The sequence below is a fragment of the Peromyscus eremicus genome, chromosome 7, assembly GCF_949786415.1.
Source record: "Peromyscus eremicus chromosome 7, PerEre_H2_v1, whole genome shotgun sequence".
NCBI classification, from domain to species: domain Eukaryota; kingdom Metazoa; phylum Chordata; class Mammalia; order Rodentia; family Cricetidae; genus Peromyscus; species Peromyscus eremicus.
Genome location: NC_081422.1, coordinates 65879215 through 65940162, shown reverse-complemented (window position 1 = coordinate 65940162; position 60948 = coordinate 65879215). Strand labels below are relative to the sequence as shown.

The 60948-nt window shown below is 46.0% G+C and overlaps 1 protein-coding gene and 1 long non-coding RNA gene across 5 annotated transcripts; one reads left to right on the top strand and one right to left on the bottom strand.

Moving 5' to 3' along the window:
* The first annotated feature begins 410 nt into the window (after positions 1–410).
* On the top strand, positions 411–8265 carry Polr2m (RNA polymerase II subunit M). 2 transcript variants are annotated; one of them, XM_059268209.1, is made up of 4 exons: positions 411–640; positions 2515–3153; positions 5288–5492; positions 7167–8265. In XM_059268209.1, exons 1-4 carry the CDS (start codon positions 528–530, stop codon positions 7308–7310), a joined length of 1101 nt encoding a protein of 366 aa, XP_059124192.1. In that variant the 5' UTR covers positions 411–527; the 3' UTR covers positions 7311–8265. The 2 variants fall into 2 exon arrangements, with proteins under 2 accessions (XP_059124192.1, XP_059124193.1); XM_059268210.1 differs by lacking the exon at positions 411–640 and adding an exon at positions 1255–1661.
* LOC131915177 (uncharacterized) lies at positions 3697–34941 on the bottom strand. Of its 3 annotated transcripts, XR_009380280.1 has the most exons (6): positions 34782–34941; positions 32522–32808; positions 17933–18003; positions 12619–12806; positions 5314–5462; positions 3697–4020 (listed from the first exon to the last, which is right to left on the bottom strand). It is a non-coding gene; the product is annotated as an uncharacterized LOC131915177 (long non-coding RNA). The 3 variants fall into 3 exon arrangements; XR_009380282.1 differs by lacking the exon at positions 12619–12806; XR_009380281.1 differs by lacking the exons at positions 3697–4020; positions 5314–5462 and adding an exon at positions 5532–8013.
* Positions 34942–60948: the final 26007 nt, after the last annotated feature.

Below are 60948 nucleotides of genomic sequence, written 5' to 3'. Positions count from 1 at the left end.
TGGTCCTCTACAAGAACACTATGCACTCGTAACCACTGAGCCATTTCCACAACCCCCCTGTCATTTATTTTTATTGTGATTATTGTTCATTCAGGAATCCCTGTGAAATATTGTCCAAATTTTGTATTTCTTAATTTTAGATGCGACACTATTACCTCTGCCATATTTTACTTATTAGAAGTGATTCAGGAAGTCTTTGACATGAGTATCCTATACTTTCTCAAAGCGCAGGCGAATAGCTGGGAAAGCAAAAAAGACTCACATCCCGAGAAAGCGCGCCAAAGCCAGACGCTTCTGCGGTGATGTCACTTCCGCCCCTGCGCGCTTCCTCGGGCGCCCCCTGCTCCTGGGCTCTGTCCGTTTCCGGCCTTTCCCTGAAGCTCCGCTCGGCTCGAAGAAGCCGTTCTCTTCCGGGAAAATGGCGACTCCCGCTCGCGCGCCAGAGTCGCCGCCGGCCGCAGAGCCTGCGCCCGCCGTGGGCCCCGCTGGGGAGCCCTGCCCGCCGCGCCAGCCGCAGCCCGTGCACAATGTTCTCGCTGCCCCGCGGCTTCGAGCCCCCAGCTCCCGAGGACTTGGGGCAGCGGAGTTCGGCGGAGCTGCGGGAGAGGTTGAGGCGCCAGGAGAGACTTTTGCGCAACGAGTAAGCGGGGGGTCGGGGGGTCGCGGTTGCCGGGAACGGGGCCCGGGATCAAGGAATAGGCCCTCGGGGGTCGGGATCCGGGACCAGCCTCCCGCTCCCCACCGCGGCCTTTCGGGCGAAGGTGACCTTGCGTGGGCAGGCCTCCTGGGCAGGCCCGGGCTGCGCGCGCCATGCCTCCATGCTGCCTGGCCCTCACTGGGCAGCAGCGCCCGCCTGCTCCATTCCACGTTCCCACAACGGCATGGAGGGAGTCTGGGTACCAAAACCTCTTGACCAGAACGTGTCGATCCCCTCTTCTCGATCTAGAGCCCCACTCTTTCCCAAACCAAAGGAGATGGGGAGAACGAGCTCTAAAGAGTGGCCAGTTGGGCCTAGAAAGTTACGCGCCCCCGTAGTAGGGTAGATTATGATAGCTGATTTTTTTTTTTTTTAAAAAAGGCAGCTTTGTTTAAGATGGGATTGAAGTAATAAGAGGCAGAAGACACCAAAAGGATATTTTCCGAGAGATTTTCAGCAAGGGGGAAAGTGAACTATGAAGGCAGTCGAGGGACTGGGAAACTTAAGTACTGATGAACTAATTTGGAGACAAATATATAGTTATTTTATTCGTGTGTGTGTGTGTATTCATAGTTAACAGGTGGCTGAAATTTCTGGAGAGCCACAAAGGATAATGAGAAAATTGGGAGAGAGGAATGGATTCAAGGTTAACTTTTTATTTAGGGTGTATTTAATTGAAGGGAATAATGGCTGGCGTTTAGTTAGTTAAAAGCCACCTGATTAAACCCTGAGAAATGGTACTAGGCTCCAGAGAGGGCCGGAAAAGCCGTGGAAGCTCCGATGCAGAGAGATGTTAGTACTGTTGAAAACGTGCAAATGAATGAATGTGGTGTGGTATCAGGAGGAATAGGGACCTAAGAGGCCTCCATTTGTTATGTAACCATGGGAAAGAACCAGAAAGGGAATTTCACTGAGAGAAAGGAGCCAGTGACCACTTTGCAGGAGGGGTTCCTACTGGAGACAGGTAGGTGTTTTGATTTTTCCAGAATGGGTTGTTAATATTAGCAATAAGTTAACGTTTTGATCTCAGGACATTTTTAGATTCTTTAAGAATTACTAGGCATCCCTAAGAGCTCTTGTTTATATAGGCTGAATCTAGAAATATTACGGATTTATCAGAAACAACTAAGAATTCTTTCAAACACAAAAACACATAAGTCCCCTCCTTTGTAAGATAGTGATGTCATCCCATTATGTGACCTCTGGTAAACCTGTAGTACTACCTGTTGTACTTACCTTTTATGACAGAGGTAGCAAATAGTGCCTTTGACCCAACAGAGCCATTCTTCAGCCCCAGGGCTTCAGAGACAACATTTTAAAACCACTGCTCTTTGTCAATGTGTTTATTGTACAGGTTGAGTATCTGTTTTCCTAAATGTTTAAGATCAGAATTTCATATTTTTAAGGGGCTTGAAATATACGTGTGAGTGTATGTAGAGACAGTGTAGAGTTAAGACCCAAATCCAAACATGAACTTCAGTTGTTTTTATACATGGCTTGTAGGTAATTTTGTACTGTGTTCTTTATAGCTTGGGTTTGACTGCATCTCATCATGTGGTCAGGTGTGAAATTTTCCATGGGGCAGTCAATTGCAGATTTTAGATTAGGAAGATACAACTTTTATTCCTAAAATTCTGATTCAATGAAATAATTCCCCAATCAAAGCACTCCCTTAATGGGGGGCGGTGGGGGAGATTAAAAAAAAATTAAAGGTCAGCTTTTCTTCAAGGGTTACATGTTGCCTTTTAAATACTGTTTTCATGTTTAAAAACATGGCTCTAATGTGTACCTGTTGGTTTCTTTTTTGCATTCAACAGAAAATTCATTTGCAAATTGCCCGACAAAGGTAAAAAGATTTCAGACACCGTTGCCAAACTGAAAGCTGCCATTGCAGAACATGAAGAAGAGGTTAGAAGGAGAAGTGAACTGTTTGATCCTGTTAGTGTAGACTGTAAGCTAAGGCAAAAAGCAACCTCAAGAGTTGATACCGACATAGACAAAGCCCAGAATTCTGACCTGATGCTTGATACTTCATTAGTTCGTGACTGTTCCTCTGTAGACGTCAAATCATCTAAAACCACCTCAGAAACACAAGGACCTGTACACCTCACTCACAAAGGCGCTGAAGAGACTTTGGAGGCTGGCTGCACAGTGAACACAGGCGCAGCTCCCGGCAGCAGAGCCAGGGCACCCTCATCTGAAGTTAACAAACATCCCCCCCAACGCCCTGTTTCAAGTCAAGCGGAAGACATTTCCAGCAGCATTGACAGTCTGTTTATCACTAAGTTGCAGAAGATCACAATCAGAGACCAGAGTGAACCCTCAGAAGAAAACACCAGCGCTGAGAACATGCCAGGGCTCCAGAGTGAGACTCCTAAGAGGCCTCATTACATGGAAGTGCTAGAAATGCGAGCTAAAAACCCAGTGCCACCACCTCCTAAGTTCAAGACCAATGTGTAAGTGTCGAGGAGCAGGCTTGTCCTAAGACTGCTGTGTGGTGATGTCAGTTCAGAGAGTGCTGTGTGAGGAGCTTGTAAGCAGGAGTGAGCATACTGTGAAAATAGACCAGCACGGCTAGACTGGAGAACTGCTTTTGAAAAAAATGAAGTTAGTTTTGAAGGAAGTCATAGAAGGGGTTTTAAAGAGCAGCTGGGGAGTAGTGTGCTTCAAGATACTTGGCCAATGTTTCATAATAAACACAGTGGGAGGGCAGATGTATCCTGACTTTTTTCAGTACCGTTTGCTAGTGTGCAGCTCCCTCTCCATTGCTGTGTGAGCCCAGAGAAGCAATTGCAGGAACTAATGGGCTGTTCATCAGGAAACAAAACAAAACAAAGTGTGTTCACTACAAGTAGACAGCAGAGCTGTGGGGACACAGTGAAGTAAAGATTTTGCTCCTTAAAGAGGTTGGAATCTAGAGGGCCGACCACTCAAGGTTTCCAAACTTGAAGAAATGTTAGACTAGATAATAGTAGTTTCCAGGAAAGGGACGCTAAAAGGACTTTTTTAAAGGTTTAACTAAAAATAGATTTGGGGAGAATCGGGAAAATCTTGCTTTTGAGTTCTTTGCTATAATGTTTCTGAGATCAGCAGAAAAACAAAGAGCTCTGTGAGGAGGAGAGAGTTGTTGTAGTACTTAGGCCGTCTGCAGGAGTGCTGCTGGGTAACGGCCGTCTTTACATAGTGATGTCAGACACAGGGAGACCATAGCTGTTCTGCTTAGGGAAGCTTCAAAAAAACCCACGCCATGTTCTTGCAGAGACTTTAAACCTACTCCACGGGGGTTGGGGAGTTAGCTCAGGCCCTGGGTTCGGTCCTCAGCTCTGAAAAAAAAAATACTCCACTAATTATTATTTTAACCTTAAATGGTTTCTTGTGTTTAGAAAACCAGGTCCTAGTACATTCATTTTCAGCTAGAAAAGTAACGTTTGAGAAAGGTGTCTTGTGAAGGGGGTCTCATCTTCTGTGCCAAGCATTCTCTTCACTTCTAGGAGGTCACATTGGAAGACCAGGTGTGTCAGAAAGAGGAAGGTGGCCCAGTCACGGCCATGTGGCCAGGAATAGGGAAGGTGAGGAATGAGGAGCAGTGAGGGCCACCAAGATTAGTGAGTTTGAGAGAGAAGGGGCAGTGAGTGCATGAGACAGACCAGGAGAGGCTGCAGCTGGCCACAGATATGTGGTATTGGGCTTGTGTGTGAGCGGAGCTTTGAGCACAGTAAAAGGTGTGCTGGTAGCACTTTTCAGCCTGTAGGTCATGACCCCTTTGGGGGTTGAATGACCCTTTGACAGGGGTCACATCAGATACCCTGCATATCATATTTATGAGTCATAACAGCAAAATTACAGTTATGAATGTAACAATGAAATAATGTTATGGTTAGGGTCACCACAGCCTGAGGGACTGTATTAAAGGGTCACAGCATTAGGAAGGTTGAGAACTTCTGCTAGTTCCTCTGACCTTACCTTTTCTGATTTATATACTATCTGGTACTGGAGACTACCTCATCTGCTTATGACTGACTTTGCAGAACTTCATATGTACATGTCAGTTAGCTATGAAACAGGACCACCTGGGGGTTCATTTCCAATGCAGAATGCCAGTTCCTTCTGAGACATACACATTCGTGAATTGACTGGTGACAGCACTGTATCATATGCCACCACCCCTACCCCATCCATCCTGTCCTGCCCATGACCTACATGGTGTTTCCTTGATCTCACCATCATCCTTGAAGGAGAAGGTTCTCATCTCTGGGGCTGTAATTGTCAATTCCTCCCTCTAGCCTCAACTTCCAACACCTCCCTTTCCTTCAGAACTGGTCAGGCTGTCAGTGTCTGTATTATATTTCACAGAAGCAGTACCATGTTTACTTCCTTTTTTTGGGCGTTAAGCTCTTTACAAGCGTTCTCTGAGTGAATGGAGGGAGTATAAGGTATGAGGAAGAAAGGCAGTGTTTGTATCTGTATATGCGGCCATTGTCAGCATCAAGCATGGGCAGACTTCATGCCATTTCCCTGTAGAAGCAGTAGGCTCCTGGGCTCAGGACCGTCTTTGTGCATGGTTTGATGTGCCTGCTTTTCCTTTCTCAGGTTACCCACCCAACAGAGTGACTCACCGAGTCACTGTCAGAGGGATGAGTCTCCTGCTTCCTCAGAAGAGCGGCGACGCAGGGCTAGGCAACATCTTGATGACATCACAGCAGCACGCCTTCTTCCGCTCCACCACCTGCCTGCGCAGCTGCTCTCCATAGAAGAGTCGCTGGCCCTGCAGAAAGAGCAGAAGCAGAATTATGAGGTAATTCTGGAGTCTTGGGTCTTTCTTGTCTGAGTGGTGGCTGCTGCTTCGGGAGTCAGAATTAACTTTGGCTGACTAGAAGAGTCAAGTTTTAGAGATGTGCACCAGTTTCCAGTCACAAAGTTGCTAGAACTGTAGGGACCTCAGTAATAATTCCCCAATAGATCAGGGCGAGGATTGGAGTGACATGGATCAGCTGTCTGCTGCTGCTAGGACAACATATGTATGTCTCTCTCCCATGTGGCAGCTTCTCAGTGTAAGGGACCTGCTTAGGAGGACGCTTCCCAGTTCCATCTCCTGCAGTGCAGGGGCCAGCCCAGAAGGACAGGAGATCATGCTGGCTTGCCAGCCTCTGGTGGGGTGCTTGAAGCCATTACTCATGACCCTTGTGAATAGAGGCCTTTCTACTTTGGGTCTAAATCAGTTGTATATAGCACTGTGTTTTGCATAGAATTTTTAAAAATGGATATTAAGGTATTGGTGGCACACACCTTTAATCATACCACTTTAATTCCAGCAGTTGAGAGGTAAAGGCAGTCAGATCTCTGAGTTTGAGGCTAGCCTGGTCTGCACAGCTAATAGACGGTGAGACCTTGTCTATAAATAAAATGTATAATATTGTTAAAGTTTGTGTTCATATTAGCAGGATGGGAGAAGTAAGCATGGAGATTAGTTATGGTTAGATTGTAACATTATGAGTTTCTGGGAAAAGGACATCCCCTCTCTCCTGAATTGCTTAGTTGGATTTTAGTCAGGTGCCTGCATCTGCTAAAGTCAAACTAGCTTTAACTCTGCTTGGCTTTTCCTAAGCGTTCAGCTGGCATGGACTGGTATCTTTATGGCCCTTTGTGTTTCTTCCTCGTAGTTCATTAGAATTAGCATCAGATCCAACTGCTGTGCTGGAGAAGTGACCTTTGAATTGTCTCTAGGGGGTTTTTAAATACCTGTCTTGAGACATTTTTAGGCTAAGCCCTCTGAAATGGGTTGCCTTGACAGAATAGTAATAGTAACTACCAATTATGCCTACCCATAATGTTCATGGGCTGAGGTAAGGAGCTGCTGAAGTTGAGGAATGTATGGGGGTTGGGGTTGGGTGAATCAGAGATGAACCCTGAAGTCTACCAGCAGTTGGGTGATCTTTATGTGTGGAAAAGTCCACTGCCACTCTGAAATTTACTTGGACCTTTTTGAGTATTAATTTCTGAGACTTTACTTACTGAGGAGCAGTCAGCATGCAGCATTAATGTCTTGGCTCTTTTTGTACCATTGAAGTGTACTCCTCAAACTTAGAAAATATGATTTAGTCTAGAGAAGGAAGTCTTGTCTGTTGGAGACATTGGCAGCACATTGGTGATTTCTAATACAGACAGGTGGTTCTGTGTGTATACAACACTTAGTGTGTCTGTTTATAGCTACCGTAGTGCTCAGCTGATTTCCCAGTTTCTTGTGCAGAGGTAAGCTGTTCGATTGCAGCATTGCTTGCTAATGGAAGTCACTAGCAACTGCAGCAAGCGGACAGCTCTCAGATACATCGCCCCGTGTCTAACAGGACACAGCTGTCAATTTTCTGTGTTGCCAGAGACAGTAGGAATTATGCTCGTTTATCCCGGGTCTTAGTGAATATTGTAAGGGGAGCTGTACGGTGTAACTTGGGCTTTGTTCTTTGTTTTGAAGGAGATGCAGGCAAAGCTCGCAGCACAGAAACTGGCCGAGAGACTGAATATTAAAATGCAGAGCTACAATCCAGAAGGGGAGTCTTCAGGGAGATACCGAGAAGTGAGGGACGAAGATGATGCCCAGTCCTCGGATGAATTCTGAAGATGAGCACTGGGAGGATATCTCTCTAAAGCTGACTATATATCTCTATGAGCTGTCATTGCCTCAGTGAACTTCCCAACAAGTATCAAGATCAGTGTCAGACTTTGTTGAGGGACAGCAATTTTTAAAGTTACACAAAGGTAGCTACAAACTAAGAGCCCAGCTTGTCTTTCAGAAGATGATCTTCATGTGCTTGAACAGTTTAATATTTGAACATTGTGTTTGACCGTATTGTATTCCAGTTTTGCAGTATGTTGTGCATTGGTCTGATACTTTAGTGTGAGTAGAGCACACTTTTTCTTTAAGATAGCTGCTTCTTCCTTATTCTTACTCTTATCAAATAGCATTGCTTATGTCCCTTCTGGTGAAATACTTTGTTATCCCAGGCACCTAAATCAATTAGGAAGACCTGGTTCCCTTTCTTGGGAAGTGAAGGGAGCCGTCTAGAGAATGGTACGCATGCTTGCCTGGAGTTCCTGATGGTGCCTGTGAAACACTGGAGGACACTCAAATTGTCAGGTGGTTATTTGCTGCTCCTGTCTTCTCGGGGAGTGACTGCTACCTTTCTGTGATGAAGCTAGGAGCACCTTGAGGAGGTGCTGGATGGGGGAGGGTCTTCTGAGCTGGTGTGGGGAGCTGCTCTCAGTTTCCCTTGGCTTGACTCATTGCTGTCTTGGGTGATAGGTCCATATACAGGGCACTCCTGTTTGGTAAGGAAACCAGTGTTTTTCTAAGAGTTATGGTTGAATTGTCAGCATATTGCTTTTTCCCTTTTTAAACCCAAAGAGGTGTTTATAGGCTGCAGAAACCACAGTCTCATCTATGTACACATTTGTGTTGTTTAAAATGATCATATGATCATCTCCAGCAAAGATAACAATATGTTATCAAAAAACCTTTGTCTATTATGTGGAACCTGTAAAAGAGAAATAAAATACCAATCAGAGCAACCTGACATGCTAATGGTTATATTTTTGTGGTACTTGTTTGAATTGGACTTCTTTAAAAGCAATGTTTGTACATGAAATTGGACTGAAAACATTTAGGTCAGATACCCATGTGAAGGTTCCATGGTGGATGCTTTTAGCTAACAGAAATAAGCACTTTCCATATTCCTCCCACTAAGCTGCTATAAGAACTATATGGAACCTGTGGTTTTAAAACTACTAATAGATGATTTCAAAACAGATTGATGTTCTTTACTTGTAGAATGAACTAGCGTTTCTGGAAGGTTGGTAAAGGAGAGCTCATGCACATGACATGAAGTTGTACAGTCATTCCCCTGTGAACTGACCACTCCGTCTGTTAATATTTGAATGTTCATACTTTGACTTCCTTTTCTACACAGTCATTTTATATATGTTCTCAGTGTGCTTTGCTTTGCAAACATTCTCCTGTATTAAATGTTTCAAATCTCAGCCACAAAATGCTTTTCATAGCTGCTCCATAGCTTTTTAAACAATTGTGTATTTCACTAAATGATGATAGTATAATCTGAATGGTGATGTGACCACACCTTGAAAGGTTGTCACATCTTGCTTGTTCCCAGACCTGTTGTGAAAATGAGCTTGTTTTGTTCTTTTTCATGATGCTGGGGCTTGCACCTAGGGCCCAGTGCAGGCTGAGCCTGTGCTCTACCACGGACCTACATCACCAGCCTCAATTGACTTGACTTTTGAGACAAGGTCTTCACCAAGTTACCCAGGTTGGCTTTGCATTTGCTCTTCTCCTGCTTCAACCTCCAGGGTAGGTGGGGTTGCAGGTCTGCACCATCAGGCACAGCTTAGAGTTGAGGATGCAGGTAGGTTTTTGAGGATCTTGGTGTATGTTACTCATTGCAGAGGTTATAGTCCTTCTAGAAATAAACATAATTTGAAGTTAATACTTAAAAAACATTTGCAAATTGAAAAGGGCTACATTTCAAATACGTGTTTCTTAATGAAGGTTGGGGTTTTTTTAATGTTAATGGCTTACTAGGGTAGTGACTGCTACTCTTTGAAGAACTTGTCTGAGAATGGCTTTATCCATATGTTTGCAATCTTTTGGAGAGTTTGCCCCTTTTCCTTGGCTTACCAGTTCTCATGAATGAAGAATCTGCCTTTTCACCCTTTGTCATGCAGTTATTTTTTAGTGGGCCATTTGCCTTTTGATATAGTTTATGATGTTTATCTTGGCTTTATCCAAGAGTCCGCCTTTGCTTGTGTGCCTCAAAGAACTTTTTGTTTTGTTATCGCCCCCCCTTCTATTATGTGTCCATTGTGGTGTCCCCATCCCTGTCCCATCCCCTGTCCCTTGTGTGTTAGGCCCATGTTATTGCCCCCCCCCTCCCCTGACTATATAGCTCTGACTATCTTGGAACTCACTACGTAGACCAGACTGGCCTCAAACTCAAGAGACAGTTGTGGGTATTGGGAATAGAACTAGCATCCTTTGCGAGAGCAATGAGGAGTCTTAACTGCTCTACCATCTGTCCAGTCCCTTCATTCATCTTTTATGGTTAACCTTTCACTGGGAAGGAGTTTTAATTTTTGTTTCCATACATCAGCTCATTTAGTTTGTACAGCCTTGGGGTGAAAGCAGTGTTTGCTCCATAACAGATTTCATCTACCTGGACACTGGCTGAGGGAAGAGCTGCATGTCAGTTCCTGCAGAATGTTTAACATTTGGTTCAGTATCAGAAGCCGCCATGTCTTCTGCTTTGTAAGGCTGTTTTAATGGGATAGTACAGTCCTATAAAAGTGCCTTTTATGTCTTGGGCCTATTTCTGGGCCCTTAATATTTTTAAACTGTTAATCATTATGGCTTTAATGGGTATTAATACTCAGTAGAACAAGTCCTCTTTAAGTTTTGTGACATATAACCTACAAAAAAGTATATAAAATACGACCAGTTTAATGGATAAAGGCAACAGCTGTTGGATCAAAGCAGACGCAGAGAAGCTGCTGGCAGCCCTCCCTCCCTCCGTATCCGTGTGTGTCCCCTCTTGGCACACACTCCTCCCCAAAGGAGTCGCTGCTGTCCTGACAGTGGCGGCATCTCCTGAATCCTCTTGTTATTTACCATCCATGCATGTCCACTTCGGACTTCTACAAAGATTCTCTGTTGTGCCCTGTGCCTTTCACTCAACATAGTTTAGGAAATTCATGTCAGGTTAATTAATTTTCATTGTGTTTAATATATCATGTGCTGTTTCATTAGTATGTGGTTTCTTCAGTGATTGACATCATTTGAGTTTGGGGCATGGAAAGCAGTGAGACAGTCTCTTTGCACACTCCTGCTACCTGGGCCCCTGTCCCCATGACGGAATGCATCCCCTCTGGAACTGTGAACCAAGAGAGCGTTGGTTCCTCTAGTTACTTTTCTGTTTCTGTGATAAACACTAGGACCAGGGCAGCCTAAAGAAGAATTTATTTGGGTTTGATTGCAGTGAGCTAAGAGTCCATCCTGGTGGGGAAGTGTGGCAGCAAGTGGCAGGCATGGTGGCCAGAGCAGGATGCTGAGCTCACATCCTTAACTACAGGCACGAAGTTAGGGAACTGGACAAAGCCTGCCCTAGTGATGTATTTCCTCCAGCAAGACCACCCTTAAGCTTCCCTAAACACTGCCACCAACTGGGATCAAGCATTCAAATATCTGAGCTTATGGGGTCCCTGCTTACTGGAACCACTCCCTCTAACCACTGGGCCCTCTTGCCAACAGAGTCTTTATGGTTAGAGAATGCTTTATACTTTTGCCTTTCGCATTAGGTCTTTATGACACCTGGAATATTGTCAGCATTGTGTGAGAGGGAGGGCAGGGCTTAGGTAACCACTTGCCCTAGCATTGTGGGATGCAAATACCATCCTCACCTGCTCCCCTGCACACTCGTGCTACGTGTGTCTGGCACTTTGGACGTTTTCTCTTCAGACTCAGCCTATTTGTGTTAACAATATATTGCCTTAATTGCTGGAGCAAGGCCTCCTTTTCTTCAAGTTGATTAGCTCTTAAAAAAGCTTTATTTTATGTATATGAGTGTTTTGCCTGAATGTGTATATATGTACCATGAATGTGCCTGGTGCTTGAGGAGGCCAGAAGAGGGCATCAGATTCATTGGAATTGGAGTTAGGACGATTGTAAGCTGCCGTATGGGTGCTGGGTATTGAACCGGAATCTTGTGTAAGAGCAGCCAGTGATTTTAACCAGGGAGCCACCTCTCCAGCCCCTACTTTGTTATTTTTAAATGGCTCTCTCCATTTTCACAAAGATACAGCTTGTCATGTTCCACAAACAATGACTTGGGAATACAAACTCACTCATTAAAAAAAAAATTTTATTCCTAACATTTTGTTCTGAAACTCAGGAGATGGGATTTGACACCACATTAACTACTGAAGTATGCTGTCATTTTCATGAGGATGCCTTCTATTTTCTGTAATCTAGATAGGAATTTCAGAATGCTGCATTCATGTTAATATCTAGTGTAGTTTGGGCTAAGAAGAGGTAACAGTGAAACTAATTTAAAAAGTCAATTAGAGGCTTAAAACTAAAAAATGGAGTCTGCAGCAGTCTCCATTTTTAAGTGATTACGTCAAGAAAAGGAAGTGAATGCTAAAGCTTGGACTTAATCTGAACCACGGAAGGCACAAGAGTAATCTCTTCATGTAACAGTTGTCAGTGGTACTAATTTTTCATTTTCACAGGCCTCTCTGTGAGCCTCACTGCATTCCCAGGGGGGCCGGGGTGATGGCTGCAAGCCGAGGGAGAAGCAGAGCAGAGCTGGTGGGATAGCTCTCTTTCCTGTAAGGGGTGGTGAGGTGATTTGCTCAGGGCCACTCAGAAGCCACCAAGAAAGGAAACCAGCACTCAGAAATTTGGGGACCTGGGCTGCATGGTGTTGCAGCTGAATACCACACGTCCAGGCTGCAGTGGGCTTTTGAAAGTGTGACTCCTTAGTAAGGTCTTGAGATAACCTGAGGTCATTTGCCTGTGACACTACAGTGACTTTTCATTCTAGGGACTTTTCTGTTTAGAATGTTTTCTTATGTGGCACGTGCACATTCATGCCAGAGGTTGATGCTGAGTGTCTTTCTCAATTACTCTCCACTTTCTCTTTTGAGACAGTGTTTAGAGCTTACCTGTTCGGCTAGAGCAGCTGGCCAGAGAGCCCCAGGGACTTTCTCTGACTCAGTGGGATCACAGACGCCCTGCTGTCCCTGGCTTCACCTAGCTGCTGGGGACCTGAGGCGCCTCACGCTCGCTTGCCAAGCACTGTCTCAGTGGAGCTGTCTCCCAGCCTTCTAGGATACTTTCTTTTCAATCATAATCATACCTCCACTGATCGTGTTAGCTACTGCTGGCATCTTTTTCTTCCCCCTTAATAATGCGCCACCCAGAACGATTCCGAAGAGCACTGAGGAATGGCGTGGGCATCGTAGACTTCGTTCAACCAGGTGGACCTGACAGTTTTACAACCCTGTGGGCTCAATGACACAGTTCGTAATATTACAGGAGAGGAGGCTGTTAGAAAATAGAAAAAGATTTGTCTTTATGCAGGGAGAGTTGAGTGCCTGTGCTCAATAAAGGGATTATATTTCTAGCTTTTTATGGGGAGCATGAAAAATCATTTTTTAAAGCACGGCAAGCCTCATTATTGACCAGCTGCCTGACAGCAGGGAGAAACTTAAAGCTATTATTTTAATTTCTGGCTAAAGTGAGGAAGCTTTGATACTGGGCCGATGAAATAACCCTCGCGTTGGATAATACTGAACTAGAGCCAGACCACAAATCAGACCCGATTCTGAAAGCACAGCACAAAAGCCTAAACGATTAACTATGATCTATTACTTCCCAGATGACTTTAGAAAACTGGAATTTTTTTTAAAAAAAAAAAGGCTAGAGAGTGAGCCACTGGAATAGCACTGGGTTATTAGCTTCAGGATTTAAATACCACTGTTGCCTTTAACCCTATGGGAAGTCGTGGGCTCTCCCAACTCTAAAGTCTGTAAGATGAGGTCAGCAACCCTTATCTAATGTATGGGGTATGTTTGGGGAGGACACAGCTTCAAAGTGTGGTCTTTATGGAACCCTTTGAAGGCAGGAAAGTAGATGAAGACCTTACTGTATCGATGCTATTACTTACTGTATCGATGCTAACAATTATGACTGAAGCATGTTAGAAGGTACCTGAGGCCGTATGAAGCAATATTTTCTGAAATGACCACTGCATGAAACTTTAAATGTGAGGCTGATAAGATGGCTCTCGGGGGTGGGGTAGGGGGGGTGGTAAAGCTGACTAGACTGCCAGCCCCTGAACCCACATGGTGGAAGGATAGAACCCACTCGCACAACGTGTCCTCTGACCTCTGATGCATACATGCTCTTGCATGCACAGACACACAAAGACATAAATAGGCAAATAATCAGTGCAAAAATTTAAAATAGAAACTGCCAATTTAAAGGGAAAAAAAGTAAACTTAAATTTAGTGTTAAAGTCAATTGAGAACTGGGAAGGTCTCATGAGGCTTCACCCCTCCCTGAGCGTATATAGTTAGTAGTTGATGGGGGAGGGAAAGCTACTTTGTTTAGTAATGTAGTCATGAGCAAGGTGCCCCATATTCCTGTAAGCAACCTTAGCGAAACTGCTTGGGTCATAAAAGACAGACACGAAATAAAAGAGGTTGTGGTGATGTAAATGACAAGTGTCCCTCATAGGCTCATATATTTGAACTCTTGGTCCCTGGCTGGGGGTGCTGTTGTGGAGGCTTAGATGGTGGAACCTCAGAGGACGCGTGTCACTGAAGGAGGTGGTTTGGAGAGTTTGTAGCCTTTGTCTACTTCCAGAGTGCTGCTTCCTGTTGGTGGCTGAGATGTGATCTGAGCTTCCTGCTCCTCTAGCCATGCCCGACACTGTATCATGCCTCCCCCATCATGATGGACCCTCCCAGGAACTATGAAGTCCAAATAAACACTTCCTTCTATAAGTTTTCTTGGTCATGGTCTTTTATCACAGCAACAGGAAAGTCACTAATGCAGGGCTCTATTTGGGAGGAGGAGAGTGATCAGTGGGCATGGGAGGTGTACAAAAGTGGGGGGCTGGGGGTGAATGTGATCAAACTACATTATAGACATGCATGAAAATGTCATCATGAAACCCATTATGTAGGATAGTTTATGCTGACAAAAACAGTTGAGAACAATGGAGAGTTATTTAACAGCCATTTGGACGAGCATTGAGGTATGGAGAGCCCCTGCTTCATGTGGGAAAAAAAAATCACAGTAAGGCAAAAATAGAGGCATGCAATATTTTGAACACTTGGGTGCATTCCTTAAAGGGTGTGGAGGTGTTGACTCTGGGCATGTGTACTTTGTCTGAAAACATTGCTAGTAAATGTATGTCTTCTTTTTCAGCGCCATATGTGTGTTCCACACTGCAAATGGGGAAACTGAGGCAAAAAGTAGAATGAAGCCTTGCTTATGACTGCAAAGCTATGTCTAAGATCACCAACTCTTTGCCCTGTGCCCTTGCCTACTGAATCACCTTAGAATTAATTTCTTAACGCTTTTTTTTTTTTTTTTTACAATTACAGAAAAATTACAGTGTCAGAAGCCTCCTTTCTAATTTAAAACCCACAGAAAACATAGCTTTACCTATTGCAGGTAAATCCAATTACTAAGAAAACAAGCTTTCAGTCTGGAGGGTGTGCTACCCATACTGTCATTTATAAACACGGTCCCATTCTTTTCATTGCCTCGCTTGGTGCTTTGAATGAGCCCAGCTTCACAACATCTCCTCCTAGAGGTTTTCAGCAGCTTGAATTGTCTCACCCACCCTTCTGTGAGGTTTCAGTCATCCACCAACTTCTGGAAGGTTCTTGAACCCTGACCATTATTGCTGGCTGATTAGCTTCATACAGACCTTACTATCTCTTGTTTTATCAGGTGACTGACTTCCTGAGGGAAGCTGGGCTAACATAGGAATAGAAACTCAGTTTTATAGGAATAGATGGGTGGTAGGAGAAACAAAGGAGAAATAGAAACTGGAGGGTAGAGAAGGGTAATGATGTCATTGTCTTAGTTTTAATCATCAACTTGACCCAGCTATCATCATCTGAGAGGAGAAGTCTCAAGTGAGGAATTGCCTACATCAGATTGGCCTGGGGGTGTTGGCATTTTGATTGCTAATAGCTGTAAAAGGGCCTAGTCCACTGTGGGCAGCACCATCCCTAGGCAGGTGGTCCTGGGCGGAATAAGAAAGCTAGCTGAGCATGAGCTAGCAAGCGGTGTTCCTCCATGGTTTCTGCTTCGATTCCTCTTTAAATTCTTACCCAGTTTTCCTCAATAATGGACTGTAAACTAGAATTGTGTACTAAAATAAGCCCCTCGACACACAAATTGCTCTTTGTTGCAACAGAATGAAACTTGGATAGGGTTTGTGCTAAACCTGAAACGAGATTTGGCTACACGGGCCAGGCAGCAAGGCGAAGGGTCCTCCTGTCTCCGCCTCCCCAGAGCTGGGATCTAGGCACAAGCCACTGTGCCTAGCTTTTTACTTGGGCTTTGGGGATTGAGCTCAGGTCCTTGTGTTTCTGTGGCAAGTGCTTTACTGACGAGTCATCTATCCAGCCCCAAAAGTCTTTTTTTTTTTTTAATATCTGAATAAAATATTGATGTTCCAGGGTGCTGAAATGCATGCTGATCACACACAGAGAGAAGTGTGGAGGATGTTTGTTAGGGAGTGGACCTGGGAGAATGAGGAGGAGAGAAGTGGACTTGAAGGGAGATGGCAGGGCTGTGAGGAGGTCTCTGCAAAGGCCTCAGGTGATCTCGTGGAGATGGGACACTGCTTCAGCTCAGGTTCCCTGTGGGGACTGGAAAGGACTGACTAATGGCCCTAGTGCTAACCCTCAGTGCCTGTGACGGTAGCATCAGGACACTGGATCTCATTTCCAGATAGAACCACTCTGTTTAGAGGAAGTCTTAAACACAATGGCTGTGGTCCTAGGAGAGAGGAGAGGGAGGCGTCTCAGTGGGTAAAATGCTTGCTGTAAAAACGTGAGGCCCTGAGTTTGAATCCCTAGCACCCACATAAAAGCAGAGTGTGCTCCTGGAATTCAAGAGCTGGGAAGGCAAAGTCAGGAGGATCCCTGGAGTTCACTGGCCAGCCTGTCTAGGTAATCAGGGAGCTCCAGCTTCAGTGAGAACCCTGTCTATAGAGGAGAGTGAGTGAGGAAGGAAGACACTGGATTTGACCTCTGGCCTCCATGCACACACATGCACACACTTGCACACACATATACACACATGAACTAGTACACGTGAGACAGACACACACACACACATGGGTAGGGGAGGGAGGTTGGACACCCCTCAGGCTGGCATGAAGGTCAAAAGAAGTCAGAAGCAGAGGGGAAGGAAGCATCTCCCAGACCCGCTAGAGTGTCAAGGATGTCAAGGATGACCTGCTGGCCCCAAGAGTTTTGAAGAGGCAAGGACTAATTCATCCAGAGCCTCCTGAAGGAGCCGGCCTGCCAGCAACTGGACTTAGGCCTTGGTACCCACGGCTCTGAGGAAATACCTTTCTGCTGTTTTAAGCCACCCAGTTTGTGGTAATTCGTTATGGCAGCTCCGGGAAACTAATACAGGAAGCCAGGCCCTTTTACCATGTCTGACCAATCACTGGGTGTAGAAAGCATGATCCTGGCAGAAAGCATGACCTTGAGTGAGCCAGCCCTCTTCAGCTGATGGCAGTCTCCAAAGAGGGCTGACAGGGTCTTGGTCTGGCAGCATTCCCAGCAGCTGTGGGAACGTACTCTCTTCTGGAAGGGGTCTGGGCGGGGTAGTAGAACAGCCGCTCCTCTGTCCCCCAGTTCTCCCCACCTACGCAATGGGAATAAGACCTTTGGCACAGCCACCAGGAGATTAAATTAGTTGATCGTACAGATAGCATGTATGGAGCACATAATATAATGTGCCAGGCATGCCAGCATGTGAATGTATTCAGACATGCCAAATGCCCAGCGTGTAGTAGGCCTCCAGTAAACAATAGCTCCTATTTGAGAGACTTCCCAGGTCACTCACCCACCAGAGCCACAACAGAATTCACATCTTGCAACTCTTAGGCAGTTGCTTCCGTAACAGACCCTTCCCTGTGTGTGCCTACACATGGCTGTATTTCACGGAAATATTTGTATGCAGTTGAAATTTGTGCTTCACCGAAGAAATGTGATTTTTGCCTCATTATCTAAAGGGAAGATTGGAGTTGTATACAGCTCATTTGAGTTCTTTCCAGCAGACCCTGTGTGACCAAAGGCATTGATTTGTGAGACAGGCTGGGGGCAGGAGGGCAGCTGGGGCTGGGCACAGCTCCCGGCTGCCTACAGCCACTTGGCCATTGGCACTCCACATCCCCAGCCTCTGCTGACATGGCATTCCTGAGAAGTGGGGAGAGGCCAGATCCTATCGTTTTAAAGAGGACAAAGTGAAGGACAGATTAGCCAAGTTGCCCCTTAATTATGTGGTGAGCTAGAGATGGAGCTCAGAATTGGATCCAGATTTCTGAGGTCCCAGATGGGATTTCTCATCAGGAGGCCCTGCCACATTCCTTCCCTGGGATCCTTCCCTACTCTGGGTCCCAGGATACACACCTGGGCTGAGTTCATGGGTGGCTGCTCTTGTGTGTCCCCAGGTTACTGCTTCCTTTGCGTTCCACTGATTCCTAAAAAAAAGAAGAGGAAACTAAATTTCTCACCCTTAGAAAACAGTCACTTTATTGAGACTAACACAGATGTGATGCAGCTTGCTTAAATGTTCTTAAACACATTTATTTTGTTAGGAATTTTTGGCATGGCACATTCAGAACCAAGAGAGAAGTCTTTCAGACCGAACCTACACATTTCTTTTCAGAAGAATCTGCATACAGAAGTATTCACCAAGTTATTAATGTTAAAAGGAATTTCTGTTCTGAGCAAAACTCTTAAAGTTTACATTGACACCATCTGGGGAACAGGAAGGACCACGGGCATCCAGAAATTTCCATAGGCAACTCTTTCACTAAAGCATACTTTGGGAACTACACTGTGAGGTTGCACCACTAGAGTGCTAGACCCAAATTACACACTTGATGTCCCCAACACAGTCATTAATAACTTCCAGGTTTTTAGGCAAAACTATTTTCCTAACAGGGTACCTTACCTTAAGACTGTTGCCACTGTTGACCTTAGATACATGTCCCAGTTATGTGCTTTCAATTCTATTCCATATTTTAAAAGAATGAGCAACACAAAAAGCTAGTTTGCAAACTTCTTTTACAGTAAAGATTCATTTTGATTTTATGTGTATGAGTGTTTGCCTGCATGTGTGTGCCCTATGTGTGCAGGGCCTGTAGAGGCCAGAAGATGGCGATGGATCCCCTGGAACTGGAGTTACAGACCAGTAACTGGAGTTGTGAGCCGCCATGTGGTTTCTGAGATCTGATTCCATGTCCTCTACAAGAACAGCTCCTGTGCTCTTAACCATCTCTCCAAGCTCATGTTTACAAATTTTTGCTTAGTGGGTACCGACTGCATTGTTCCTATTTAGCTTTCTTTGTGAAATCTCCAAGGTCAGTACTGTTCGGCCATCGGCCTTCTCAGTGTCCAGGCCTAGCCCCTGTAGCACAGCCCGGTCATCAATGGAGACAGAAATCACTTTCTTTTTTCATCATCTGGAACTGTGGCGCTGGATCTTCTTCAAAAGGCTGGAAAGCTCTCTTGCTGGCAGTCTCTCCTTTCCCCTCTCTCCCTGTGTTCCCCACCCCCACTCCTAGGCCCCTGGAGAAAGGGTTTGTTTTGGCTTATAATTCCAGGGGGGATACAGTGCATCTGGATGGGGAAGGCATGGCAGCAAGAGGTGAGGCTGGCCTGTCACATTGTATCAGCAACCTGGAAGAGAATGAGACCTTTGAGGCCTTCTTTAAAGCAAGACACTGCATGTTGGCTTACTTAGTTGGATCCATCCATCTATGGGAGCAACCTGGTTTGCTTTGTTGGCCATCCACCCATCCACCCATCCACCCATCCACCCATCAACCCATCCATCCATCCATCCATCCACCCATCCACCCATCCACCCATCCACCCATCCATCCTTCCATCCATCCTTCCACCCATCCATCCATCCATCCACCCATCCATCCTTCCATCCATCCATCCACCCATCCATCCTTCCATCCATCCATCCATCCATCCATCCACCCATCCATCCACCCACCCATCCATCCATGCATGCATGCATCCATCCATCCATCTATCCTGCCAGCCTGCCTGTCCACTGGTGCTCACCAACATCCATTACATGCCACACAATAAACTATAACTTTTCTTCTTAAAAATCAATAGACCAGTGAAAAGTGCAATGGAAATGTGCAATGGAAACAGGAATTCTACTCAACTCCCCTCCAAATGCTTTTGTTCACTTTCTTCCATATCCCAAGTACTGAAGTCATTCTAAGGTCCCTATTCACAGTGCTAAGGCACATCACCAGCTAATACTGTGTCACCTCAAGTGCTGGTTTTTAAAGTGTGCTCCTTGGCTGTCGAGATGGCTTAGCAGGTAAAGGGCTTGCAGTGCAAGTCTGGAGCCTGCATAAAGGTGGAAGGAGAAATCTAACTCTTCCATTGTGCTGAGGCACACATGCCCCCACCATCATGCACATACATTAATAATAAAATTTAAAGTAAATAAATAAATTATGTTCTATTTGGGCTCAACCTGAAGTGAAAATGAATCTGTTAGCAAGAGAGAAAAACAGTGCTCCCAGGAAGAGTTCTGGGCTCTCAGCGACAAACGGAGACAAACTGAGTGATGGAGGGAAGGGAACGGGGGGGGGGGGGGGGGGTAAGGGAAGAGTGGGGGGTAAGGGAAGGGCGGGGTTAAAGGTGGGGGGAGGTGGGGGGAGGTAAGGGTGGGTGGGGGTAAGGTGGGGGGTAAGGGTGGGTGGGGGGTAAGGGTGGGAGGGAGGTAAGGGTGGGTGGGAGGAGGTAAGAGGGAGGGGGAGGGAAGAGTGGGAGGGTAAGGGAAGGGCAGGGTTAAGGGTGGGGGGAGGTAAGGGTGGGTGGGGGGTAAGGGAAGGGTGGGGGGTAAGGGTGGGAGGGAGGTAAGGGTGGGTGGGGAGAGGGAAGGGGGAGGGGGAGGTAAGGGTAGGGTGAGAGGTAAGGGTATGGAGGAGATAAGGGTTGAGGGAGGTAAGGTGGGGGTGGTGGATGGTGGAGTCCTGGGTTTTCTGTTAACAGTGCTTGGCCAAGTCAGTTAATTTCTGGGGATCTGAATCATCATTTGCCAAATGGATCAGGCTGGGCCTGATCACATGTCTCCGTATGGGTCTCTCAGAACAGAAATACAGAGACAATTGAAATTTGGTGGGGAAATGCGTTTAGGAAACAGCTTCCCTCCTCTCCCTGTGGTAACTCAAAATCACTTTAACATATTAGAAGGTTCGAGAGCTTTGGGATAAAGAGTTCATTTAACTGTATTTAACACAGCATTTCACAAAGACATTTACCTACAGACCCAGTTTTACATAATAGTTATTAATACAGAAATGCTGGGCTACATGTTCAGTGAGAAGCCAATAAACATTTATTGACTATGTTGTGATAGGATGCTACTTCTCAGGCTTTGAGTTTGTGGCAATTTAATCACATTTTCTAATTAAGCTTCCTACAGAAGTGACCCCCTTCTTTCCAGGGGACATTATTTAGCGCTGTTCGTGCCAAAATGCCATTCTTTTTAACCAGAGATGATGTGTGGTGGAGAAATTGAGTTTACCTCATGGCTTTCCACCTCAGCCTAGTGTAGGAGAATGGACCAACCTTCAGGGGCACTGGGCTCTTTTGAGAGTTCATGCAAACTTCGTTTTCTTCGGGTTTCAGGTGTTTCAACAATTTGCATAAAATTCAGTTCATTTTGGGAAGGGGAACTGGAAGTCCGTATTCTCATCTGGTCACCCTACAGACAGACGCTCTTTGTCTTTTGAAGTCTCATACCAAGGGAAGGGACACCCACAATACATCTTTAAAACATGCTCCCAGGTGTCATATTCTGTAGTCGGCTATGGGAAATGAGCTGAGACAGAGTCTGGTTTCTTTTATTTTAAATTTTTTCAGAGAAGACATGGTGTGTGAGAGTGAAAGAAAATTTGCACCGGGGCTAGGGGTGAGGAATCCCTTAGCATGACGCTGGGGAAAGATAATGTATGCCCTTAGACACCTAGGCATTTGTACGTCTTGGTTCTGAACTCTTTTTCCTTCTGAAGCTGACCCTACATGGCTGATGGTGGTTCCTGAGTGATAACCACTGATATATATTATCTTTGCGGAGATGCAGGGCATCCTTGGATGTCAAACCAGCGGACTAATTTTTTATGCAAGCTCAGCAGATTTTTGTGGATCTAGGCCAGGAATTTTAATGAAAGAAAACATCAAAGATGCAGGAGAAATGAGAATATTAGTCAGGGAAGATACACAGCGATGCTCTCTGATAACCCCTGGTATTGACATTAGAACTCTGTGGGAGCAACTTAAATAAACATCTGGACACTGAGTTTAGACATTTTCGGTGACAAACCCCAGACAGATCTTTCGACTTGCAATAATAAATATTTCAGAGGCTATATGAATCAACCGAAAAATCCTGTTTTCAATTACTCTGCTTTTATAAATAGAGCGCAGTTAATTATTCAAGTATAGAATTTCTTTTGAAGATTAGGTGAATTCTATATTTCCTTTGTCCATGGTATACTTGTTTTATTATTCATATCAAATTTATGTCTGTGTGTTCAAAAATAATATAGTTAGCCTGCCAGATGCTGTTAAATCAGAACCCAGCTGAGCTTGATTTTTTTTGTTATTATTATTAGTATTTTATTTTTTGGAGGAGACTCTTACAACTCTGAGCGTTCTGTGAACTTGTGAGGCATGGCCATTCCCAGCCCGGGACCCTCAGATGCTGGTATAAGGGGGACAGTCTACTCCCTAGCTCTTCTCACCTGGCTCTGATTGTTTGGGTCTCAGTTAGTCAGAAAAGCAGCAGGACCATGGTGGACCCACCCCGCGTGGGCCAGGCTTCATCACAAACTCGGCGGAAGTGAAGATAGCTGTGTAAGCTCGGCGGAAGTGAAGATAGCTGTGTAAGCGGCCAGCGCTCGTTGGCTGATCCTGTTGATCGCTGTTGTCAATTTCAACATTTAGGCCGGGAAGCGAGCTCAGTCACTGCTTGCCTTGGAACCATGAGGACCTGAGTTTGGCTCTTCAGAACCCGAGAAACAACAGAGGACGGAAGCAAAACAGTGCGCATGTAGCTCATTCAATTCTAGTGCTGGGGTGCCTGGGAGAGGGAGCTCCTGGGGCTTGCCTGCCTGTGTAGCCAGTGAGCTCCAGTCCAGTGAGAGGCCCTGTCTGGTGACGTTCCTGAGGAAGGCCACCTGTGCTTGTCCTCTGGCTTCCATATGCATGTATACACATGTGCACATGCACCCTCCTCAACACACACACAGGCACACACGCACACACACACACACACACACACACACACACAAGTTTAAAATGTGAATACAGGATTTCCACTTAAATTGGAAACAATAGGAAAATATGATGAATTGCATATATTACTCCCAGAGAGCCCAAGATTCAATGATTAAACATTAGCAATATTTATTCCCCACTCTGGCCTTGAGGTTATGATGTGAACGGAACATCTTGTTCCTAAACCAGACTATTGGGACCTTGTTACCGGGAACTTGATGAAGTTACTTGGTAAAACAGTTGTGTTCTGGCTCCTCTCCCCCTGAGCAAATTGCACACCCATGCACAGGTGTACCTCACCTCCAGGTCTAACCCAGATGTGCTCTAATGGTGCTCTGAATACAGAAGACCTAGTTCTTCTGGGAGGACTCTTTAGGCAAGTCACAATGCCCCCCTTTTGTCCAAGTATCAATCAAGGACATGACATGGGTTGAGCGTTCATTTAATTGTGTTCTATGCTTACCCATGTTCCTGTTTGTGTGTTTGGGTTCATTTGTGTGCACATGTGTGTGAAGGTCAAAGGTTGATCTTTGGTGTTACTTCTCAGGATGGCTGTCCACCTTGTTTATTGAGATAGTCTCTCCATAGCCTGGAGCTCACTAACTGACGAGCAAGCCCCAGAGATCTCCCTGTCTCTGCCTCCTCGGCTCTGGGATGACAGCACACATCTCTATGCCCACCTTTTTCTATATTTCTTTTCTGGGGACAGGGTTTCACTGTGTAGCCGTGACTGGCCTGGACTTGCGTAGACCAGGCTGGTCTCAGACTCAGAGATCTACCTGTCTCTCCCTGCTGAGTATGGGAATTAAAGATGTGCACCACCACATCCAGGGAGCGCTGCTGTTCCTCCTCTTCCTCCTCCTCCTCCTCCTCCTCCTCCTCCTCCTCCTCCTCCTCCTCCTTTTAAATCATAGTTTCTAGGGACCAAACTGAAGTCCACATTCTTGCCCAGCAGTCCCCTTACTGACAGAGCCGTGTCCCCAGCTCAGGCTAAGCTCAGGCATTCCAGATGCTCAGGTGTACAGTCTTCAGTACTCCCTTATTTGAAATTAGCAAAAAGCCGCAACACACCCTGAGCTTCTATTTCACGCACAAGATTATTAAGTATTGTATGAAATGCCTTCACCTGTGGCATAAGGTATATATGAAACATGAGTGATTCAATGTTTACACTTGAAGTCCATCCCCCATGAACTCTCCTTCATGATATGGAAATATTCAAAAATCCCAACAAAAGTCCTGAATTTGAAACACTTTTGATTCCAAGCATGTCAGGTAAGGGATTCTCCAGAACACATTTAAAAAAAAAAAAAAAAAAAGCTGAGGGGCTGGAGAGATGTCTCAGTAACTAAAAGCACTGGTTGCTCCTGCAGAGGACCTGGGCTCAGTTCCTAGCTCCCACAGAGTGGCTCACACTCATCTGTAACTACAGTGCCAACGGATACAACACTCCTCTTTTGGACTCTGGGTACCTGAGAGCAAAACAACCATACACATGATAAATTTAAAAAAATGTGCATGGAGGTACACACATGTAAAACCAGCACTGAGACAAGAAGTTCCCCGGGACTTGTTGGCCAATCAGTCTAGCCAAACTAGTAAGCTACAGGTTCAGCGAGAGACCCTGACTCAAAAAATGCAGTGAAGAGTGATTGAGAAGACACCTGCCATCAACTTCTGACTTCTACATGCATTCCCACACACATGCACACCTCCACCTGCAGATACAGACATATCAGAATGAATAGCTGATTTTTATTTTTAAAGCTGAGGAAGTACCATGAGTGACCCTAGAGTGGAGGGTCACGCAGACTTTCTTTGAGAAATTGATTCCCCCGACACATCTTCTGCCCATCTTTCAGGTTCTTTGAAAAGTCTGCTGCCTCGGGGGTGTGTTCCCCATTCAGCCTGCAATCTTTCATGTCATCTTCCTGTTTTGATAAATCGCCTTGTCCTCTCCACTGTGCATCTAGAGTGGTTTCCCTGAGAGTCAACCGAATGTTCTGGAGTTCATCATACCCTTGTGTTTTGCCCTATCTGATGGAGGGAATGGGAGAGAGTGTCTGAGGGAGGGGTCTTTCCACTCCTTATGCACACCACCAGTGACTCCTCTGGGCTTAGCCCTCCTCTCAGGCCGACGGTAGAGCATTCCTATGCTTCTGTTTCTGAACTTCGCTGGGGTTCTGTGATGTCAACCTGCTGGCACGATATGTAGCCTTGGAAGACTGAACTTTAGAGTCCCCCAAGCAGTGGTCCTCCTGTGACTGACATTAGACTCAGCATCAGTTTGGTGAAATTCGTAAAATGCAGACTGAGAATTAGCTGAAATTTCTCAGATACCGACAGAATCTAAAACAATGAAAGCCCGTGAAGTGCCTTCAGTGATTCATTTGGCTCTCTTCACATAGTCAGTACATATAGAAAATGACACTAAATAAACATTTATTGATTTGTAAAAATAATATAATTAGCTTGACAGTGGTTCTTTTTTTTTTTTTTTAATGTGTGTGTGCTAATTTGAGGTGGGGCTACCAGGGAGGTTCTGGCATGCACTTTGGATTGAGAGTCTGTATTTGGATTTTTCCAGAATGTTCTATTACTTCTTTTTTATTTTGCAGTATGGTAGTCTAGATCTCTCTGTGACTCTCCTTGGACCCCTTCCTTCATAACCTTCTCTTTGCCTTTGTTGACTTTTCTCAGCTCTCTTTGAATAAAATTGTCAGAATTAGCAAATAAAAATATAGACAATGAGTCAAATTTGAATTTCATATAAAAAAGCAGATTTTTTAGTATGTCCCATTAGCATTTATGATGTATCTCTATGAGAAGGTTATTTGCAGTTCTTTAACATTCCAACTCAACTAAATGTCTGCATTTAATCTGGACACCATCTATCCAAGGGTCCAGAACACTTGGGGTCAGCACAACTTTGATCAGGAAGCAGCCAGTCTTCAGATCCTCTGTCTCCTGGTTCTTCATGACATAGCATGTAGTGACTGGTTGTAGAGAGGCTGATCCCACCTGCCAGCTCTTCCTTCAGCAGACATTCTCATCCTCCCAGTCTGGGACCTCTGAGAGTGAGTGACTCCTTAAATTGGACGCCCCAGTGTCTGGCTTGCATCATTTTAGTTTGGCCCTGCCTTTGGCTGAGAGGGTTAGTGAGCATCTAAGTTTGACACAGGCTTTAGATCACCCAAGTAGGAAGTTCTAGGAAGTCTCACAAGCCTCAAATAGTTGCTTTTGTCCACTTGCCTCATCCACAGGGCTTGGTGCAGAGGTCTGTTTTCTGGGGCCACTAGGGTATTGCCAACAGAGAAGGATGCGAAACACAGACTTGAGGTGCATAAAAGATTCCCCAAAACATGCCAAAGTGTGTAGGCAGGTATCCATTGACCCTGAAAACACGGTACTGAATGGGAGAAATGAGGAGTTTAGGATGTGTGTCTTTTGTGTACTATTGTGGGGCAGGAGCAGAGGTCAACAGCGGCTGTTTTCTTCAATTGCTCTCCATCTTATTTTTTTTGAAACAAGGCTTCTCACTGCACCCATAGCTCACAGATTTGACTAGAGTGGCTGGACAGTAAAGCTCAGAGAGACTCCTATTTCCACCTCCTCAGGGCCAGGGTTACAGTTGTATACCATGGTGCAGGCCTTTTTATGCTGGGGATTGGACTCATGTTTCTGCAGCAGGCACTCTAGTGACGCAGCAATCTCCCCAACCCATGGCATGTGTCTTAACTTCAAATTGTGTGTGTGTGTGTGTGTGTGTATTAAAATTATCTCCTCTCCAAAAAGAAAAAAAATAACAAACATTTTTGCATTATCTTTAGTACAAAGAGGGTCATTGGTGCCACTGACTGGTGGTTTCTGTAGAAGCCCTTGATCTTGAAGACTGGAGTCCCCTCGTTTGTAAGATGATGGGACTCTGATGCAAAAACCCCTTAGGACCCTCTGGATTTTAAGACTTCTGTCATTCCTCCATCTTAGTGTTTAATTTCCTATTAAACTGGCAATTACCTCCTACATAGTATCAAATATATTTCTATTTTGGATATTTCTCTGGGTTCATCACTTTAAAAAGTCTCTGCTCCACATCTTGCTGGACTGCTTTGTCTAAAACCCATATTTTAATTTTTAAAGCAATTTATCCTTTATAACTCTTTTTCACATCCCATAAAAATGACGGATGAGGGAAGGTAGATAAAACTACAGATCAATCTTAGAGTCTGATAATCTAATAAATGCTTTGAGCACCAATCTTGCAGTTTACGACCTCTTGCCAATTGATTTACGGCCCCGTAGTAAATTTTCTCTCCCACTTATCCAGTATTTATTGGAACATCTTGTTCTTCACAGACAAAGTACTGTATAAAACATCTGTCAAAACAAAAGCCAATTCAATTAAATATCTTTTATTTCCAAATTGACTCTGCTTCTCCCCAGCATCCAGATTGCAAAACAACACACCATGTTCCGTCCAACCTCCTGGAAGGCTTAGGAGCATAAAATATACTTGAAATGCATTGAAGAAAAAGAAAAACATTAATCTGAATGGAGTGATAGATCCCTACTAACTCCACATGGAGGGCTGGCTCTGCTCACGTCAGTGCAGCCCACCCAGTGTTCTGTTCTCTTCCTCAGCGATGGCTCTGGTACTCATCCCCCCTCACACACCCCACAGCTCAGATTTTCTTCAGAAACAGTCTTTACTTGGTAGTAATTGGCTTTGTTATGCACTCAGGCATGTTACTGCCAGCTCTCCTCGTTGTGACGTCCATACTCACTTACGGAATGGACATTCTAGTCCATACAATGACAATAAATGTGTGTGCAGTTTCATTAGGCATCTTGAACTATTAAAAATCACAAAGGGGTGCATCTGTCCACTGCCATCTTTGAAGGAACCACCAAGCAAATGTAAACTGAGAAGATTTTCACCCATTTGTACCCTGTTTTTCCTCCTCTAGAGTCCTACCTAATTCTCTTTGTATTTTGTTTGTTTGTTCATTCAATTTAATTAATCTCTGCTCTGGTCTTAGCTGTTTCTTCCATCTACTGCTTTTGGGGTTGGATTGCTCTTGTTTGTCTGATGCCCGGATATGCATCTGCATCATTAGGTTGTTTGTTTGAGATCTCTCCACCTTTTTTTTTTTTCAATGTAGGCATTTAGAGCTGTAAGCTTTCTTCTTAGAATGTCCTCATTGTCTTTCATAAGTCTGGATATTTTCTCTAAGAACTGTAGAGGTGAGAGAGAGCTCAGGCGAGTCCCCGCCCCTCATATTTTTAACATTTCTTTTGTGTAAGAGTGAGAAATGCTCAGATTAGTATCTCTGACCCCTCTTTTTCACCTTCAAACCTCCAAGATTTGCTTTGAAGGTCATTTTCTGGAAGCTGTGATGTTTGGCTTAGGGAATCCTGACTCACAACATTCCCAGACATTTTTTCAAGTTCAAGGTTCCAATTTTGTGGTTGTTGCTAAACATTCTCCAAATGTAACACGGATGAATGGCATATTGGAAGCATATGTGCGCTTGCCTCCACATTCACGTCATTTCTGATATCACTGGGAATTACAAGTGTAGGGAGGTGGAGTACAAGTCGGGGGACCTGAGCAGTAGAGACAAATGATAAATGTATCCCAGGAGATGTCTCTAGGATACTTGATGGTAAAGTTGCTCATCCTAAGGGGATGAAAGCAGCAGATGCTCATCCTAAGGGGATAAGAGATTCTGCTGAAGGACATCAAGAGTGCATGAGCTATTTTCTCTTCTTTTTAAAACGTAATTCTTTATTGGTTCTTTGGAAATTTCACATCATACACCCCAGTCTTGCTCACCTCCCAGTTCTCCGAATCCTTCCCTCACTCCTCCAGCTTCCCCCAACAGCCCCCTCCTATTCAATTAAAAACAACACACACACACACACACACACACACACACACACACACACACACACCACCTCAGTCCCCTGTCTTTCCAACACTCCTTTATTCATCTGAGTGGCGTTAGTTGCTGTGGTGTGTCATGCAGTATACCCTTTTGTCCAATCAGTCCCACCCACAAAATGGCCATTGCAACGAGTCATTGGTCTGATTCAAGTCTTCTGGCACATCACCATCACTGGACCTCACCAAAACTCTCAGACATCCTGCTGTTGCCCCAAGTCATGGTAATCCTATGGTTATCGCTCCACAGGACCAGTCCCTTCACCCACCCCAGCAGGTCACAGATTTGGTAGATGTTAGGGTGGGCCAATCAAAGGTCCAGGATGTGGGGTTGGGTGGCAGCTGAGCTGGTTGGTCCAGGCCACTGGGACTGTCCCCCTCAGGCGAGGTGTCGAGCCAGCTCTCCCAGGCCTGTGCCATAGGGGCCAGCTCTTCCTTGCCTGCCTGTTGTGGAGTGGGGTCATCTCTACCAAGTGTGGGGATCATCTCTACCGAGTGTGAGGGCCAGCTCTTCCATGGAGGGGGGGCAGGGCCAGCTCTCCTGCTCTGAGCTATTTTCTTATCCATATATGAAAAATCTCATTTTCCTAGAAAGTTTTAGAAACGGTGTTAAGTGAAGATTCACGGCGACTGTGGCTTCCGTGGCTTTTTTCACCTGGATGTAACCCTTCGATTGTGACTTTCCCACATTCACAGTGAGTGGGCTGGAATGGACAGCTTTCATCAACAGAATTTCAAACTTGTCCCTTCTGGATCTTCTACATAAGTTTACATCTTGATAGTCGAAGAAAAAAAAGAAGGAAAAATCTAGGTTATACTAATAATGGAGTGACATTTTGAGATTGATTGAGTTTTGCCATCAGTGGCCTGGCTTCTCCTAGCTCCTTTACATATTAAGACTGTTCTACAAAACTCAGCCAGAGATGGCCCAAAGTGTTTTTTTTTTAAACATAAAAAAAAAATGTGTGTGTGTGTGTGTGTGTGTGTGTGCCCGCATGTGCATGAGAGCTTGTGTGCCCTTGAGCACATTCACATGCATGTATGTGGAGGGGAGAGGGTAACTTGCAGTGATTGGCTCCGTCTTTCCACCGTGTGGGTTCTGGGGATGGAACCCAGGTTGGCAGCAAAGTGCCTCCCTACCCACTGGCCTCCAAAGTGGAGTTTTTAATCTTACAGATGACTCATGGACAGCTGTACCCAAGACCCTGGCTCCTGCTGTGGCCTCGGCTGCATGCACCAGCAGCTCCCCTGCCCCTCCCTGCCCCTGCCCGGGTCTTCCCAGAAAAACGCACTGGCATTCGGTGTTTGTTGGGTGAACTATGCAGACAAGTCAGGCTCTGCACACCTCAGTGTCCTTATCAGTAAGATCCAGCTTGTGGAGATAAGACTTCCAGAGCTTCCAGAGCGAAGGATTAGCTTTGGTTACTGCTCTATGGGACACTGGAGGAAGTCAGCATGTGCCCTAACTACAAGACCTGTCTAACCCTTTCAACCCCGGGACCAAGGCTTGAATGCCAAGATGCGAGGTCGGAGGCTCACTGTGAAGGCAGCCAGAGCAGGGAAGGCCACAAGATGGCGGTGAACTACACCAAAGAGGGCTTGGGAAGCACCCTCCCTGCAGCTCTGGCTAAATGCAGAGCTTTAGTGGGGGCGAGACAGAACCTACCCTGCCTCCACGGAGTTAGTGGGTTGGGGTACTTTTTTTCCCCTCCTATCTCCCTCTCCTCTCTCCTTTCTTGCTCCTCCTTTTCTTTTTCCTCTCTTCCCACTTCCCTCCGTGGGATCTCATGTAGCCCAGGCTCATCTCAAATTCACCATGTAACTTAGGATAACCTTGGACCTCTGACTCTCAGGATTCACACCTGGTTAATGCAGTACTGGGGATCAAACCCAGGGATTCAGGGATGCTCGGCAAGTGCTCTGTCAGCTAGGCTACACACCAGCCCTCTCCACCCCATTCCTCACGTGTCCCATTCTGCTCTCTGCATGTACTGCCTTCTCTCTGCCCTGGGACTTCAGGCCGTGTCTCTCTTCATGTCTCCCTGTCCTATGTCCCCACTCACTCCTTAGCCTGGTTCTTGAGTTCACAGTCCTACTTGATTAAACTTGGTTCATGGGACTATGGCTGAACCAGCCCAGGCCACTAATGTACCAAGAGCAGAGAGAATCCGCTTAGCTGGCAGATTCTTAATGTCTCAGTGTAGATGCCTCAGTTTCTTCGAGTCATGACCAATGGGGATGGACAAATCCTAGAAAACTCCGTCTCTAATGTTCCTGCAGGTTTGGTAACTCAGAAAGTGATGATCAAACTCTCAACATGAAAGGTACCATGTGGGTGTGCATGGTCCCAGCTTGTTCTCTAATCAGCCTTTGAAATCCACACTACAAGTACCCTGGTCTCGTTACTCAGGTTAAAGAATGCCCGGAGACCATGTTTGAGTTGCAACAGGGATCTGAATGGTTTATGTTCTAGCTCTCATGCTATCCAGCTTCCACAGGGCACACAATGCTTCTTTTTTTTCCCCTTTCTTGCTTCTGTTCCTTCCTCCCTCCTCCCTTCCTTCCTCCTTCTCTCCCTCCCTCCCTCCCTCCTTCCCTCCTTCCCTCCCTCCCTCCCGCCCTGCTTGCCTGCCTGCCTTGCTTGCTTTCATGCTGGGCTTTTCTGGCCTCTAATCCATCCAAAGCCTTGTTCCTTCAAGTGACATTTCAGGCCTTCCTCATCCAGGGGCCAGTCGGCCCTCAGTCACTTGATTCCTGTGCTGTACCCCTCCCCTGTCCCTGACTTCTCTCCCACTGTTGGCCTCAGGCTGGAGACCTTGGTTCTATCTCCACCAAAGATCTCTGCATCTGGAAGAGGTGACTCAAACGGCTCTTTTTCCATTAGGTTCTGCAGGATGAGACCCCATGTCTGTCCGGGGCTCCTGCAACATTGAGATCTATACAGGTGTCACTGCTCATCTGAAGGGCCAGGTTTCAGCTCTTCCTCTCATGACTCCTGGCACTCCATGGGCCTGGGAGTCTGCCTTTCCATTCAGTGGACAGGCTAAAAATGCCTAGTCATATGTAGACAGTTAATTGGGTCATAGTGAGTTCTAACCACTTGCTTGCTTGGGCCTTATTGTTGGCATGTTGACCCATCAGCGAATAAACACGGGGAGTTGGCTGACAACCCCTGGCAGATCCCGCTTTGGCAAAGTTACCAAATATTTAATCTCTGCTGCTTGCCTTACCTCCTGTCATCATGCCTTTGTGAGCCTAGTGACCTGATCCTTATCTTTGGACTCTGCTCCAAAACCTGCTTGCAGAGACTCCGTTCACTCCGGTGTGGTGTAACTCACCTATGGTGTTCTTCTTGGGCAGTACAACCTGTTCTAACTGGAACGGAGCCCAAGAAGGATGGAGGCATGCATCCTTAGGCAAGGGGCGCTTTGCAAAGTTTCTCAAAATGACCCCACGCTCTCCCAAGTTCAGGCTCATCTTGACTCTCTGTTATTCCCTAAGGGAGACTTTTCTGCAGAGAGCTCTTGTGACGGGGTGGGGGTTGGGCCTCTGGCTGTGAAAGTTCCTGTCCCAGCTGATAAGAACATCTGTCAGCTCCAAAGAAGGGGCTGCCCTCTAACCTGCCCTCTTTTCTTCTCCCCTTACCTCCTGGACCGCTCCTGCCCAGTCTCCTCTCCTCTTCCTTTGTCTTCTCCAACAAAGGGCTTCTTTCAGGCCCCGCCCCTTCTCACCTGTCATTTGCCTTTCTCTGAGCTCGTCCATTCTCATGGCTTCATTAACACCTCCTTGTAGATGACCTCTACAGCCATGACCCTTTCCCGTGCCCCAGACGACAGTTTCAGTCACGGACAGGACATCTCCCCTCCTATACCCTGCCGGCCCCTCCACCTCGGAGGCCTCTGGCTCTTTCACTCTCTGCAAGGCGGCTTGCTCTTCTGGGTGTTCGCGTCTCTGTAGGGCTCCTGTCTTGTTTCCAGATGTTTCCAGCTAGACACTTGGACTCCATCCCGTGTTTGCTCTGTGTGGGGACGCAAGCTTGGTCTCAGGGCAAGAAGGATGGAGAGAGCCATCAAGAGAACGTCGGGAACTCACTCCAAAGAAGAGACATCTCAGCAGCTCAAGGCAAGCAGGAGAGTGATGTGTGGGCTGCGATGCCCAGCAGCCTTTGGGCTTCCAGTAGAGTTCTGGGTTAGTCTGGCTGTCTCCCGCGCCCCCCCCCCCCGCCACCGTATTGCCACTGTGGAACACCCCTCTCCCCCTGTATTGCCACCGTGTAGTTTCATGAACTGTTCATCATAGCTAGATCACCACCGTGGTCTCCTCTGTTTCTTTGGTTGTGAGTCTCTGTCCATCACTACCTCCCCCGCCTCCCACACAACTACTACTCTCACCAGGTTACACTAACTCTTTTTTTTCTTTTTCTTTTCTTTTTCTTTTTCTTTTTTTTCCTGTCCTGGATCTTGCTTGCTCTGTAGACCAGGCTGACCTCGAACTCACAGAGATCCGCCTGGCTCTGCCTCCCGAGTGCTGGGACTAAAGGCATGTGCGCCATTGCCGCCCGGCACACTAGCTCTTAAGAAAACAAAAATTCATCTGGTGCCCTATCTTGCCTGTTGGGCATGATCTCTCAACACCATGGTTAGAACGTAGCATCAGGCTCACTCTGCTGGACTCAAAAACTGCTGCTAATCGCTGCACGACCTTAGGCAAGCTGTTGAACCTTGGTGCCTCATCTGCAAAATGAGGCTGCTGTTGTGAGGACAGAATGAATTAACAAGGGTGCAAATTCTAACCAACACCCAGGAAGTGGTAGCTATTATTATCACTGACCTGGTGGATTTGGGGCTCTGTGTTCCTCTGAGGCTGGCTCACAGGCCTCGGGGAGTTCTTCCCACTTGGTGATGAACCCTCACCAAGGACACTTCGGTTTCTCAGGTTACCAGCTCCGGCCCAGCTGTCAGGGCCACCTTAGTTCCCTTACCTACCCTGCACTGACTGTATCTTGGGTGCCCCAGCTCCTGGTCACCCTCTCTCATTAGACCTTGGATCACAGACAGAATAGAGGATGTTAAATACATTTCTTCAGAGCTCTTTCCTCCCGGAATATACTGCTCTTCTTTCAAGCAGGTAAAGACACAGGGCAGCTAAAATCGGCAGCATCCAACAGGACTGTCTACTTGAGAACAATCTCCTGCATGCTTTCTGTTCTCTCTCTGGCCTTTTCCTGCAGAGAACCAACTAGCAGACATTTAAGGTGGTATAGGCCACATGCCCATAACTCATTTCTGCAAAAGCCGTTCCCTGTCCTGAGGTGGCTATGGAGCTCCTGAAGAACTTTCCAGAATCTCCCGATGGGGTCACACTGAGCTCATGGCTGCAGTTTGCAGCAGACAAGACGCACTGCCCAGAGGTGGGCGTCCCTGACTTTTCCTCTAACGATCAGTCCGAGCCTTTGCTGCAGGGACTTGGGATCACCTCAGCAAAGGTTCAAGTGGCCCGGGGTACTCAGGTGAATGAGCCCCCAGGTCTGAACAGCTTTGTTCCTGAGATCAGCCAGAGCGAGGGAGGATGAGACCCAGGGGGCTGGAGCCGTTTAAGAAAAAGAAAAGCAGATTTCCCCCTCATCCCCTTCTTCCTCCCTAACCCGTAGCACGTTCACATGACCCTCAGCCCTTGTCCCAGAGGTAAATAAATACACATTTTATAACCACCTTGGACAGATTTTTGTTATTAAGGAAGGAAATTAAAAGTCTCTTAAGTGTAGATAATGTGGAGCTTGCTGGACAAATTGACAATAGCCAGGAAATCTGAAACACAGGGGTGCACCCTCCTCTGCTGGAGTATCTGCTGTGAGCTCTATCGCCTAGCGTCAGGGCGTGGCAAGGTAGCCCGGAAAGTCCTAGCAGCAGACTGGGGGGTATCTCTGTAGGAATCACATCTGTGGTCATTTGGTGTCACCAAGTATCCATTTGGTCATTGTGAGGTTCTTACCTGCTTTTAACCTGTGTCCCTCTGTTTGTGTTTTGAGGGGCGTCAGGCGGGAAGGGCAGCAAGAATCCCACCCATGAGTCCCAGATGACCCTCTCTTAATGGGATCCGCCTTTCACGGAGAGAGAAACATTTCTGTCTGGGGACTGTCCCGCTTGCTGGCCTCTCTAACCCCGCTGGCTGTCACCGGGGGAGTAATTATGATGTAAATGGGTGGGTGCTGGAGAGAAGGTGGACCGTTTGCCCTCCCCCAGCACTTGAGGACAATGAAAGGTGACTTTGTTTATTTATTGAGCTATTATGGCTTAGTGCTAAGAGGAGCTCCTGCCAAGAACGAAACCGCCATTTTTTTTTTTTTTTTTTTGATTATATCTTTAAGCACAAATTGCTTTGTTACTGGTCAATATTTGTGGGGGGAAAAAAATCCAGCAAAAGCCACATTCGTTTGATATTGCATACATTTTTCCTGTATCTCACTGGGTATGCCGAAAGTAAATCCCTTCTCCGATATTTCCCACATCTGGTCTTAATATTACGAAGTCTTTGTCTCATGTACTTTTGATAGACAACATCTTTGTGGAGCATTTTGTTATTAGACTCTATGAAATGTTGATATTAATCTGAGCTGCCCTGATCTTCACGGAACACGAGGCTAGTCGGAAACTATCCTTGGAAGCATCTTTGGGGGAGGAGTATGTGGGGATCAAGAGACGTATTTTGACATCCTTCCAAGAGCGTTTGACTGTGTTTCGTGGGAACGCTGCATGCGTTTAACCCAGAGGACCTCCAGGCAAGGTTGCTGCTTGATCCAATTCTCCCCAACCAATGTCTGCTGCCCTCCATGTCAGGAGCCTTGGAAGGGAAAAGGACGGATGTCAGGTTTACCCCCTCCACTCTGGGACAAGAAATTGAAGCTCTGTGCGTAGAGTGCCTAGCTATTTCCAAGGGACCGTCAATCCTTTCTGGAGCTGAGTGGACTTAAAAGCTGAAGCTGGAGAGGTGGCTTGTCACAGGGGCACGGGAACCTGAGCTGGGTGGCTAGCACCCACATAAAGCTTGGTGTGGTAGTGTGTGCCTGTAATCCCAGCACCAGGAGGGAGAGACAGGAGGATCACTTGGGCTTTTTAGCCTAGGCAGTCAAACTGATGAGCTCCAGGTTCAGTGAGAGACCCTGTCGCAAAACAATAACATGAAGAGTCACTGAGGAAAAACACTCAACACCAACCAACGTCTGCCTCCACACAGATGTCCACACACACACAGATGTCCACACAGACACACACACAGACACACACTTGTGCATGCATTCAGGCATACACAGACACCTGAGTTTTCCTAGATTGCCCACTTTTTTTTTTTTTTTTTTTTTTTGAGACAAGATTTCTCTGTCCAACAGCTCTGGCTGTGCTGGATCTCATTCTGTAGACCAGACTGGCCTAGAACTCACAGAGATCCTCCTGCCTCTGCCTCCCGAGTGCTGGGATTAAAGGTGTGCACCACCACACCTGGCTTTAGAATGCCCGTTCTTAAAAAGGCTGGCCCATATTGCTCTCTGAGGATATGCTATTCCCTAGATTTGGCCAGGCCTAATTACAAAGGGCCTTAATGGAGCTCCAGGCCAACGGAAGGTCCTGTCTCAAAGTGGTCATGAGGAATGACAGCTTAAGTTGTTCTCTGATCTACACGTGTGTGTGCACATGTACACATGCATACTTATGAACACACGCAGATATACATACACAGTTTAAGAGGAACCAAGTCCAGCATGTCAAGAAGCTCAGGGATTAGTCCTGTGTTGTCCTCTGCAGACTGGGTCCCCAGACCTGCCCTTCCTCCACAGCACCTGCTGCTTGCTTTTGAATTAAGCCTCATCAAATTCTCCTTGGAATGAAACTCAAATCAAGATGCTCTCTTCTTAAAGGAGAAAAGTTCACTGAAGAAGAAAATTAAATTGAAATGTATATAGGTGACATGTGTCAGCCAGTCTCATAAACGAAGGTAAGATTAGAAGCTGCATTTCCAGACATGCTTTGGAGGTACCTCCAAAGAGGAAAAGATCTTTTAATCCCAAGAATGAGCAATCATCTGCTTCCAAGGTTATAACGTTACAGGGTGCTCTCAGAGATGCAGCGCACTGGTCCTCCTTGTTTCAATTCTACATATGGATAGGAGGCATTCTGAGATGTGTGGTTGAAATAGGGGGTGATGTATAGAACAGGCTGTGTAGTATGCTCTGAGGTTAAAAACTGAAAAGAAGTACTGTAGGGAAGCATAGAAATATCCCAAAGGATAAAAGCTGGCAAGGTTGTATCAGGGCTGATGAGCCAGGTGGCCCAGGTCCAGAGTAGAAGGATGTACTTTCTACTGTAAAGTCTTTTTTCTCTTTTGAAATGTATACCGTGTACTTCCATCATCAGTTCAAGAAATTAGCTAAAACCAACCACACACTGAGTCCTCTATTTATTCTGTGTAGTCTTTTGAAACTCTGCTAAGTTTCTCTCTCTCTCTCTCTCTCTCTCTCTCTCTCTCTCTCTCTCTCTCTCTCTCTCTGTGTGTATGTGTGCGTGGTGTGTGTGTGTGTGTGTGTGTGTGTGTGTGTGTGTGTGTGTGTGTGTCTTTCCCTCCGTCCCTCCTTTCCTATTTCCCCCCTATCTTTCAGACAGGGTCTCATGTAGTCCGGGCTAGCCTCCAACTCTGTGTATAGTTGAGGATGATCTCTAACTTCTGATTCCTCTGCTTCTATCTTCCGAGTGCTGGGATTGCAGATGAGCACCAGCACTCCAGGTTCCTGTGATGCTGGGGATGTAACCCAGGGCTTTGTGAATGAATACCAGGTAAGCGCTCTATTGAAGGAGCTACACCTCTAGCTCGGGAACTCAACTTTGTAAAATAAGGCAAAACCTAAGGACTTACAGAAGCATGCATCCTCTTCTCTAGATCTATTCTGATCGGTCACCATCAGTCAGAACAAATGCATCTCATATTTTGATTTTTTTTAAAAAGTAAAATCTCTCATAAGTCTATCCCAACTTCCCTTTTATTTAAGCAGCCTGGACTCAGAAAAGGGCCCACAGCATGCCAGGTCTCAAAAATAGTTTCGAATTTGGGCTGGTGGCTTCTACAAACACGCTCCAAGTGTGGCAAGAGTCAGTCTCCATCATTTGGGGTCCATCTGCTGAGAGACAAGCTTGCTTATAGATAGCTGTGCTCAGACAGAGCTAGCACTGGAGAACAGGGTTGAAATATGTGTCTAAATGATAAAATAAATGAACGTGACTTTTTAAAACTGTCATGGGGAGAAGGGAACGGAGGTGAAGGAAAACTGCCCTCATAATCCTTCAATATTCCATATATAATTGCCGACGGACTCAGGTCTTCCCAAAGGTTAGCACACACAGGCTACTTTTTAGTGGCATGTCTTTGTCATTAAATAAATAATAACTTGGAGGAAATGATTTCACCTCAGAGTTTAAATTCCTCGGCGACTGTCTCATTTTCTTCTGTAGATCCCTAGGGAACTCCTGGGAAGTGGAGCCAATGCATTTCCTAGGTTCGTCAGAGGGGGGCGGACTTGGTTTGTATCTTCTGGCGCTGCTCTCTTGGGACCAGTAAATAGGGAGAGGGCCAGAAAGCACAGAACCTGGCTGTTCATGTCTCATTCCTGTTCAGCCCCTACTGCTTCAGACAAGCCAGAGAACACTTGTGATTTGTATTTTTCTCACCTGTATAATGGGATTTCTGATACTGAGTGGGAAGGGCTACTGTGGTATGCCTTAACGGCCTGCAATCAGCTCCCAGAAGAACCTTTGTCCCCTTTGTGGAGAGCTCAGTGGCTGGGGATCACGGTTCCCATGCTGGCTGCAGTCTTTAGTTTGATCCAAGCTCTCTGGGTGAGTCTTCCAGCATCAGCTTCAACTCCCACGGAAACGGAAACGCTTAATGAAGCATCCATCGAGCCCCCAGAGGGCCTTCGTTACCTGTCAGACGGCTTTCTCAGAGGGCCTAGAGCTTTCTTTACTTTTAGAAAAGCCTGTGCAATTTCACAGTCTCTCAATAGCCCAGCAAACACGCCTGGACTATGGGGAGAACAGAGAAGTTTAAAAACAACTTTCCTGTTTAAAAAAAAAAAAAAAAAAGCAGAATGGATAAATGGATTTTCCTTTTGCAATTCTCTTGGAAATCTCAGAATTAAAATAGCAAGCTCTCCCACTCCCGACTACCTGGAGATTCTTGAGAGAGTTGCTAAGGTGTGTCTGCCTGCATTTAAAAACTGACCTGGTATTGTCTGTAAATGAAAAAAACATCTGAGAGACTCTGGGGATTAAAGCAGCTTTTTTAGAATTTTCTGCAAGTTTATCTTTCCTTTACCCTCCAGGCAAGAGTGAAAGAATAGAAGATGGCCGATGTTTCCCTTCCTTCTGTAAATCAAAACCGTGGGAATGCTTCCTCCTAACTTAATATAGCGCTGTCTCCTCAAATCTATCTCCGATTTTGTTCAATTAACCCTCTGATGGCCACACAGACAACCGTGACAAGGTCAAAGAATAAGGTAGTTTTCTGTGAGAGTGACGTGAGCCCGGAGCCCAGTAATGTTCTGACGTGGCCATCTACCACATTTAATACCTCAGATGACTCTTTCCCGTCCTTGTCCTTCCTGCCTGCCCGCTCTCAGGGTCATGCAAGCTAGCGCAGCTTTGCTGAGATGTGGGGGTGTCTCTACTTACATACTCTTTTGTCCTCAAAAATTTTGTCGTAAAACCTTATTTTCAAAGCAGGTTGGTTCTTGGCTTTTATACTTGCTGTGGGTTTTTTTTTGTCCTTCAGCTTGCCAAGGAGGTCAGTCCACACGGTCCCGCCATCCCTTGAACAGTGTTTTTGGTTAGAGGGAAGTGTGGCAGGGGCTATTGGCAGGCGTCTGTGGGTTCATGGGGATTTGGTTCCCGGCACAGACAAAGAAGACAGAGACAGGGGACAGAGAAAGGGACAGCAACAGCTCTAGCCCTCAGGAGGGGAGAGGCCTGAGGCTAGGAGTCCCTAAACAGAGGCTGGCTTGAGTGTTTGATAGGGCCATGGGGTGTTCCTCCCCACCCCACCAAATTGATGCAGTTTAGAAGCCTGATCCAGGCCTTTCAGCCATTTTTCCTCCCAGTGTCTGCCCAGAACAAGAAGCCACTATCTCTGGGAATCTGCTTTCATTTCCCGTATCTACCTATATCCCTTTAGCTGTTTCAGGAAAATAGATGGTTTCCAGGATTGGGGGACGCACAGCCGATTCGTTGAAAATGTTTATTCACCATGGGTCTCTGTCAGGCCTTCACACGGAAAAACAGAATTCAAGGGGCCATCACCCCAAATTGCCCTGGACTGTCTCAGCTTTAAGTAGTGAAAATCCCATGTTCTGGGGCACATTTTTTTTTTCCTTTGGGGGCAAACTAAGATGCATTGCCACTTCCAGATGTTGGGCTCCACTTCCAGATGCTGGATTCAACTTCTGGGAGCTGGGTTCAATTTCCAGGTTCTGGGTTCCAATTCCAGATACCAAATCCCACTTCCAGATGCTGGTGAAGTGAGTGTTGGGATTCTTTTTTTTTTTTTTTTTTTTTGAGATAGGGTTTCTTTGTATAGCCCTGGCTGTCCTGGAACTACCTCTGTAGACCAGGCTGGCCTCGAACTCAGAGATTCTGCATCTTGAGTGCTGAGATTAAAGGCCTGCCCCACCACACCCAGCTCAGTTGTTGGGATTCTTCATGCTTTTCTGGTGTTTCCTGCTTCTAGCCAAGGTTAGACCCACCTTGAGGCCAAATGACTGTGGGCAGAAGTGCTGGCTGTAGAAGGGCCCTGTTGGGTGACTTTAGGGACAGGTGCAGGTGGCATGCTTTCTGTTACTGTTCTGCACTTCACTCAGGGATGAGGCAGGACTCTCAGCACCCCTATGTCACTTGGCCTTGCTCAGAACGAGCCTGGGAAAAGCGTAGCTCTTGTCTCCTGCATTAAGCACAAGGGGCTCCGCAAACTTCAGTAATTGAAATAGGTATTCTAATACATTTAAAAAAAAATCAAATTCAGTGCATACCGGTACCATGAGCCGTCCTGACATGTGAATGGGCACGTGTGAAAATCAGTGGACAACTTTGTGGACTCAGAAAACAATCAAGACTGCTCATTTGCCTCTAATTTTGTGCATTAATGTCCATGTTGCATATAAGTCCTATGTGCCTTGACGACCGGGTTCTTCTGTGTGTCCTAAAAAGTTAGCTCTCTGGCCTTCCCTCAGCCCTAGACCTAGGAAGGATGCTCCTCCAGGGCCCTTGAATTTCTCAGAGGCCCCATGGGCTCCCTTGTGCCTCCTTCCACAGGGGACAAGGCTGTAGTGCTGGTGGGACTCGCTGCAATTCACAGAGCCTGGGGATGGGCGTGCGGGGGTGGGAGTGAGGATGGTGGACTAAGGGAATAAGGGAGTAGGGGTGGGGGATGGGGTCAGAGAGTGCTGGAGTCCTCTCTGGTCCACAGGCCCAGTTACTTGAATCACCCATCTAAGGGAATGCTAGGTGACTTGTCTGTTTAAACAGACACAAAGTCCTATATCTTTTTGGGCAAGAAACCAAAAAAAAAAAACCAAACAAACAAAAAAAACTGTTTCTCTATTGCCAAGATTAAGATTAAGCAAATCCAGAGCTTTCCTTTCCTTCTTAAAGTAGAACAGCAAGTCTAAGATGGTGTAAGAAGAGTCTGCCTGACATTAACAGAAGGAGGCAGGGCAGAGGGCTGGACCAGTCCTGGTTACACGGCCCAGCTGGTAGTCATTCCCCAGCCCGGGGTCAAGATTGGCAGTAACGGCTGGGTGGTGGTGCACCCTTTAATCCCAGCACTCAGGAGGCAGAGCCAGGCAGATCTCTGTGAGTTCGAGGCCAACCTGGGCTACAGAGTGAGTTCCAGGAAAGACGCAAAGCTACACAGAGAAACCCTGACTCAAAAAACAAAAACAAAACAAAACAAAACAAAACAAAACAAAACAAAAAAAACGAACAAACCAAAACAAAACAAAAAAAGATTGGCAGTAACAACAGCAAGGAGCAGAGGAGAAGGATGAGTCCGGACACAGCGTTTGGTGGTGGCTTTAAAGATCACACTGGACAAGAGGCCGTGCAGTGGGGCCACCTCCTCCTCTACTCCCTTACTCGTTTGGACTAAGAACTGCAGGTAGGCTGTGTAGTGGTGCACACCTTTAATCCAGCGCTCAGGAGGCAGAGGCAGAGGCAGGTGTGAGTTTGAGGTGAGCCTGGTCTACATAGCAAGTTGCAGGCCAGCTAGGGCTACACAGTGAGACTCCTGTCTCCCCACCGTCCAAAATAGGACTAGAGACAGGAGCCAGGAAACGGCTAAGTGGGTATGAAGGTGCTGCTCTATCCCATGTAACATGGAAAGCAGTGAAAGGAGAGAACCAAGTCACGAAGTTGTGCCCGTTCACACATATGTATACACACAATAATAATAATATTAACAGTATTTTATTACTTTATTTTTTTATGTATATTGGGCTGAATTACTTCATTAAGGCAACTCCACGTAGTTAAAAGGAGGTTTATTTTGGGGTAACTTACAGCCGGTAAAGGGGTTAGTTACAGGATCCGGGAGCATTGAGGTGCAGTCCAGCGGGGGTTCTCTGGAGAACTCTGCTAGGTCTACCCTCCAGCATTCAGGATCACAAGGAACCAAGAGAGCCAGCACATCCGGATCCCGGGTCTTAAGGGCTCCCGTCTCGGACCCGCCCCAGGGGCAAGTCATAGGTGGGCATGGCAGTTACCAGAAGCCTCACTAAGGGTAGAACTTCCAGGTCAAAGCTGGAACAGCTACCCACTACATATGTGTATGGGTGTTTTGCCTGCATTGTATGCCTGTGCACCACTTGTGTGCCTGGTGCCTATGGCGTCTAGAAAAGGGCATCAGATCCCGTGGGACTGGAGTCACAGACAGCTGTGAGCTGCCATGTGGGTGCTGAGAATTGAACCCAGGTCCTCTGGAAGAATAATCAGTACTCTTAACTGATTTATCACCTCTACAGCCCAATAATAATAGCTTTAAATTTAAAAACCAGCAGCTAGCATATCTCTTGGAGATTTCTTATGAAAAGGGAAGAATGTCCCAAGATGATCTTATGTGTATAACATGATCTCATCAAACAATGGTATTTTGTGATGAATAGAGTCACCTGGGAGACGGGTCTCTGGGTATGCCTGTGGTAGGTAACACTGATTATGTTGATTGACGTGGGAAGATTCATTTTTGTGATGGGTGAAGTCATTCCCTGGGTAGGGAGTCCTGGACTATAGAAAGCTAGCTGAGCAGTAGAAGGCATTCACTCTCTGTCTCCTCCTTGTGGATGTCATGTGACCAGGAGCTTGAAGATCCTGCTGCCTTAACTCCGCCATCATGATAAGACTGTATCCCTGAACCGTGAGCCAGAATAAATTCTTCTTCCCTTAGTTTGCTTGTTGGAATACTTTACCCTAGCAACAGGAAGAGAAACCAAGACAGAGCTGGAGCAGAGGACCTGCTTCCAGTCCCAGCTCTCCCTCCCCACTGATGACGTCAGACATACAGTACAGAGCAGAGGTAACCGAGCCACGCAACAGAATGTAGATAAATAGAAACAGGTTAATTTGAGTTATAAGAGCTAGATGGGGACTAGCCTAAGCTAAAGGCCAAATTTCATGATGAATAATAAGTCTCTATGTTGTTATGTGTGGGCTGGTGGTCCCACTACTACAGCCATCCTAGCCGGCTTTTCCATCTAGAGAGTCCAACCATCACCAGACACCAAACTGTAATGCAGGTAATCTTGGACTTTGAGTCTCCAGAACTCTGTGAAACGAACTGATTCTTCATAACTTTCTCAGTTTGTAGCACTGTGGTACAGTACCACAAAAGATGAAGACACAGGAGAATGGAGGACTCTGAAGCTCTGTTTTCTTAGCCACAAAGCAGGGGTAATGTTACCTTCTCTATCCCATGGGATCACGGTAGAAAGCCAATGGGACCATGTATGCACAATGTCCGGCACACAGGAGGTGCTCAGTCATGGCAGTCATTACTCATTACACTGGGCTGCTTCAAACTTTCTTGTTCACTTGCTGAGAAGGAGGGGTCACGTACATGTAACTCTGCAGTGGCTTTTCAACATGAGGATGTCAGTGAAATTGAGACACTTAGAAAAGTGTTGGGAAGGGGCCATGCAGGGCAGCAGCTGGTGTAGCTCTTGTCTGTTCTGTGTGTTCTCTGGAAACTCAAACCCTCAGACAATTTCCTTTTCTGAAAGAATGGGGAAATTTAAAAAATGATATACAGGAGCTGGGCAGATGACTCACTTGGAAATGCACAAGAATCCGAGTGTAATCTCCAGAACCCATGTGATAAAGCCAGAGCGGCTCAAACTTACCATCTCAGTGATGGGCACAGAGACAGGCAGGCCCCCGGGGCTCCCTGGCTAGGCAGTTTGTTAACCTAATTGGTGAGCTCCAGACCAGTGAGTAGACAATATCTCAGGAAAACAAGGCTGGAGAGACAGTTCAATGGCTGAGAGCACTTGCTGCTCTTTCACAGGACCGAAGGTTGGTTCCAGAACCCATATGACAGCTCACAACCGCCTGTAACTCCAGCTCCAGTGGGATCCAACACCCTCTTCTGGCCTTCAAGGGCACCTCCACACACATACACATCTATAAATAATTAAGTGAAACAGAAAGGCAAGAGTAAGGTAGGTAGCTCCTGAGGAATGCTACCCAAGGTCTCTAGCTTCCATGTGCGTGGGCACACATGTGCCTACACACACACACACACACACACACACACACACACACACACACACACACACGAATATTCACGCACACACATACACACAGTGGTATTGGTACATCAATGTGATAGCTAATTTTGGTTGTCAACTTGACTATATGTGTAATTAGCTAAAAATCAAGCCTCTGGGTACACCGTGAGGGATTTTTCTTGGATGGATTATTTGGGGCAAGAAGACCCATCCTAAATCTGAACCACACCTTCTGGTGGCAGTGTGAGTACAGGACGAGGAAGAAGGAAGCTTTTGCTTTTTTGACCTGCTTGCCCTCTCCCTGGCTGGCAAGTTGGTCTCTCCTGTTCCCGAGATGCTCCCTTGCTGATGTTGGAACCTGCTTCCTGAAGATGCCAGCACCACTGAACCAGCAGCTCTCTAGGAATCCTCGCGACTCCAGGACCAGATAAGGACGGCTGAGACATCCAGCTTTGGGAACTGAACCACTATGGGATCCTTGGCCTTTCTGTCAGGAGACGGCCGTTGTTGGACTTCTTGGACCACAGCCTGTAAGCCACCCTAATAAATGCTTGTATACGCATGTGTATATTCCTGTGGGTTCTGCTCCTTTAGAGAACCCAGACTAATGCAATCACACTGTGAAAATTTGTTCCACTGGATCTCTTATCTTTCATGGACCTGTCAAAACCTTTGTCCCTGCAGCTCTCATCACCGTGTCGGGCTCTCAGGGCCAGGAGAGGGCCTCTTCCACCTCCTCCACGCCTTCTGCTCTCTCTCCTCCCTTTCTCCCAACCCAGCACTTTCCTAGCCCGAAGGATCTGACACAGGCACGATGGTGCCAGTAATCATCTTGTTCCCACAGATATCCATTAAGTGAAAAAGTCTTTTCTCCATCCTCTCCATTTACTCTGAACTCAACCAAGTACAGATCTTTCCTAAAGGGGGATCAGTTTTGTTTTGGCTAAGATGATTCTGGAAATGTATACACAGCCTGACCCTCCAGGAGGAAATGTCAGCATGTTCCTAATACTATTCAAAATATATGCTGTCACACAGATTTTCCAACTCATAATAGTGTGTGTCAGTTTACTGAATTGCTGGGTGGCACCTGGATCATGTCTCTCCATGAATTCTTTTGACAGTATTGCAGTCAGGATGAATTATAACTGAAGACTGGTAGTCATTTTTGGTTGTGATGCTAAACCAAAGCTGGCCTATGAAGAGATTTTGTATATATATATATATTTAACTATATGTGTGGATATGTGTGTGTGTGTGTGTGTGTGTGTGTGTGTCTGTCTGTTTGTGTGTCTGTGTACAGGTATGTGCATATGAGTGCAGGTACCTGAAGAAGCCAGAAGAGGGCACTTGATCTCCTGCAACTGGAGTTACAGGAGATTGTGAGCTGCCTGATGTGGGTTCTGGGAACTGAACTTTGCAGGGGGAAGTTTCTCTCCCATCTGCCTGTTCCCCAATACCTGGCAGCCACTTCTTAAATAATTGACCCTGAGGCTTATATTAATTATAAATGCCCATCCCTATTACTAACTAGCTCTTACACTTAACCCATAATTCTTATCTATGTTTAGCCACATAGTTTGGTACCTTTTTTCAGTATGACATTCTCATCTTGCTTCCTCTGCATCTGGCTGGCAACTTCTGACTCTACCCTTCTGCTTCCCAGGATTCTTCTAGTCTGGTTGCCCTGCCTATACTTCCTGCGTTTTATTAAACCGATTAATGTGACAAATCTTTACAGTGTACAAGAGCATTACCCCACAGCAGAACTTAGGTCCTCCCTAAGAGCAGCAGGGACTCTGACAGCTGCAGCATCTTCTCAGCTGCAGCATTCCTGCTTATGTGGACATTTCAGAATGAATGATGCTGATCAGTATTAATGATTAAGATTCAGCACCAGACTAAACTGTAGCTGTTACAGATAGCTGCTCTACTTGTAAGATATCAATGAGAAATAAGAGACAGAGAGTTATATTATGCAAAAAATAGCTCAAAATTGCTGGGCAGGGGGAGCCGCAAGAATGGAGTCCATAGGGCTGGAATCCTAGGCTAGATAGGGAAGCTTTTGTGAATTCTATGTGTTCAGCTCCTGACAGAGGCAAATAGAAATATCTGTCGACTGTAAGAAAAACTATAGCGTACGTAGGGGTAAGCTCTTAGTTCAGGGTCAGGCAGACCCGAGAGAGTGGTGGGAACTGCGGCTGACTATGCCATTCATACTCTCTTCCTAAGGGGGTCTGCTTCTGTGTAGACCGACTTGATGTGGCTGGACTAGAGGAATGCAAACCCACAGAGACAGGTCTGATATTTTTATTTTATTTTATTTTTTATTTATTTTTTTTTTTTTGTTCGTTGGTTTGAATCTGGGCCACCAATGAATTTGCTATATATCCAGGGATAACTCGGAATTTCTAATCTTCCTATTTCTGCCTCCTAAGTGCCAGGATTGCAGATCTGTGCACGCCACTATACCCTGTTTATTTTATTGCATTTTTGGACAGGTTCTTGTTATGTGGCTCAGGCTGGCTTTAAACTCATGGTCCCTCTTAGCCTCTTGGGCAGGTCTGAATTTTTGAGACACATCAGAAATTTGCTTTTGGTAAAAATCTCTCATTTGATATGTTAGACCAACAATGGACAAATGTGAATGTGAAACACAGAGGCATAGTTTGGCTGTGAACTGCCCCCAAAGGCTGCTGTGTTGAAAGTTTGGTTCCTAGTTGGTGGCACTGTTGGGAAGCAGCTGGGTCTTGAGGGTGCTAACCACATCCATGAGTTAATTCACTGATGGATGGCTGTTAGGAATGGGGGCCTGGTTGGAGAGTGGGACCGTGCCTTTGAAGTGTACATCTTGTTTGTTCTCAAGCTCCCTCCCTCCCCCTCCTGTATCCCTTCTTTTCTCCCCTCTCCTCCTCCTCCTTCCCCCATCCCCCAATCTCCAACCTTCGCTGGCTGCCAGTGCCCTATGGTAGGAAGAATGTTCACATACTGTGGGTCCCAAAGTTAGATGTGGTCACCGGTTCTGACAAATTTAAGGAAGTATGAGAGACAGCTTAGTACAAAGTTGGAGCCATGATCAGATGCCTGACAGAAAGACGGTTAATGGGATGAGGGATGAAATTTGAAAAATCCCTGTCATTTAGTTAGTGTTGCATGAGAGGTTGACTGTTTGTACTTTTTTGGGGGGTGGGGGTGGGAGTGGGGGAGGGGTAAGCCTAGCTTACTTCAAGTAGAGAAGTTTAAAACTGGGAGAACTCTGAAATGACAGAATCCTATGCAGGTGACCATAATGATTACCCTCTCCGCATCAGGGTGCGGTCAGGAGGGTGTGGCAGGTGTAAGGTACTGGGAGGGTGCTGGGAGGGTACTGAAAGGGTACTGGGAAAGAGAATCAGTCCAGTCATGAATCCTTGTTACTGTGATTTTTCCTAAAGGACTTTGGCTTACATCAAATGACCCATGGAAGTAGTTCTGCTGCGATTCAGTTTATACTTTGAAGGCTACCAGGAGAACGCGTCCTTGGATCCGGGGTCGGGGAGGAGAGGGCAGATACAAGGAGGCCTTGGCACTGGCCGTGAGAGTTCAAGTGTTCTGGGTCAAGTGTTTCTGGCTCAAATGGTTAATGGAATGTACAACCCACTGCTCACCAGGTCACAGCCAGATCCCAGATTTACAGAGGTCAAAGACAAGGTAACGTACACAGTCCAAGCCACCTTTAGTGATCTGGAAGGCCTTGGGGATGTGGAACAGGCATCAGAGGGCATTAATGACGGACACCTGGAAGTCTTGGCTTTCATCCCCCATCTAGAAAGAACAAAATGTCTTGATTCCCTCTTATCATCTTGATGTTCTCTCTCTCTCTGTGTCTCTTTCTCTCTGTCTCTCTCTGTCTCTCTCTCTGTCTCTCTCTCTCTCTCCCTCTGTCTCTCTCTGTCTCTCTCTTTCTCTGTAGGTGCCTATGCAATTGGGTGTCTTCCTCAACTGCGCTCCACTCTGTTTATTTATTGTTTGTTTGTTTATTTGAGACAGGGTCCCTCGCTGAACCCGAAGCTTGAGAATTAGTCTAGACTGGCTGTCTAGTGGGCTTCCTGACACTCCTTACTCCACTCCTACAGCACTGGGATTACAAGGGTTTCCATGGTGTGTATCTTCTATGTTGGTTCTGGATATCAAACTTGGGTCTTCATGCTGGGGCAACAAGCATTTATTTTACTGACTGAGCTATCATCCCCCGGGCCCCTGTCAGATCGATTTTCATCCTGGGAGAGGGTTCTGGTTCATTTTATACAGGAACAGGGGAAGATGGGTCAAACACACAGCCTGCCCAAGGGAGGGAGAGGAGATCCCCCTGCTCTGTGTGACACTGGCCATGTGGCCTCTACTCTCGCACAGACTCACACATTCTCTGGACCACAGTCCTTGACTCTCTAACCTAACTTACAGCGGAATCCTTGAGGCGGGCTTTCTTGTTCTTATTTCGTCCTTGTCTCGGTAGACCACAGTTCTCTCCGACTCTGCCCCCTTAAACTCTCGACACAGGTTGAATCTTATCCAGACATAAGCAGGCCTTGGCTCCTTAGTACCCCACAGGCAAAACCTCTGAATGTCTGCTGCGTGACCTAGACAATTCTGCCTTGTCATGGAGAAGGTTCCCTCCCTTCATTTGTTGAGTTCAAATTTGCAAAGCAATGAGTAACTTTTTTTTTTTTTAATTTGCAATCCAAAAATCTAATAAAATGAACATTGTCCTCATTCCTGGAGCCCGTTAAAAGTCTTTTCAGTTAATTATATTTTTTATTTTAGTAAAGCCAAGGTACAATTTACTGTTTTAACCACAATGCTCAGGAGTATTAAGTATACTTAACATGGTTGTGTACCCATCACTGCTCACCCCCAAAACTCTTTTCAGTTTTTCAAAGGAGGCCCTTGGGCCCTTGGGCCTCCTCGGTCCCTCCAGTTCCCAGTGGCTTCTATTCTACTTTCTATCCAATGAAATTGACTAGTTTCGGTACCTCACCGAAGTGGAATCTTACCGTGTTTGCTCTTTGAGGAGCCGATTACTGGCGTAATGTCCTGCGAGTTCATCTGCACAGTAGCATGTGTTGGGGTGCTGGCTGGTTTTAAGCGTGAACTCCACACAACCTAGAGCCATACGGCAATGGGGAATGTCAGTAAGGAATTATCTAGATCATAGATCAGATTGGTCTGTGGGGGGTTGCCGTGACTGTTAATCGGGGAGAGAGGATTCTCTTTGAACATGGGTGGCACCATTTCATGGGCTGAGCTCTGAACTGTAAGCATGAGGAAATGTAGCTAAGCTGAACACCAGCAGGCGAGCGGCACAGGGAGAGGTATTGCTCTCTGCTCTTGGCTGTTGATGGGACGTGATTGGCTGCCTCAAACTCCTGTCTCCAGACTAACTGGCAAAGGTGAACTGTAACCTGGAACTGTAAGCCAGATAAACACTTAACTCCTAAGTTTCTTTTTGTCAGGATATTTTATCTCAGGGATAGAAGTGACACCAGAATAGCCAGGCTTTCTCTCTTTAAGGCTGGATGAGATTCCACTGTATGGCTCTCGCATGATTGTTTAGCCACTCGTGTATTAATGGATATTTCAGTTGATTTTTGTCTGTTATGAATAATAGTTATAATTTAAAATTTTTAGTAGCCACTAAAATATAAAATGAGACATGAAGTTATTTTTAAAAATTTGTTATTCAACCTATTATAGCCACAATTTTTTAAAATTACTTCAGTAGGTAAGCATTGTAAATATTTATGAAGATATTTAAAGTTCTTTTCTGCATAGGACATCCATGCTATCTAGTGTATATTTCACATTGATATAGCATATCTGTGTTTGGCTTGCCACATTTCAAGGGCCTAATAGCCACACGTAGCCACCGGCTACCCTATAAGCTAAGGAGCACAGGTCTTACTTCAGTTCCGGGTGGAATGTGGGGAGACCAGCGATGCCCTGTTCCTATGTCATTGAAACTGTGTCAGTCATCATCATCTGGGTCAGGCAGTGTCTCAGAGAGGTCTTTGGCAGGGTATAGACTGCTGTAAGTTCTTGGCTAACTTCTCAAGCAAATATCTGGAGTTTCAAATTTTAATGGCTCCAAATGTAGCTTCATGTTCAAACAGTCAAGCTGATGTTTTTATTTTTTATGATGATGATGATGATGACTGTGTGTGTGTAGTAGGTGTGAATATGGATATGTGTATGTCATAGCACACACAGAGGCCAGAGAACAACTGTCAGAAGTCGGCTCTCTCCTTCTGCCCTGTTGAGGTTACGGCCCTCATGTTGTCTCTGCGACACTGCATACTCCAGGCTAGCTGGCCCACATGCTTCTGGGTGGTTCTTTTTTTTCTCTGCCTCTGATTTCTAGGTAGAAGCTCAGAGACTGCAGATGCATGCCACAACAACCCCCCCCCCTATTTTTTTTTTTTAAATATGGATGTGAGGATTGAACTCATGTTATTAGGATTGTGTGCCAGGGCTCTTACCTGCTGAGAAATCTCACTGACCCTCAAACTGACCCAGCATTTTCAAAAAAGAGACTGGTTTGCATTGTCCCTAAGAAAATCTTCCAATACATCTGCACTCAACACCAGTAAGGTGACAGATCATACTTCATGTGGCCATGCATGGGTCTCTGAGAACAAAATTATACCAACTCCTTTGTTTATTTAGGAACTCAGTGATGACTTACTGCAGTGGTTTGAAGAAAAATGGCCTCCGTAGGCCCATAGCAAGTGGCACTATTAGGAGGTATGGACTTGTTAGAGTAGATGTGACTTTCTTGGAGGAAGTGTGTCATTGGGGAAGGGCTTTGAGGTGTCAGATGCTCAAGTCAGGCCCAGTGTCCCACTCTCTTCCTGGTGCCTTGGATCCAGAGATAGAACTCTCAGCTACCTCTCCGGCACCATGTCTGCCTACATCCCACCAGGCTTCCCATCATGATAATAATGGTCTGAACCTCTGAGCTGTAAACTAGCCTCAATTAAGTGTTTTTCTTTCTAAGAGTTGCTGTGGTCATGATGTCTCTTCACAGCAGCAACAGAAACCCTAACTAAGACACTTACTGAGATGTTTTATGGGTCAGGCACATTGTGAACACTGGAAGTCCATCTACAACAAGAAGAATATGCTTCCCATCACAAGGGTTTGAGCTGCTGCAGCTTGGAGTCTCTGCCAGCAATGACTTTGACATTGACTGTCATGATAACGGCATATTTCATCTTTCACAACCCAGGCAAGTGTTACTAGTTCTTTTCTCCCCTGTAACCTGAGACAGGATTCTAGTTTCCTGATTGTCCACCTTGGTAGAAAGAGTAACTTGGCCGGGTGGTAGTGGTGCACACCTTTAATCCCAGCACTTTGGAGGCAGAGGCAGGCGGATCTCTATGAGTTTGAGGCCAGCCTGAGCTACAGAGTGAGTTCTGGGAAAGGTGCCAAAGCTACACAGAGAAACAAAAAAACCAAAAAGAAAAAAAGAAAAAGAAAAAAAAAGAGTAACCTCTATCCACTGGAACTTCATGAATTCTGATGTCATGTCAACCATGTAGGAATTTTTGGCTTTCTTTGTCAAATACAAATGTGAATTCCAACAAAATTACTAAAAAGTCCTGAAGCTCACAAAATGACAGCTGAGGTAGTCAGGGACATTTTTCTTCACATGTCTACCTCTCACATAGGGCCACTGGTTTCACAAGTCTTCCTTTCCTGGCTGATGAGACCCCTAAGGTATAGTGTGCGCCATGGTAAGGTGGTTCCAACAGAGAAGAGTCATCATCTGTGAATGGTGTGAAGGTGCCAGTGGGGTCTGAGCTCGATTTCTTCCTTCTGTTTATTCAAAACACAAATACACGACACCCCAAAACATAGCCATCCTTTTTTTGGCCCCCCCTTTTGATTTTCTTTCACACACACACACACACACACACACACACACACACACACACACACAAATCAGACTGTTAGGAGATTATGTATTGGGCAGCTCCTCAAACTCCTGCAAGTGGATTCTCAGATGTGCCCTTTGAATCGAGCTACAGCCACATTTCCCTGGGGACAGTTCCCTGATGATAGATTCTTCCTGAGGCCCCATGTGCCAGAAATGCTCCCATTCAACAGGTTTCTAGAACAGTAAGTTTTGCTGTGTAGATCTAGATGGAGTATATTTTCTTCCTTTGAGGCTAAGATTCTGGGTCATTCGGGAACTCCCGCCCGTTCCTGTGGTATCTAAGAGGACAGTAAGCAGACACCCTCAAGCAGATGATTCAGGGATTGTTAGTTCAGCCACACAGTTGAGCAGTCATTTGCCACTATCTAATTCCAACACAATTCATCATCCTGGAAAGAAAGCTCGTATTCATTTCCAGTCTCTATCAGTTCCCTTAAAAAATGTTTCATTACATTTATTTAGTGTGTGTGTGTGTGTGTGTGTGTGTGTGTGTGTGTGTGTGTGTGTATGTACATGTGCATGTCATGGTGTGCATCTGGAGGTCAGAGAACAACTTTCCTGAGTTGGTTCTTTCTACCACGGAGGTTGTCAAACTTGGGGGCAAGTGCCTTTACTCACCAAGCCATGTCACTGGTCCCCAGGTCCCCACTTACCTCCTCTCCTGACAGTCATTAATCTACTTCCCTCATGTGTGGATTTATCTAGTCTAGGCATTTCAGTTATGAATGGAATCATGTGATGCTTGGGCCCCTGGGTCTGTCTTCTTCCACTTAGAGTCAAGGTCTGTTCATGTGGCGCTGGCCGCTGCTTTCTGCTTGTTAGAAAAGTAGAAGAGTCTTAAGAGATGTCCCAGGTAGATCCTTGAGACGCAAGGCAGAGGGAAATGGGGTCTAAAGGCAGGACTTCCGCCCTTCAGCCTGGGTCTGTGTTTGAAAGGCTCCCAACTGGATCACCTTCTTGGTTGAAAGACCTTTGGGCTTTTCTTCATGGATGTGAATCACCCAGCGGATCCTTTATGTATGAATTAATCTACAGCATTTCTCTCTCAAACAATCCAGACAAAAGGATGTGGAGGGGAGGAAGGCGCTGAGGTGGGCTTGTTCTGGGCAGGGAGCGAGTACCTGGGAAGAGAGAACCATACAGGAAAAAGAAGCGATACAGACTTGCTGTGGCCTGGTTCTCACTGATGGACATTTCTGAGAAATGTCTTTTTTTTTTTTTTTTTTTTTTTTTCTTTGAGGCCCAAAAGGATTACATGGTCTGCAGCTGACCAGAACTCCTGGGACACGATTGCCTTTCTGGGCAAGGGAAAAAAAAAATCCATGGAAACCTCTGTCCAAAGTCAATTATCTGAGATTTGGAGTCATGCAGCCTGCCAGCGGAAACTGCAGGCCATTTGTATGTGGCCCGGTATGTAGGCCGCCTCCGCCAGCGTTCCTGGCTCAGCCCTCCATCCTCAGGGGAGACTCAGGCAGCTGCAGCTGCCTCCTCGGCTGTCGGCCACCACAGCCCGCACCCTCTTCTGAGCTGTTGACGGCTCCCATGTTAATGCTGGGAAGGCTGGTTGGATGTGTCTCCCAGCCTCCTCACGGTGGGTGAATCTAACCCATATTCTGTAAGGTGGAAGGGGCCCTGGATGGAGCCAGGAGCTCAGGACTGTCCAGGGAAATGTGGGTCTTCATAGAGGCTCTGCCTTCTCTTCAGGGTTGTGACTACGTGTAAGTCAAGTTGTCTCCGTGAGTTTTATGTTTCTCACATGTAAATGATTGATTGCTTAACTCATCCAGGGCTTTAGGTAACTCTCCTGCAGCATTAGGAAGCTACACCAAATGACTTCAGAGGCATTTCCCTGTTCTGTGGGTCTAAAGACTCCTCAAGGGGCCAGGGCTATGGTCAGTGGACCTGAGTTTGCGCCCCAGAACCTGTATACAAAAAACAAACAAACAAACAAAAACATGGCTGGGATGGTGATGGTAGGCAGAGCCCTGGAACCTTCGGGAAGGCCAACCTAGCCAAATGGGTGAGTCCCAGGCCAATGATAGACTTTGTTTCAAAAAACAAGGTGAACGTCTCCAGAATGCCAAAACTTGTGTTCTTCTCTTGCCTACACACACACACACACACACACACACACACACACACACAGACACACACACACAGACACACACACACACAGACACACACACACATACACGGACACACACACACACAGACACACACACACACACACACAGACACAGACACACATACACGGACACACACAGAGACACAGACACACATACACGGACACACACACACACACAGACACACAGGCTTCCCAAGCTTGTCTAAGGAGCTGGCAGCCACCATGTCCTTTGCCGTCTCTTAACTATCGTTCCACATTGGTGCTCCCTGATGAATTGAAGTCTGTTTGGAATGCCTGCCACCCAGATGAGAAGCTATTCTAGATGAAAAGAGATTAGGAGATGCGAGATCAAATACAACCTACACCTCTAGTTGTATCTTAGATCAGGAAACTGCAGAACGCTTACAATGGACACTTCAGAAACGACGGAGCTTAGAACAAAAGGCTGGCCATCCTCCCCAGCATGCCCCGGGCTCCCTCTCTCTCATCCCTTCCTACTCTGCTCAGCCTGCAGAGTCTACCTCACTTCTCCACGGCAACAGTCCTTCCCCAGAGTTCTTGCTTGCTGACCTCTCACCCACTTTAAGATGTACCTCGATTCTCTTGGTCCCCCCTTTTAGATTTACCCCATCGGGATGCAAGGATTGTTCTATGTGTGTATATTGGTGGCTCTTGGTAGAATCTAGCGCTGTTTTTCTGTTCTGTGCCCAGGTAGCACATTCAAGAGTTTTGCTATTGTACTGAGAAAAGATTTTAAAATTCAAATCTTCGGGTTTTTTTTCCTTTTCTTTTCCTGCTGAGAGCCAAGTTCCATATTCTGGGCCTCTTGTTCATTTTTCAGAGGCAGGGCAACACGGGTAAGATCAAGCCAGACCCTGACAAAGCCCAGCCTCCCCTGAGCTCAGAGCCCTATGTTTATTTTACAACAATTAGAAGCACACAGGCTCCTTTGCAGACAGGTTAATACATCAGACTAACTTGTGCAATGCCCTTTCTCAAACATGCCTGGTCCAAGGACCTTGAACACAGCTTTAAAAATTACCCTGGGCATTGGGGAGATGGCTCCGGCAGGAAAGTGTTTGCCTTGCAAGCGTGAGGAAGACCTCTGTTTGATCCCCAGAACTCAGGTAAGAATGCTGGGTGTGGTGACACGAGCTTGTAATGTCACTGCTGTGGAGGTAGAGACAGGCAGATCCCCAGGGGCTCATTGGTCAGTGAGCCTAGCTGAACGAGTGAGCTCCAGTTTCAGTGAGACACCTTGTCTCTAAAAGGTGGACAATGTCTTGAGGAATGATACTTGAGGTTGTTCTCTGGTTTCCACATCCATGTGCGCATGCATCTACCATACGAAATTTCACATACATATGTAAGCATGTGCCAAACACACAGTTGGTAAATGAATGCTAAGAGACACTTTCTTTTTTCTTTAGCTAAGACAACCAATAGAGCCTGAAACTTGGGTAAAGAGGCATTGCTTTTTCTCATGGAAAGAAAACCCCCAATAACAAGGGTAAGCCACTCTCCAGGGTTGACTAAGGACTAGCCACAAGCCTATCAACCACTGCCTCCTCTCCACTCCCCAAGCAGAGATGGGGATGGCAAAGGGAGAGCTCCTCAGAGCTTTGGGATTATGACACATCAGTTTAGCCTTCTATCATGTGTTTTATTTCCCTCCCTTGCTTTCCTGGTCCCTGATATGAAGTGTTAGAGACCGCAAGAAGATCACATCTAAAGGTGAGCTCTGTTTTCAAGGAGAGAACAACACTGTTATCTGGATGAATATATTCTTGGGCAACAAGCTTGTTCAGTGGAGACCGGTTCTCAATGTCTAGGGTTGGTTTTTGGTGGTGACAATGAGAAGGTACTATAGGTGTCTGGTGGGGAGAGGTCAAGGATGTTGCTAAGCACCCGTGCACACGGAACAAAAAGGAAGGTCTGGTTTCCAACATGAACAATGCCAGCATGGAGGAATCCTGGAATAAAATACATGTTGGTCAAGAGGGAAAGGAATTGTCTTGGTGTTCCTGGAGATGCCAAAGCCACCACATCCTGGGTGTTTGTGTATTTCTCTGCCAGATAGTCACAGTTGTGGTTCACATTCCAGGGTCTCATATAACCTACATACCTCCTGCTGCATGTAAGTGAGCATTTCTCCAGACTAACGTGTCTCAAGCTTGGTCTAAATTACCTAGGGATCTGGTTAAAATGTGGATTCCAAATCAGTTAATTTGGATGGAGGTCCTGGAGTGGCATCAGTCCTGTGAGTCCGCAGACCACACTTCAGCGGCAAGACTTATGTTGATGGTTGGCCAACAGTCCCAAGGATGCTACATAGCCTTCTGAAGTGGGGCATCAATTTACACTTCCCCAGAGATATGTTTTGGTGAATAGCTTCTCAGCAATTTGCTGTTGTTAATCTTGAGATCTTAATTTACATTCCTTGGACTTTTTAATTAATTTAACTTTTTGTATGTTTATTGTTTATTGGCTCTTCACATGTATCTTCTTGTCTGTTTTTTTTTTTTTTCTTTTTTCTTTAGGTAGTCTGCCTTTTGCTTTGTGGGCATTTATCTTTCTTTTTACATTTTTTATTTTATTATTTAAAAAATTGTGTGTATGTATGTGTGTATGTATGCATGTATGTATGTACGTATGTACGTATGTATGTACGTACACACATGTGCAGGTAGCTGCAGAGGCCAGAAGAGGGCATTGGATTTCCTAGTGCTGGGGTTGCAAGAGGATGTGAACCACTGGATGTGGGTGTTGGGAACTGAACTCAGGTCCTCCATAAGAGCAGCTAGTGGTCTTAACCACTGAATCATCTCTTCAGTCCCATCTTTATTTCTAATTAAGCCTTTATATGTGTGTGTGTGTGTGTGTGTGTGTGTGTGTGCGCTACAGATTTTGGCATTTCTTTTTTTTTTTCTTCTCTTTCACTTTTTTTTTGTGGTGCCCTTTAGTGACTAAGAACTCTTCGTTTTCTTATGACTTAACGTAAGTCTTTTTGTGTTTAGCGTATGCATCTTTTTAATCAGATAAAATTGGTAGTTTAGGTAGCCGCTTTATCTCACTACTGAGCTTTTAGTTTTGGTGACTGTACCATGATTATGAAGTGTGTTGACTTTAAAAGGAGCTGAGCAGTAACTTGAAGCTCTTGGCCTGTCAGGAATTTATTTTTTGTTTTGTATGAAGTATGGATTTAATTCCGTGCTTTACCACAGGAGCAATCACTTGTTCCACCACCATTTATTGAGTAGATCTTCTTCCCTTGTGGTTCTCCACACCATCTCTATCTTACAGCATGCACACAGACTTCCAAGCTGTAGAGAGAGCAAAGCCTGGATCTAGAGAGTGCTTTTCCAGAGGACCTGTGTTGGGTTCCCAGCACCTATGTTGGGCAATCCACAACCCATTATAGCTCCAGCTCCAGGGATCCTACGCCATCTTCTGGCCTCTCTGGGCACTGCACACACATGCACAAACCCACTCACAGACACACGATAAACTCCTCTTCCCTTAACTTACTTCTTGTTAGGCATTTGGTCACAGCACTGAGGAAAGTAACTAAAGCACCCTTCAACACTCTTCAGAGTGCAGCCTCTTCCACGAAGCCTTCCTGAATGTCCCATGTGCAGCCACGCACTCTGGCTGTATTTGTCATGATTCTGCCATTCCCGTTGTAACAAGAGGTTCGGGTGCCTTACCATCCTGCAGGCTCTGGAGTTCTCAGCCACATTTTCTCATCTTCATACCTCCAGTGTTTGGCCCATGGTGAACCTTACACATTGTTATTGACTGAGCCAGTAAACATGCAAGGAAAACACTAGGAAATGGTTTTAATGATATGAACTGCTTGTTTTGCTGACATTTTCAGATTTTAAACCACGCGTCTACTCTGGGGGCTCTGCAGCGTCATGTGTAACATTCTACCATGACAGCCTCACGTTAGTTCACATGATCACCTATGGAAAGGGCAGGCCCAAGCTGGCTGCTCACAGTCCTCAGAGGTTTCAACCCCATGCTCCGTGCTCTGAGTTTTTCTGCACAACGGCTTTATTTCTTCCATGGGCTTCTCTCCAAGCAAACTCCGAACTAAAGACCTTTTCTAAGTCGAGTGTGAAAGATTTTCAAGAACTTTCTGTAGTTGAGTTTGAGCCAAGTGCCTCTCCCTAAACTACCTAGGGAAGTAAAGCCAGTTGAGGAATGCAGCAATAAGGTGAAAGGAGGAAAGGGGGGCCCCAACAATGGTGGGAACAGCACCAAACGGATCATAACCTTGACATTTGTGCCTAGAGGAGGAGAGAAGAGTGGGACTGTTCAGTGAGAGCATGGTCTTTTCAAGAAAAGGACAGATTATCTGCTCATTCAGTCCGCATCCTTGATGAAGTGAGTGCATCCTGACTCCCCTGGGGTAGCATTCTTTGACAGCCATGAAGCCTGTGGATCAGACGCCAGAGAACTAGGGTTCCAGAAAACTTGATGGTCGCTCAAGCCACTCCAAGGTAGTAGCTCCCAGGTTCACCATCCCATGATCTCACACAATGAGAAGCAAGGACAAAGGGGGGCAGGCCGCCTCACTGAGTGCCTCAGTTACTTTCCTGTGGCAGGGCGAAGACACCACGACCAACGCAACTTAGAGAAGGAAGAATTTACCGGGGCTCACTTACCGTTCCAGAGGGTCAGAGTCCATGACCGCCGTGGTGGGGATTGTGGCCGCAGGCAGGCATGGCACTGGAGCAGTAGCTGAGAGCTTACATGTTGAGATGACAATTCTAAGGCAGAGAGAGAGAGAGAGAGAGAGAGAGAGAGAGAACCAACCAACTGGGAATGGTATGGATTTTTCAAATCCCATAGTGGCACACTTCTTCCAACAAGACACACACTTCCCAAACAGTGCCACCAACTAGGGTTCAAGTGTTCAAAAATATGAGTTTCTAGGGGTCATTTTCATTCAAACCACCACCCTGAGGTAGAGAAGTTGCTCCTGGAAGAAAAAGAGGAGATCCCAAAGTGACTTGTTAACCTGGCCTTCTTAGCTGGCTTTCTTTTATTTGGACTGCGTGTGCCTGATTGGTCCAAAGACTGTAAACAAGGGGTTGAGCTGAGGGACTTCTTTCTGGCTGAACTGAAAGGCTGCCAGACACTTTGGTTGGATGAAGGGTAAGGTAGGACCTGGCAGGCTCAGGAAAAGCCCAAAGGAAAGGGGACGGGGGTGGGGGTGGGGGGCTACGTTGGTGGAAGAAAAGGGGCTGGGGGTGGTGTTGGTGGAAGAAGACCTGCCCGAAGCATCAAGATGGAAGAGGTATAAGGAAGTGAAGAGAGGAAGGGATGGTGGTCAGCCATTTTCAGAAGAGCCAATGGTCAGGAGTGATTTGGTGAGTCAAGGCATTCTTAGGATTCACAGCTTCAGAGCTGGTTTTACAGCTTTTGAGTCCAGCGTCTGCCTCCCTGGCTACAGGGAGTTCACTGGGAAGCTGGTTCTGCCCACTGGCAGAAGTCTCCTCCGGGCTGTCTCTGCCAGGGGCCTCTCTTTGCCTTTCTAGCTTCCTAGGGAAAGAAACTGTCTCACAGACCATCTCCACCACTCATAATGAAGTTATTCCATCTTTCAAGCAATGTCCTCGTGTTTGACAAGTACCAGGGACTTTAATTGAAAATTACTTTGGGAATCTTGCCAGACATCACGAATTGAAAATATGGAAACCCGTTCTCGTGGGTCAGGGGTGTAGCAAGCCCCATGTCAAATGTCATTACCTCTCGTGCATTCCAGGATTGTGCAGGTGGGAAGCCAAGTGTTGATTGCATATTTTAGCCCAAGAATAATTTCCTGAATGGCAATTTGTTCCTTTATTTGATGAAACTGAGGTTTTCAACAGCAGTAAAATGCAATCTTTCCAGAGTATATTTCCGTGGGTTATAAAGATTGATTATGCTGCTTAGTGAGAGATTCATTATTTGGTCATTTAGACTGTAATTTATTTAAAAAAAAAACACAAAAAACTCAACAACCCCCAAACGCTAATGAATTCCAGTTAGAAAGCTTTGTCCCACAAACAGTGGTATTTCGCTTAGCATTGCTTCAAACTGATAGCCCTGGGAGATGTGAGAAGGGGAAGCTAGGAGACCAGTCCTGTTCTAAGCCGGCCTAATGTCACTTTTTGGATCACAGAGGGCCCTCTCATTTCTGTGGCTCTCAGAACAGCCATCTCCGGCTCCTTGAGACCTCCAGGGGACTGTAATTTCT

Coding starts and splice junctions, on each gene's coding strand:
- Polr2m (XM_059268209.1), top strand. CDS start 528: ATGTTCTCGCTGCCCCGCGGCTTCGAGCCCCCAGCTCCCGAGGACTTG. Junction 641..2,514: donor GAGAGACTTTTGCGCAACGA/GTAAGCGGGGGG, acceptor TGCATTCAACAG/AAAATTCATTTGCAAATTGC. Junction 3,154..5,287: donor CCTAAGTTCAAGACCAATGT/GTAAGTGTCGAG, acceptor TTCCTTTCTCAG/GTTACCCACCCAACAGAGTG.